The sequence below is a fragment of the Lytechinus variegatus genome, chromosome 3, assembly GCF_018143015.1.
Source record: "Lytechinus variegatus isolate NC3 chromosome 3, Lvar_3.0, whole genome shotgun sequence".
Taxonomy (NCBI): Eukaryota; Metazoa; Echinodermata; class Echinoidea; order Temnopleuroida; family Toxopneustidae; genus Lytechinus; species Lytechinus variegatus.
The window spans coordinates 61807454-61879542 of record NC_054742.1 but is presented as its reverse complement, the minus strand read 5'-3'; the positions used below and the strand labels follow the sequence as shown (position 1 = coordinate 61879542).

The 72089-nt window shown below is 35.2% G+C and overlaps 3 protein-coding genes across 5 annotated transcripts in view; 1 reads left to right on the top strand and 2 right to left on the bottom strand.

Annotated features, from left to right (window-relative positions):
• LOC121411577 overlaps nucleotides 1-9446 on the bottom strand; it is a 14262-nt gene extending 4816 nt beyond the window's left edge. The window contains exons 1-3 of one of the 2 annotated variants that reach the window (XM_041604372.1): nucleotides 9241-9446; nucleotides 3560-3850; nucleotides 1985-2356 (exon numbers count right to left, since the gene is read on the bottom strand). In XM_041604372.1, coding sequence (XP_041460306.1) covers nucleotides 1985-2356; nucleotides 3560-3760 — 573 coding nt within the window. In that variant the 5' untranslated portion in view covers nucleotides 3761-3850; nucleotides 9241-9446. Of the gene's footprint in view, nucleotides 1-786; nucleotides 888-1984; nucleotides 2357-3559; nucleotides 3851-9240 lie in introns of those variants that run through there. The other variant, XR_005969496.1, reaches the window with a different exon arrangement.
• A 4416-nt stretch (nucleotides 9447-13862) lies between these two features.
• LOC121411576 (protein DD3-3-like) lies at nucleotides 13863-35730 on the bottom strand. Its single transcript, XM_041604371.1, has 14 exons — nucleotides 35512-35730; nucleotides 33503-33556; nucleotides 30992-31078; nucleotides 29148-29243; nucleotides 27931-28069; nucleotides 26838-26954; nucleotides 25844-26011; nucleotides 24419-24624; nucleotides 23349-23453; nucleotides 22580-22732; nucleotides 21503-21673; nucleotides 20188-20423; nucleotides 18219-18435; nucleotides 13863-17353 (listed from the first exon to the last, which is right to left on the bottom strand). Exons 1-14 carry the CDS (start codon nucleotides 35580-35582, stop codon nucleotides 16867-16869), a joined length of 2307 nt encoding a protein of 768 aa, XP_041460305.1. The 5' UTR covers nucleotides 35583-35730; the 3' UTR covers nucleotides 13863-16866.
• Nucleotides 35731-40844: 5114 nt separating this feature from the next.
• On the top strand, nucleotides 40845-62813 carry LOC121411575 (protein DD3-3-like). 2 transcript variants are annotated; one of them, XM_041604370.1, is made up of 14 exons: nucleotides 40845-40952; nucleotides 44948-45108; nucleotides 46688-46765; nucleotides 49894-50071; nucleotides 51253-51435; nucleotides 52271-52460; nucleotides 53311-53477; nucleotides 54444-54687; nucleotides 55168-55230; nucleotides 56326-56483; nucleotides 57758-57901; nucleotides 59132-59203; nucleotides 60819-60999; nucleotides 61438-62813. In XM_041604370.1, the coding sequence occupies exons 2-14, from the start codon at nucleotides 44959-44961 to the stop codon at nucleotides 61643-61645; spliced, it is 2016 nt and encodes a 671-aa protein (XP_041460304.1). In that variant the 5' UTR covers nucleotides 40845-40952; nucleotides 44948-44958; the 3' UTR covers nucleotides 61646-62813. The 2 variants fall into 2 exon arrangements, with proteins under 2 accessions (XP_041460304.1, XP_041460303.1); XM_041604369.1 differs by lacking the exon at nucleotides 40845-40952 and adding an exon at nucleotides 43652-43746.
• Nucleotides 62814-72089: the final 9276 nt, after the last annotated feature.

Here is a 72089-nt window from a genome sequence, read left to right as displayed (position 1 = left end):
AAAGATAAAGTTATAGGAAAAAAAAATATCAGCTGGTTTTTTTTTGTAATCTTTTTATTAGCATACAAGATACATTGAACATTATAAGGCCCTACTATTACCAAATAGATCAAACAATCAATGCAAGGAAAATGACAGGAACATTTTGAAATATTACTGATATTTCAGAATGCATTTTATGGAGAAAAAATGTGTTTTATTCAAATTGTGATTACACTTCCGGGTCGACTTTGTCGAGTACGATTTGCTTAAATCGTATACCCCTTAATTTCTCTTTGAATAATTAATATAAACTTATTTGGATAGATGGGTCAATACTTGAAGCATTTGGCTTGTTGTATGTAGGCTTGTATGGGTGCATGTCGATCGGTGTTTGTAAAAAAAAAAGTTGCGAGCTAACGAAGTGAGCGAGCAAAAATTTTGACCTTATACATGTAAATGCGAATATCAAATTTTTGATAGATTTTGAAATGATATTTAATAATGAATTATATTTCACCCTTTTAGACTCTACAAGTTGCTATATACGTGTCAGGAAATAACGATTTGTCATGCGTCTTCTTTCAGCCTCTAGTTCTTGAGAAATCAAATTTCATCGTGCAAATTTACATTATGCACGTACAGGCCACTACTATGTCACCAATTATGTCAATAATTATATACCTGGTACTAGTGATACTGGCATAGCGGTACTATCCAACAACTTACAGTCATACAATGTCTTGATAATATACTTCGATCAAAGGTTTTTAGCAAGTCAAATGAGGAACCTTTTAATTATTTTACCTTGCACACAGCAAAAATGACTATGGACGAGCGCTAAAAAAACACCTGCAGCACAAAATCGGTATCTCTACACACTATACACTGTACGCCTATAATAGGCACAGGTGTTTTTTTTTCTGCGTAATGATTACACGCACCGATAACAACTTGCTATTGTGTGCAGACGAATTGCACTTATGCAATTGTTCGCGGATAGCGGTACGGGTTGTTATAGCAACGACAAGCTGACTGGTTCGTAAATTGGACAGGAATCGACGTAGAGGGACCATAATCCAAAAGGTCGTCTGCTCTCACTGGACGACACCGATATAATCATGTAAAAATGCCAAATTTGTAACATATCGCTGTTAACAATGTAAAAAATTACAACGAATAATTCCTGTTTACCCAGAAAAAACCCAGAAAACTATTTTATTTCTACTGTAAAACAATGTGAAAAGTGTATTCAATTCAAATTTTCGCATTGTCTGTGTCAAAAATTTGCAAATAATTTATTTTCATGAAATATCAAAGATGGCCGCCCAAATTGCAAATTTTGAACTCCATGGGACACGATTTCATCAAAGGGAACATAAAGATTCGTTAACTAAAGATACTTCAGGGAATTAAAAAAAATTGCTAAAAATCAGTTCTCCGACTAGACTGTCTACTGGTCACGTCATTCGGATGATGTTAAAGGCTGGTCCCAGACGTAAATAATCATATCTGATTGATACACATCTGAATAAACTCACCCCCCCAACTCTTTGATACACGCACTGAAATGACAATCAGTTGAGCAGCGAACAAGATATCAATATTGCGTTCTTGGGTTTTTTTTTTAACACTTAACGATCTAATACCGACTTAATATCTAGAATCGTCAATAAGTAAACAAACCCAAAATTAACTCCCCCACTCAATGAAAGAATGTAAAAGAAAAACGGCTTTATAAAATTATGTTGGAGCCTATTTGTTTAATTGACTCCCTGTAAACATGGTACATGTTCAGACTGTCTTCTAAATCCATGTTAAGATAAAAAATAAAAAAATACAAATGTACAAGCTATATTCAATGGCATTTTAGAAGGGCTCTCCATGTACAGTATTTACTTTTGAGGTTACCACTTATCCACACTAGGTGTTTTTTTTTTGGCTAGTAGTTTATAATATTACCTTACTCTGAATTTTTCATGTTGAATGATGTTTGTTTACTTACCGCGTTATACACATCTTGAAACTTGGACATAATAACAGGAATGAGGTTGAGGACAGCGCCCCAATCCGACACCTCGCCGGTGTTCAACCCCCGAAGTTTTTCAGTCGTCTTGTGAGAAGCCAACTCGTGGAAGTCCGTATCCTCCTCCAGGTACTTCCGACAAAACTCGATGTTACTTCGGATCTTTTCGGCTTTAGCTCGTTGTTTTTCGTGTACAGTCAGGGCCATGATATTCTCTCCGATACAGCTATGAATTTCATCGCATAATTCTCGAAGAGTTTTTACTGATACGAGAAACAGTTGGAGGACTTCGGTGAAATGGGACGTCCTATCACCATCTAATTTCACTGAATGATCGTAACAATCTCGTACCTGTAAATTAAATGTAGTATAGTAGAAGTGATAATAATAACATTATAAATAACAATAATAGTTATAATGATGATGATATTGCAGTACTACTAATAGTAAGTGCTACTACATGCAAACATAATAATAATAATGATGGTGATGATAATAATAATAATAATAAAACATACCCATTAAATGAATAATAATATAGTATTTAACCATGTGCTGGTCACATTGTTCACATAGCTTGCTTTGTTTGGTTTAGTTTGGTTAATACATCTATTAGTCATTTATTTGATCATATATGCCTGATTTTATATTCAAAATGAATTGTCAATAAAAATTTTATCACGAATATTCATCATGAATCATCAAATCAATATTGAATATGAATTACCAAAAATATTAAGATTATTGTCAATATTCAGATGATAGTGTGATGTTAAATGCTATAAGGCATGAGTTATGAACGGATAAGCAATTTGACCTAAAATAATCAATTTACATTATACAAACTATATCAGTGATGACCATGATGGCGATCATGATGTTAAAATCATGATCTGGGATTCTTCTTCATATGTTGTATCAGATATATTCCATATTTTGACCTTATTTCATATTTTCTGTGAATTCTACTAAGACCCCTGCCCTGCGTGCTACACCTTTTGGGAGCGTTTATCATATTAAAGGGGAAGATCACCCTGACAAAAAGTTTATTGTAAAAATAGCAGAAAAAAAATAATAAAAATATTGCCGAAGGATTGAGAAAAATTCATCAAATAATTGAAAATTTATTAGAATTTCAATTATTTGATTTGTGACGTCATATGCGAGCAGCATTCCTACATAGCGAATGGTAAAAAATCAATGAAATGTCATTTTCTCAGAAAATTGAAAATAGTTTTCACTATAGCTTTTGTATATCAATAGACTAATCATTTCACACCCGATCATGAAAAGAAAACAAAATTAAGTCATCAGGAACCATACAAAATTTGAAATTCATACATTTTATATTACATAACACATGGGGCGGCTGCTCGTTTATGACGTCACAAATCCAAAATTTTGAACTCTAATAACTATCTTACTCTTTAACGGATTTTCCTCAAACCTTCACCAATATTTTTTACTATTTTTTCTGCTATTTTTACAACAAAGTTTTCTTCAGGGTGAACTTCCCCTTTAATAGTCAAATTCAACATTCCAATATAACTGCACCTGTAAAATTGTGTTGATGCTTGGTCCATATGTTGTATTTTGACCTGTTGGTGAACGTTGCAAAGCACCAATAAAGCTTCTCGTCTTTTTATAAAGCTGTTGACACGATCCTTCTTTGAGAGCACGAAGTTTATTAGCCAGATCCGAGTTCACACGATCTATGTACGGCAAGACTTCGTCTGGATCCCGATTTGTAGCCATTTGTCTACTAGTATTTTCCGATCGTAAGGTGATGACGGATGCGACACCAGGGAAGCGGCCGGAAATCGGTATCTGTATCTGTTGCAATTCCTGTCAAAGTAAATCGATGGGCAGATATTGTGGAATAAAAGAAGCATTAGAACATATATTAAAATATTCATTTATACCATGGATACTGCATTATGTTCGCAACTTTCTACCGTTTTAGAGCTTTCAACATTTGTCTGGGTGAAATATATTATTTTCGTTTACTATGTGGAGCGTCGTGGCCCAGTAACAGAGGGCCGTGGGTTCAAATCCCAGCCAAGGCGTAATTTCCTTCAACTTCACCAAAAAAATTATCCACGCTGTGCTGCACTCGACCCAGGTGATATAAATGGGTACCGGCAGGAGGTAATTCCTCAAAAGAGCTGTGTGCACCTGATTAGTTAGCCTATCTTTGCCGGGTAATGATAATAGCAGGGCCCGCTATACGAGAACAATTTGCGGCACTGAAGTGGCTACCCTGGGTAAATATAGCGTAATTATCATTATTATTATTATTAAGAACGATTTAATAGTGCATTATGTTCAAAAGAAATTATCGTATAATGTATATCCATTATTGGTACTTTAATCGTCATGAGCACCGAACGTGGACCGGAGTGCTTTTCCAAACTTTGATTATATATCTTGGATATACTTCTCTTAGAGATTCCAAAGTAGCCTCAATATTGACAAAGAAACGTGTCAGAGAAAAAGGAATTTTGGGTAATCAATGAAGGCAAGATGGTCACGAAAATATAGATACTTCAAAATAAGAACAAACCGATGGTCTCAAGGGCGCAGGCTGGGGTGCACGTCCCCCCCCCCCCCCACCGCTGAGGCAGAAGAGTTCCGACACTAGCAAGCAAAACGAAATTTGTACCCTTTCTTCTGCTTTCAACAGCTGATTTTCCAAACTTTTAAGTCCGCCTCCCAATTTAATGTGCACCCCCTTACCACTTTAGCTTCACCTTCCCCAGGATGTGCACCTATGATGTTCAAACCAGCCTACCGTGGTATGTTAATAAAAAACATTCAGCATTTGACTTTGTTTCTCCACATTTCGAATGTATGAAATACGTGATGATAATATTCCCAAAATAATATTACCAAAGGAGTGTTAATTAACCAGGACCTCCTTGATAAGATATGATATGATATGAGCAGTCCGTATGCGTGCTGTCACCCGGGAAACGGGGTATATTTTATTCTATTGCATCTTCTATTGATTGTGCCCGTCACCACTGATCAAACAAGTAATGACCAGCTTCAATGAATTCTTGTAGGGTGTGAGCAGGATAACAACGAGAGCTTCTCTTCAGCATCCATTATTTTATTTACTCTGTCTCCTGTCAAGATGAAGAACTGAGAAATGAATTCATTTTGTGTCGAGATTAAATCCAAATATCAGTATAGTATGTATGATATATACATTTTTTTTTGGGGGGGGGGGTTATCTGACTGAAAGATCATCATTATTGCTGGGAATTCGACCCGAAAAATATTACAAGATGGACCCATTCATATTCCAGTTGAGCTGTCTGATCCAATATAACGATATATATAACATACATTATTGGCATGCATGAAATGTTGTTAATAACAATATGATGTTAAATAACAATATGATTAATAATAATATAATCACATTCAGACTACTGACGTATAAATAATAACGAATCAAGATCATTGACGTGGTGCAATGTTTGATAATCATTGCTAACAAATTTTTAGTAACAGTAGAAAATCATATTGTACTTTTTAAAATGTTAAAAATCCAGATAAAATCTAAATACAAGAAATTGAACAAAACTTAGCTGGTATGAGTGACCATGGGTGGGTAGGTATGAGACGGCAGATTCTTATATAGGATTATTTAAAAAAAACAAGAAAGGAAGTAGGAGGAGGTCTATAGTATATTAATGTTCATGATTGAAGTTCAAAAACAGCATCGAAATTTTGTATATATACAGTGTATTGATAAAAGTTGTATTCTTTTCAGGTTACAGCCCACATGGATATTCAAACATGTTGACAATGCGAGAGAGAATTAAGAGAGGGGGAGAGAGGGGGATGGGACAGGATAATGCATGATTATTTCCAGTCAAAGAACAAAATATTGGCAGAGCCCAGTGTTGTCATGGATACAAGTAAACAATCATAGAGAAGAAAGCTGATTCGCTTGATCACCCTATTCTATGCACGCATGGATGAAGCATTTATAAATTAATAGGTCAGTAAATTGCATTTTAATCGTGGAAGACTTTGTGAGGAAAACATTGTTGATAATAGTAACGAAATAACATGATTGATATCGTTTGAAATTATCCGGAAATACATAATAAAGTACATTGAAAACCCTTCTTGTAGGCAAGCCAATGTCATCATTATTTTTGTACTATTAATTATAGATTTTAGTCGTGATAAAGAATAATTCTTTTATAAGAATTTTTTTTTTAAATATGCAACATGTATAATATAACATTTGACACTGAGGACTAGTGTCAACATTCTACAATATCACCATGATCGCCCATACATGCCTATAATATACAGGATATTACAACACACAATGTTTGAATAGAAATGAATTGTACTTGCTGCGAACTGTGAATACATAAAACATTTTTAATATTTCGAATAAAAGTACAATATGAAACGAACCCCTTTTCTTCAGAGTAGAATAAATTTCATGTTTCAGAATACTTTAGAATTCGCCAAAAATGATTGTTTATACGTAAATTGGAAGGATTAAGATACATTGAATACAATGAATAAGTGACAGCATCGAGTTACTTAGAATCAACATTGTAGGAAAAAAACGACTCTAGCATCGAAATAACGTAATCGGACTTAAATTTAGGCCGATACACCTTTTTCGCATACTTATACTAACTTTATTTTGATAGAGATTATTATAAGTATAGTATCTAATATATGCTAATCGACAATTATTATCAAAATCATTATTGAAGTATGCAGTACATGGTGGAATCACGTCAATTAATTTAAATGCACCTACCACAATACACTTGCTAATATTGCTTGTATTTTCACAACTTGCAAAAATTTACATCCGAATCTGAAGAAATCTTCAGCGTCATCCTTTTTTGAGGGGGGGTGGGTCTTTATTCATTTATTACTGGCCCCAACAAGTAATCTACATGGTCGCATCTTTTGGAAATGCACACTTTAAAGACAATGGGTTTTTTTTCCCCCAATAAAAAAATGCCAAGATTTTCAGCCTCCTCAAAATGAATCATGGGGTTACCAAGACAACTTGATATTGGAGCTTATACCTGCTGGGTATATCATCTATAATTTCTCACTTGTAAGGCTAGTATATAGCGTACATCTGAGGGATTGCGGACGCTCCCCCCCCAAAAAAAAAAAAAAAAAAAAAAAATCACGACCAAGTCGCATTTATCTAAAAAAAAAACCCATGGTAAATGAAAATCTTACATCATAGAACTAGAAGCAATAAACAGATCGTTATCATATAAAAACAGTTCAAAGAAAACACATCTTTACAAACAATAATGTCTTCCCTAATCGATATAAAGACGGTTTGACTTTAATACCATGTTCAATCAATAATAATATAATCTGTATGATAGAAGGTTTGTTGTGTTTTACCTGTATATACTAACCTACCAATGTTATCCAGGGATAAGCAAGCTGGTATTATCAGTATCAAAGAGTTGATAATTCGTATACTATTAACATACATATAAGAGAAACAGCAGCACCAGCAGGTTAATATCTCACCAATAAGGGGCTTTATATTATGTGAGGCAAAACTGTATGTTCCATAGTGTTTTATATATCACATTTTGTCGAAGAAATTGTTCATCTTGTAAGAAATGCCCCACAAAAAATAAACGGGGGCCCGGGACTTTTTTAATTGAGTTTCAACTATAGGTGGGGACTAGGGAACCCACCTATATAGTGGACTAAAATAACAATCTTTTATTGAAATCTATTATGTTCGAATTCAACATGTCCTGAATTGACCCGATAGACCAGGCCCTAAAGCTGGGGTAGCTCATTTTTGAAGTTTTATTGATAACATCTTGTGAAATATGTTTATTGTATCATCTTCATTGAACAAAGCAATACTTTACGAAGAATCCTATCAATGACAGTGTATTTTACATTGATTTATAGGGAGATGAAAGGGCATTAAATTGGTTCCATGACATTTGCTCCGGCGACAATTGCTCAGATGGAAAATCTGCACGTTATAAGCCAAACATAAAACCTATAACTCCCAGACTAAATAATGTCCTTATCTTGACATTATTCTGAACCAAAAGTCCACAGGGTTAATAGGACTATACACTCGTAAAATAACTAGATAATCGGGTCAGATGGGTGCAACTGTTATTCGAGTCATATTTGACTATTTTCTTGGCGTATTTACTGGAACAGAGTTATTTCTGACTAGCATATACGTTGACTATACTGATCTAGTCAATTTGACTGACTTATTTTAAGAGTGTATATATACTCTATGGTATATAATCCTACTCTAACCCTATGCCCTTTGAGATAAAGAAATGTCGTCGGAGCATATGTCGTGTCACTTTCTAGGTTCTAGAAGGCTGATATCATTTTCACAACATTTTGGATTTGTTTATTATCTCAGCGGTTTCATTTTCTTAATTTAAGTACCAGCTAGTAACGAGCATGCTAAAATAATTTGACTGCTGACTTTAAGCCGTGCCTCAAAGTCTATACCTATCTTACCACGTTTCAAAAAAATATATCTGTAAGTATGTAGATCTGTTCGTGTACTAACAACTCACACCTAGTACACTATTTACAGATTCGTTATCTTTCTCAATAAAACATAACAAATATGATATCGATGATCTCTGAGTAATAAAATATGTTTCAAAGTGCAAACAATTTCATCTTCTAAAATACCCCCCCCCTTTCGGAGACAAGAACATATTAGATTATTGCTATTCGATGCTATGTCAGCAAAACCTGTGACAACTGGGTAATGAACGTAACATATAAAAGCGACCCAGGTGCACGATTTGTTCAAAAACATTAATTACTGCCTAAGTTTATTAAACGGGTGCTCAGACTTCCTTTAAACTCTTATGGATCAACCGTAAATCAGAATTTGTACAATTTAGGGCCTATACTTGCTATTTAATTTAGTTTTTACTGTGTACCAACTGTTGATATATGTACAATACATTCACATGGTCTTTATCCGTGTAGTTTACAGTATAACCCTGTGATATGTTACTGATGAATAACAACAGTTGTTGCTATGCCTGGCAACCTCTGACATATTGCATGTTGACACGAAATAAGAAAGGCATTTGTTATCTTACTCCAGGTATGTAACATATAGCTCATTCGCATAATAATGCAATATCAACAGCACGGCCAAGAAATAACCACTTCTCAGCAGTATAGTTAAAATGAATAATACTCACCGTATAGGCCTACATGAGACAAGAACAATATCACAGAGTTCTTTTCAGCTACCAGTGGTATTGAATAGTCCAGTTATAATGAGGTGCAAATTGCTTGGTGATCTTGAGGCAATGATTTTGATTTGTCAATACTGCAAGCTACTTTGGTAGCACTGTCTTGGTTGGTCTTTATTTACCAAACTACACCATTGTTGTTTTGCTCTCAATGAATGAATGGGTAATACGAGAGATCGAAGTGGTTTGTATGCTTACTACACGCACCCTTTAAGCATTATTCGTATTCTGAGAAACGAATCATTTTTATGTGACTGAGAAGAAAACTTCTGGGAAAAAACTGGACAAACAACGTTTTTGCTAACGACCAGGAAATGCCACAGATGTCAACAGTATAATGTGTCTGTAATAGACACAATTTAGAAAATAAGACACCTCATTAAATTTCAAATACAAAATCAAAATTAAAATGCGATGACACCATAACTGAAAGAAGGCTAGGAGCCAATCAATTCGATGGTGACTATGAGTTCTCTTTCAGTCATCTTTTGACTGTCTTCGATCGACATTGACCCGATTGGTTTTTTACACCGTTCCAAGTTGTTTTCGATCCCACCCCTGGAATACAATGAAGGGAACCGATGTCAACAATGACGTTGCCATGACAATCCATCGCCTGTCACTCCGCTTTTGGCTTATCTTTTTTTTCAAGATCGATTTCTTTCCTTTGTAATTTTATTTTCAACATGTAATTGATCACTAAGTTTCAGAAAAATCAATCAAGGAGAGAAACAAAGAAATAAAACTAGAAAGTGAACGTTGAACGATGCAAAAAAGAAGGTAAACTAAATAAGTAAAACATGAATAAAATATATCTTTCTCGAAAATGTAAACATCATCCGCACTTAAAAAATTAAATAAAGTATGGTGAAGAAACGATAAATTAATCTTTTTTTATTAAGAGTGCCAAAAGAATAGAAGCATATTTGCATTGGTTTTTGTTCGGTTAACAGTGAATGCATTTTTCCCCTATTGAATCCAGGGACGGCGAAGCGAAGTTGAAAGTGGGGGGGGGGGCACTATCTTAAAACATGGAAAAAATACTTATATACAGTGATGTAATTGAACAAAATTATGAGGGGCTATTTTTTTCACTCTTTTAAAATAATAATGCAATTTGAAGGATTTTGCATAACATTCAAAAAATGATTTCATATTTTACCCTTCTCTTCATCCATTTTGTTCCTTTTCTCTTTTTTTTTCTTGGTCGTGAGAATTGGTAAACAGTGGCATACAGATGGGGGAGGCCTTTGGGGATCTTGCCCCCCCCCCATCTGCATGTCACTCAGTGGCGTACCTAGGATTATCCACGGGGGGGGGGGCGAAAACGTCCACCAAGCAAAAAAAAAGGTCTTCAATCACAAATAAAGGATTTCGTACCAGAAAAAAATTGACAAGCAAAAAAAAACCGGGGGTCCTCAAGCTCGTCAGGGGGCAATAAAGGTCTTCAAGCTCGTCAGGGGGGCAAAAAAGGTCTTTCAAGCTCGTCAGGGGGGCAAAAAGGTCTTTCAAGCTCGTCAGGGGGGGGCAGGGATACGTCCTTTGCATGGGTGGTGGCTCGTCAGGGGGGCAGACTGCCCCCCCCCCGTAGGTACGCTAGGCTAGTGACGTCACTGCTTATCCATCCCACTCACATGGCTCATGAAACTAAGGCACGAATAATTATTCTTACATTCTTTTCCTTCAAAATAAGTAACATAAAATGAGAAAAATTCTTGGTTCAAAGGGGTACTCGTTAAAACATAAGACGGGTCCTTCTCAGGTGAAAGGGGCACAGAACAAGTTCGAAAGGGGTACTTCTCTAAGGTAAAAAGGGTTACTGATACGTGAAAGGGCATCCATAAGAAGGAAAAGGGGCACTTGTTAACGTATTATCACCGTCCCTTCTAAGGTGAAAGGAGAACAGAACACGTTCGACAGGGGACATTTTTGGTTTTAAAAAATGGCACTTATATGAAAAAAAGCACTTGGTCACACCTAACGGGTCCTCCTCAAACAAGAAAGAGCATTTTGTAACACTTAAAACATGTAAAACGGGTCCTCCTCAGGTGAAAGGGACACAGTATAGATCTGTGAGGGGGCATTTTCCTTGAATAAAAAGGGAAGTTTTTTAGTGGTTCAAAAATGGAGGGGGGCACTGTGCCGACCCCAGGATTGCCGACCCTGATTGAATCTATTATGATTATTGTCCGACATAAAAACATGCCATAGGGTTCAGGTCAGGGGCGTAACAGGGGTCGGTGGGGGGGGGGGGCAAGAGCCAAAAATTTCCCGTCATATTCATGGAATGAATAGGATTTTTTTTATGATTGTGCCCCGAGCATTAGGGCGAAGCTCAATGCGCGATAAGTACCCCCCCCCAAAAAAAAAAGAGTGGCACAGCGTGGTGTGCGCAGCAAAAAGTTGATAAATATAAGTCCCAAACGAGCGAGAAAAAATTGATCTGACATGGTATTCAGAAAATGATATCATATCTTACATGTCTTACATCTTCCTTTCCTTGTCTTTCATCAGTTGTAGAACTTTGGGGGCCAGTGCTATGCGGATTGGGTCCGGGGCATCGGCGGCCCCAGGATCTTTAACCTCGAGGGAGGCAAAAGAAAATTTGGGGGCGGGTCAACACACAAATATTTTGCCTATTTCTCAAAATCAAGCAAGAAGCGCGAGCTATTATCTTTTAATGTATACCCTACTGACTTGAAAAGGGACTTGTTAAGGACTAGCTGTTTGCATTGGGTCATGAAGATGATTATAGTACGAAGCGCGAGCTGAAAAGTTTTTACATCCTGTGATGATAACTGGACGTTCTATGAGCACTTTTTGTAATCATGAACTGGATGGCTATCTAGTTAAACTTTTAATGGAGCGGGTAGTGGGAGCTTTTTTTTAATTTATGAAAATTATGAGCTAGTATACGCAGGATGCGTATCTCGCTAAAACGAATAATGGAAACTCTAATCGCGAGAAGCATATTGACTTGAACATTGGATTGTTAAGCCCCATTTGAACAGATAATTTACTTATCTCAGTTAACAGCTACTGCGAGCGTGTATAGCGCGGGCGACATTTTGAATGAGAGATTTATGTTACTGACAAAAATTATTGGGAACTCAGCAGTGAATGGATGAGATAATTTTCAAAATTTAAGGAACGAAAAAGCTATTTTGGAGCACTTTGCAGCTTTAGTAGGATGCTTAGGACAACATTTATTATACATTTTTTTTCGAAATTTCGGGGGTGGGGCCAACTTTCTGGGGGCAAATACCCCCTGTGCCTCCGCCTTGGTGCCGCCACTGGTCTGGGGCGGAGCCCCCGGAACCCCATAATATTTTTAAACATTGCAAATGACCACTGTTTTATCGAATCGCGGGTACATACACAACACATATTAACTTCAACGCAGTTGCAGATGATAAGCTAAATATTTTGAGGCAGCACAGCATAGCAAATGTGGAAATTTTTTGTAAAAGTCGCCAACTTCCTCATGTGCTCTTCTTTCCTTTTCCCGCTTTCCTTCCATTTCCCCTTTTTATGTTCTTTCTTTTTTATTTTTTTCCCCTTTCCATTTTCTCCTTTTCTTTCTCTTTCCCTCTTTCCCCCTTTTCTCTTCCCGTTTTTTTTTTTTTTGTTTTATTTTAGCGGCGACCGAGCGATGCCCATCTATGGCGATGCCCCAAAACCAATGGTGCCTGAACGGCTGCCGCTCGGTGCCCGAGCGAAATTGGCTAAAAACTCGCCGACCAGGCTAATTTTGAGGGTTGTGACTGAAGTATTAATATGCAATTTAAAAATTTTGAAGAAAAAAAAGAATGGGTCATGGTAACTGAAAATGTTCTCACAGAATTAGAAGTGAATGTATCTAATGATATGCACACGTTACAAACAATTTAATACGTGTCATGGGAAAGCTGCTTGTACGTAGCAAGTAAAAAAGAAACGGAGAGATTTTCTTTTAAACCTTTTGTTTTTGCTTCTGTGAAAACAATTAATACGAGGCCAAATTTCTCCTTTTATGTTCACCTATAGGCCTACCTTTCTTTTTTGCCAAAATAATTAAATCAGTTTTGATAAGTACCCTTTCTTTATGCATAAAGCATCTTGAGCATAATATTCCAAGTGGATTATTTGGAAATTTCTTTATCTCCCCCTCTCTCTCTCTTTTCTACTCCACCTTCTCCATTTCACCTCTTCCCTCCTACCTTGTCAATTTTTCTTTAAATGTTCTCTCCTTTGATTCCCTCCCTCCAAACACTATTCCCTTCGTCTCTGCATCACACCAGAGATTTGATCCCACATCCTCTCTTCCCGACACTATATCTTACTAACGGGCTGCTGAACCATTTTGAAAGTATGTTTGTGTGTGCGGGGGGAGTAACATGCATAAACTCACAATTAGATTTTCACGCCTTTGTACATTTTTTTACATACTCTCTCAAACACGCACACACTCATCCACAATACTATCTCCCCCCCTTCTCTAAATTCCTTTAATTTTCTCCCCCTCATTAAATTTCATTTCAACAAGCTTCATTTGTTGACATACAAGTTAATAAAACTTACAAATCATTATCAGTGCAAAAATATAAATGTATTTATTTGCAAAGAAAAACAATCATCTACACATTACAAAATCCGCGAGAAATATTACATGATGAATTTTTCCTTTTATACAATCAACCTTTGTATTAGCCATCATATAACTTCAATTATAGCCACTAAGTAATTTCTTTGAATGAAAACAGATATTTATCTTGCATTGGTCTTTCTCCTTCCAATTTAAAAATGATATAACACTACCTAAATTTTCAATAAATCATCCAAACATTTATTTTTTTTCTTTCATTTCTGTTAATCTTTAAAAATATATTTCCTTCTCTTTTAAATTCCAACATGATAATATAAACTTTCCTTTTAACTGTCTCAACATCCGGCCAGCGGACAAGATAACTCCATATCTCCGATCCAGTTTACCTCAAAATCCTCATTCAGACAATATGAAACATATAATTTGTTAGTATTTGGACATACAAAACAAATCTACCTATTATGTATCCATTACAAGGTTTAAGTCTCAATTTGTCAAAACTTACTGACTAAAGCTATTACCATTGCATGAATCATGTTATATATCATAATGATATTCCTAATAATGTCACTTTAATGTGATGGAATGTCATTGTTTGTCCCTGCAATGCTGGACAATGCTTAATTTGATTGGTCTGCTTTTTCAGAGCAAACCCCATCTCCTCCTTTTAATTTGTTGTTAATGGTCATATCTCATTGAATTTTACACCTTTTACTGTGCTTTCCTTGTATAATGTCTGAAGAGGACTTAAGAATCACAGGATTGCAAAATACAAGACAACATTCCTGCATTGACATTCAGCCAACATTCTTGACATTCTTCCTGTTTTCATATCAACTCTTTTAGCTCTAATAATGTTAACCAAACTTAAAATGCACAAACACACCTGCCAACATTTAGAAATTGAAAATGCTACTCTGATAGCGCGATTCCCAACTTTTTTCCGGGATGGTCAACACTGTGCCGAAAAACCCCATTATTTATATAACAGTGGCGAGCGAGCAAAAATTTTGTCTTTAAAAAGGCAAAAGCCTAGTATTGTATAGATTTAGATAATTCCCTCTTGGGCATTTGTAAAAAAAAAAGCTATGATTTATACATGAAGTTTTACAGTAATATTTTACCCCCCTCTTGGTCAATTTACTTTTTCAAAATCAATCCACTAGGCCATTTTCCTTCGACTCACAACATAATATTAAATACCACCAATTGTAAATCAAACAAAATGACTAAATTTATTCATTTATATACAAAGAAATCAATGCCATGTTAATCAGGGCCTAATAACATAAAGCTTTATGATTGATTGTATATTTTTATTTTTACAATTAATGAGAATTAATTAATGAAAATAATCCTGCATATCGGTCTTATCATCAATCACTAAGCTTTATGTTTCAGGGCCAAGATCATAATCATAATAGTACTTTTTGTTATCACACACATTTGTATTGCAGAAGAGGCACCAAGATAATCACAATGAAATCAATACCTCACAAAATCGTTTCTTTTATAAAATATTTTTTTAGACTCAGGGAGTCAAAATGAGTAATTATAACACATCTAAAAGATGAGTTTGGTCTGTTTAAACTTGACAGTTAAGAAAGCATGTATGCCTGTATGAAAGACAGAGTATTTGGTGCAATGGACTTGCCAGTAACAACATTTAGTATAAACTTTTCTTGAAAAATAAGACATGTTACAACTAAAAAGAAATATATTGGAATCAGAATAAAAAAATCTGTCCTGAAAATAAGTTATAAATATGGTATATAGCACTTTCCTCCCACTGTGTTAGAATTGGCAAAATGCAATTTGAATAGACAACTGCAATGTATGTGAACTCTTTACTACAATTTAAGATTATTTTTGTACCAAGAAAGAAATTGTGATAATAATTTATTGTTTCTTGCAATTGGAGCCACCACAATGGGACTAATGACCACCAGTATAAGGGATACATAAATATGTGAGAAATGCAGTTTGACACAATTTTTTTTTGGAAAACCTTAAGGTTAGATATGTTTATTTGTTATCAGAAGTACATTTTGTTGAGGTTACACATGGAAGGGTGAAAATTATAAGAAATATAGTTTTGTTTGAAAAAGATTTAAATTTGGCATGTGTAACAAGTATGACGAAACCAAAAGCTGATTATGTTCATATGTAGTGTTGAAACCACAAATAGGGCAAACAACTTTGGAAATTGAATGCAATGATGCTAAACTAAAGAGTGAGAAAAATTGGGTTTTCAGAATGCACATTATTATCTGATATCAAAACAGATTAAATTAATTACATGTATAAGGATTGTGGACCCCATTCATCAGAAGCGAGCCATCCTTGACGACAGTAATCAACCCTTACGTTGAAAACTGAAATTAGATCATTTAGGTCACTTGGATGAAAAATAAAAGGGGGAAGCTGACAAGATAAAGAGCTGGCTAGTAGAGAAGATATACAAGGATAGAACTGAATTACATGATATACTATATGAAAATGATAGATATATCTTATTTACAATGTCCCTTTAAAACTTGAATTACTTAAATATAAACACATGATAATATCAGCAACATATATAAAACATACCTTAAGTTACAATGCATGCTTCAGTTTGTAATGCGTCAATGGTGTAGCTTTTAAATTACTGTGCTTATTTACCGCTACTATTATAGTTATATCTCTTTATGGTAATGCTTTCCAGGATTATGAAATCTAATCATTTCCTGATATATAACATGGTTAATTCAGATGAAAAGGCTTTGAACACAACATATTGCTTATATCCAATCATTACACATGATTGATAATCCAATAATTTTTTTTTAAAAAGGGCACCAGTTTCTTAAGAACAACATATCATCAGAGGAGATGCGTCTATATTACAAATAAGACTTTGTATTTCATGTTAAACAAACATGCATTGTGAGTCTTGTAATATTCAGGCATGAGGGAGGAATCTACACTGATATAAAGGCGTGATGTTAGACTGGACCAGATTTAGTAAGGTTTGAAAGCTTTTCTGGATGCATTCTGAAGTAAACGACGCCACCAATGATCAAGACGGCTGCTGCTATACATCCAATGACAATACCAGCAGTCTTTCCAGCATTGCTAGATCCTGTAGCCACATAGGTACCACCCATCTGTGTTTCCACAGCTAGAGCATTACCTTCTCTGGCATAGTCCACCTTCTCCCATGTTGTATAGGACTGCGGGTCACTACGGAAGAGCTCAATGACATCAGACGAGGATCCATTGAGGAAGAGGCGTAGAGTAAAGGTCTGATCAGCGGTGGTGATTTGACCGGTTGGGTAGATGGTGATAAAGTTGCTCTCAATCTTGTCTCCAGGGATATCATCTGCTGAGCCACTGACACGCTCTATCTCCCATTTACCTTGCTGAGGATTCCATTCAACTACCTTGATGTCTTCAAGATGATCAAGGGATCCTTGACCAAACTTCAGCTCACTGCAAGTTACATACAGAAACAAAATTATGGTAATTCAAATAATTATCCAATCAATAGAGTACTTGATATAACACCTTTCCTTTGCAGTTACAAAGTAATGTGATGCTACAAAGATATATTGCTATATAGCTCCAATTGAACATTGACAATTTGTTTACACAAATTTTTAACCAAACTTTGCAATGCCCGGGTATGTGGTTTCGAAGGTCACCCAAAATTTCGTAAGTAAATGTCAGACCTGAAAAAGCTCTAAACTGTCAATTCATGTATATACATATCTAATGCAAAGTCTGTTTATAGCCAAGATCCATAAATGCATCATTATTTTTATTTTTGAGAATAAAAATACAGTTGAATAAATTTTGCCAATGATTTTCCATTTAAAAATAAGACAATTTTTTAATTCGTGAGATTTGATACCCTTATTTTTTATGTACAGTTGATAACGATCCTAATCACAGTGTCTAGAAAAGAATCACAATTTTGGAGGCTTTATTTAAAAATTCAGAGCCGACTTCTAACTTCACGCAGAAATTAGTACTTTCACTTTCTGCAAAATTCTCACAATCGACTTTTTGACCAAAATTGACTGATACGACGATTTGGATGAACGCCGACTACATGTGCTGATTTGTTGTGATTATTACACTATGGCTGAGATCTCCACAGGAAGGGGGTGATATACAAATGAGGGTAATTACACAACCAATGTATAGATATTTCTTACTTCCTTTTATCTCTCTATTATTTTTTCTTATTCTCCTCCCATTATTCATTACTTGATTAATCATAAAAATCACAGAAGGGTACCCCCAGTCCCCCTGTAGTGTCACCCTCAATCAATCAATGACATTATTAACTCACCTATGCGAGGTAGATACATTGCCTCCAGTATAACCAATAGAAACGTACTGGGTCTGTTCAACACCAACCTTCATGCGTCCTTTCTGGCTACGGTTGGAGAAGTTGTTGTTCCTTGTGCACATGTAATGGTATGTACCGGTTTCTGTCACCTTGAGGGGCTTGGCATCAAAGTAAGTACCGGCATCGTCCAATTCAGACATTTCCCCTCGAAACTGACCTGCAAGTAAAGATGGTAAAGGTCAAGAGTCAACCACTGCTAGTCTTGTGAGATGAGATGTAATATGGCAATACTTATAACTGTCCAGAGCCAAATGATATTTGGAAAGGTAACTTGCACAGCACAATGTTTTAATAATGACAATTAGCATTTTGAGAAACCAACAGTTCTGACGCATATACTGATAAGTAACATTACTCTCAGTATCATTATGTGACTGTGTGCAGTTTTCTCATGCCTCGATTTTGATGGCTAAACAGCTCAAGTTCATTGATACACCTGACTCTGAGTTGTTTTGGGAATGCTTGCAGTGTTGGAAAACTCAACTAAGAAGAAATGATACCAATTTGAAATTTACTTTCCTCATTAGTGTTTACTTTAACTCTATGAAGTCCAACACCTTGCATTCATTCGGCTAAACTCTATCAAGTCCAACACCTTGCATTCATTCAGCTAAACACTATCAAATCCAACACCTTGTATTCATTCACCTAAACTCTATAAAGTCCAATACCTTGCATTCATTCAGCTAAACTCTATCAAGTTCAACAACTTGCATTCATTCAGCTTAACTCTATCAAATCTAACACTTTGCATTCTTAAAGAACAGCTAAAGGTAATAAAAACAAACACATTGTTCCAAGACTATTTGGTAGCAGAACTGGGCGGGCTTTGACATATTGGTCTAAAATCAATGAACAACTTTAATAAGTTAATCAAAGGCAAAAAAATATATTTTGAGATTATTTGGTGGCAGCAGTGGGATGTGATTTCAATGATATTCATGTGAATTTAGTGAGAATGTGAAATATATAACAAAACAGATTAGTTAGATAAATTCTAGACTAGACACTAGACCTGAGTCATCCAGTTTTTTTTTTTTGACCAGTGCCAACCCAGGATTTTTCAGTGGGGCACAGTGGACTGCTAAAGTAAAGAAATAAATAAGAAATACTGTGTCCCCAAAGACTATGAATTATCAACCAAGTTAAGGCCTATATTTCCTTATCTAGATCGCTCAAATTTTTCACATGATTATTTCCAAGCCTTATCAACCAAGTAGAGTTGTATTCCCAGTGAGTGTGCACTGCCATTTTGTTCTCTTTTTTGCGATCTCATTTTTACTTTGAGAGGTGATGCTTTCATTAATGTTTGTTGGTTGCAAAAAGAACAATCTGGTTGTGCACACATGCAATGGCATAAGTCAGACCAATGATTGAGAAATCAAACTTTGTATTATAATTCTCATAACTATACTTATTTAACCAAGGTTTGTAGACAATATTAGACAATATTATGAAATTTTACAAAATACATATATGTATAAAAATATTTTATATACTGATCTAGGTAAGAAAATGTAGGCCGAAACTTGGTTGATAATTCAATTGCAAGTCTATTTTCGGTCCCTAAATCTTAATATACATGTATCTCTTTATTTTAGCGGCGCATCGGTCAGGAAAAATTTCCATCAGTGACCACCAACATCGGATGGGCACTAGTGGACTGCCCGATTTGACTCCGGCCTACTACACACAGTCAAGTTCATAAATCTGCAACTGCCAGATCAGAAATGTACTACATACCTAACTTCTGATTTGTGCAATAACTTAAGGGACATTGTTACCGCAAGATATGTTACCAAATCATTGTCACTCCTAAATGTATACCTGGACCAAGTCTATAGTTGATCCCACACATGTTCCTCACCGATGGCCCACAAACAAAATTGTAGACTTTGGGATAACTCACCTGGTTGAAGAACAGCCAGGTTGATTAGAGTCTGAGCATCCAAGCCAAGGAACGTTGTATCAGCTAGATTCTTAGGATAGCTGTTACCGTATTGCCCACTAACACCAAAAGGCTGATAATAAGCTCCGGTGCCTTCTGGGTAATTCTGTTCCTTGAGCAAAGCAATGTTGCTACGATCAGTACCCTGGCGACCCTGACCATCATTGTTGTTTGGATTTGAGTTGGATCCAGTCCATCTACATGGCAAAAGACAGAGTAACATGGTCAAGAAGACAGATTTTGTGGAGTGACAACTAGATAAGAGGAAGTATACACATTGAGGTAAAGTATACATGTGATGCAGAGATGTGAGGGCATCGGTATGCTTTGTGAACATATGGTAACTATGGAACTGTTAAACACATGAGGCGCAGCAGAGTGGGTTCAGACTAGTTTCCATAATTAGACTACCACATGCTAACTATTCCTCTCAATGCACAAACAAACCTGTGTATCATTTGTTTTATAGAATGGTGGAATATTTTGGCTTAAAAATCATTTTTTTTTACAACCATGCATAAGTAAATACCGACGCATGGCTAGCCATGCATCCTGTGAATTTGCCATGCATAAGTAATTACCAGACTATGGCAAATTTAATGTATGCATAGCTGACAATGCATCAGTAATTACTTATGCATGATACCCACTCTGTAGTATTCTCTTACAGTTTTTGCAGTTACTCTTAACTGCTAATCCAGTACAGTTATGACAAGATAAGACATATTAAGTAGGTTCACTCTCCTTTTAATAACAACATTTTCATCCTTTTAACAGGTCTTCTTCAGGGGCTTGATTGTGGCATGAGGAGGGGGAAGATTTGATTTGGATGTGGTGGTGTCTTGTTTACACAAAGTCGAATAGAAAACAATTTACAAGAGTTTCTTTGACACCCCTTTTTTGCAAACTGCTTGGAAGTTTTGATCTGATTGCAGACTGTGCATATCTCATTTTTTAGTGAGCCCTGGACTCCAAACTTCCTTTTCTCTTTATTTTTTGAAGCTCTCCAAGAATTTCATCTACATTCACTCAAGTATTTGTTTAAGTTATTGTTGAACAATTTTGACAAGTGAAATATCATTAAGGAAGAATGAAAATGTACTTTTTTTAGCTCAATCTATATCTCAAAATTCTTTGTGGGCATTTTGTTATTAATATTGGGGTGGTTGGTCACATATATACGTTTTAAAGAAATAACACTACCATTCTAGCTCTTTAAAGGAAAGTTAAGTGATTGCGAGCACATCAAACATTTCTCTATTACTACAGTACTTACTGGGGGTGAACAAAATCTTCAGGCAACATTTCCAAATTGTTAGGAACAAAGTCGTATTCCACTGCAGGGAAGACTTGAACAATGTTACCTCTCTTCCCTCTAACGTTCAGATTATATACAGTGTTAGCACCGACATTAGCTGGCTTAGGACGAATTGCAAAGGTGTGAGACCTGAATAAAAAAAAATATCATGTATTAATAAATGACATAAATGACTTCTTTCACATATAAATGTATCATTGAAATATTTTGTAATAAGTACTTATTGTATGAAGACAGCTTAATTATTACAATTATCTTTCAAACAACATATTTACTGAAAGAAAACTAGCTCTATTGAGTATTGTTGTTACTCAGGAGTGGGTGCTGATGGGAGGGTTGGTTAAAAGCTCCTATCAGAAACTGGAGTCAAAGGTTTCATAGCTACACCCCAACATCTTCAACTAAAAAGAATGTACCAGTCAAGAGTTCTTTGTCTTCTGTTCTTGTCGAATTCATATAACCATAACAATTTACAAAATAAAATTAATGAAATAACATGTAGCATTATCATCATTTACATTAATATTGATGAAAATTTCACAAGTCTAATCTCAAGTGAAATTCCCAATAAACTGGCCACACAACATTCATCGATTGATTGATTGATTGATAGATAAAAATTTAACGACACTATCAACACATGTGTGTCATTTAAGTGTCGGACAGTTAATCTGGAAAGGTTACTATAATACAGTACAAATTATCCTAACACAACTTTACAAAGGAACAGGATTATAAATGTGTAATTATCAGTAATAAATTAATACGTTAACTACTTCCCTGGGATAACTTCCCTACTCTTTACGAAAGGAGGAGTAGGTTTTTTAACGTGCAAATGGTGGACTCTCCTTTACACAAGATTGTATGAGAGTTTAATGAATAAGGAAGAACCTGAGTAAACATGTCATCTCTATTTTTCATTATGAAATAAAAATTGCTCATGTATAAGAAAAGTCACTGAAGAGTCACTTTTCAATATGTGAAAAGCTTTCAGTAATTCATATCAATAGAAATATATTTTTGTTGTTAGTTTACCTGTCTTGGAATGTCCTGCCAAGTTGAGCAGTGTTAATAGCAAGTTGTAGCTCAAAGTTATCACCATTAGCAGCGTCTGTGAACATCTGAACCTGTGGGTTATTCTCAAAGACATAACCCCTATCTTCTGCTTCCGCTGCAGTTAAACCATACCTATCAAAAAAAATCAAAGAGAAATCTCTACTCACATTCTCTACTAGGACACTCTTAATTACAATCTACCAGCAGGGCTCACCCCAACTGTTTTGTTTAAGACAAATTTTTTCTTGACATTACAAAACTAGCCCCGCTGGTTCTTTGTCCAAAATCCAATACCTGAATTGACAAAATTGTTTAGTGAAATTAATAAGGGTGATTAAAAAATACAATCCCTGCAATGACATTTCTTTGTAGTCATACATTGACAAATAAAAGAATCTAGAACTCTCTAGACTAAGTTAGAAACATCATTTTTGTTAATTATTTTTTCAGATGACATGGTGAGTATGAGAATCACAAGCTTCAAAGTTTGTCCGCACACTAGTTGAAAGATTTTATTTATGTCTGAGGAGTAGTTTTGTACCAATTTTTTTTTTCTTGTGTTTGTGAAGTGCCTTGGACATACAATCAATGGCAGCTAAAATTTCAATGAACTTTGTAATTTTCCTAAGATCTTTGTTTGTCGCTTTTCTTCTTCCTTCATTCAATAATGATAATAGTTGAATAATGTAACTATTGTAATTTGCTCAACATATTCCACCCCATAGGCAATATATAAAGACAAACTTACCTTGTATGAACATCAAGTGCGCTTGCCTGATTATTACCTTCTGCATTCAATTCAGCTGTTGTAGAACCATCCCAACCATTAAATTCACCAGTAGAGATGTTATATCTGGCAAAAACAAAAACAAATTGATCTGTTATACGAAAACAAACCACCGTTGCCAACTAATTCAAGATATGATGAAGGTAGTGACAGTCACATCAGATAGAAAACACAGGTGGAATATTGTCTCAAGAAGATTTTTCATGGAATGTAGACAACACGAGACCATATTTAATTATTCTTATGCCAACTACCCTTTAGTTATATCGTTTTGTGGGCATGTCGTGTTCTAGTGGTTCTGACTCCTGCCTTTCAAACAGAGGGTTGTGGGTTCGAATTCTAGCCATGGCATGTTTTCCTTCAGCAAGAAATTTATCCACATTGTGCTGCACTCGACCCAAGTGAGGTGAATGGGTACCTGGCAGGAATTAATTCCTTGAATGTGCAAACGCTGAAAGGCAGCTCAAGCTAAAGCCAGGGTATCGATAATAATACAATGTGCCTCAGGATAGATTGTTTCTAGATAGATGGTGCTATACAAATGCCTATTGTCATTATTGTTATTATTATAGCAAGGTATGTTTGTCACAGATTGGGCCTAAATGAGACAAATATATCCACAATATAGGCTATACATTCAACCACGTTGTAACAAATGGGAATGTTCCTGGCAGGAACATTCATTCATTATAACACTTGTCCGTCAACATGGCGGTTGGGCTACTGCCAGCCAATAACGTTAGTTGGTGCCTCGAGCACAAGTTGATTATCAGTATTATTATTCAAATGTAAAAAAAGGAGGATTTTCATTTTTGCATTCCATACACTAATAAAGTCCTGTATTACATTACAAACAGCCTTATAACTGCCCCATCCCTATAATAGAAGTACACAAAGATGTATTACCAAACTGGTAGAACATTACAGGCATACCAGTATAAATCGTGTGAAAAACAAAGCAATCTACTGGTACAAAAAAAAGAGAGATCATTTGTTCCATGAACTTATACCAGTCAAATAATGTCAATTACCTGAGACGTAATGCACAACTTTCATGGATAGTGTTTGGTATGGTCCAGTTAAACGTGTTTGGTTGTCCATTGACTCCGTTACCAAGATGATTATCTCTACTCCAATGGTTTTCTCTGCAAACTGGAGCCGAGATGTTGAATGATGGGTATTCCCTCCAAACACCACGGGTGGCATTGCCACCTGCGGGGTTCTCTATCTCTACCGCCTGTAATCATATCAAATAATAATAGTTACATATATATATAGTGCTTCATACGTTGGTTACTGAGGGGGTGTTGCAAGAAAATATTTGCAATCAATCGCAAATTTTCTGTTGCAATTTTAAAATCAATAGATCCATTATAGCTGTATCAAATCACATTACACTCCTTGTTTCAAGGTACAGATTGGCAATCAGTCACGAAGTTACAATTAATTGCAAGAAATTTGATATATTCCGGGACTGAAAATAGACTTGCGAGTTGCGATTGATCGCAAGTCTCTTGCAACGCCCCATAAGTGCTTTACATTGTAATTATTATTACCCTGGTCATAGCTACATCACTGTCCCACACGTAGAGTGAACCATCTCCACTCCCTGGGGAGTATCCTGGCCAGGGAACTGATGTTTATCAGTGCACACGTTCCAATCTAATCCCATTGACCTTCACATCCTACCAATACACATTCATCACCATTCAAATATAATATCAGTTGTAATAACAATATGAAGATGGGTTTGAACATAATCCAATGAAATCAATTCCAAAGTGTTTATAAGTATAAATTGAAAAAAATATATAAGCCACATTCTGGTAGAAAAGCTAGCTGGACAATGAGTTCTCCTCTACTGCAGTACGGGTACAACCTCAAGTGAAGCTAACAATGAGGAATGTTTTCTTTTGACATCCAAGTAGGTTCTAAATAATTCTCAAGAACATAAAGAAGCATGAGCGATCAAGCATATCTTCAGTTTTGGTAAAATTTCCAAGAGTGCATGTCACTATGCCCATTCATAACTAGATTATATGAATGGTTTATATGAAGGATACAAATTAAAATGTGTTTTATTGGATAAATTCATAGATTTTACATTACCTGATTGGGTACCCAATCAAAGTAAAATACCTGCAAATCTTTGTTTTATTTATATGAAATCCTTTCTCAAACATGAAATGGGCTGAAAGTTTCAGGACATAATCTTTGTCTAAAGCCTATTAATGCCTGTCGGGCTATTTGAATAAAATAAATAAAAACATCAATAAGAGGGGGCGTTAGATTCTAACAGCTGAAAGAATTCCAAATTAGCATTCTAAAAGCTGATAGACATTCCATGATCACTGCACTTTTGTAATGTGGGAATGCTAGATGATATTTGAGAGCAACTCATATGACTGACCCTATAGCAAAGCTTTAGACAGGCTTTAAGATGTCTTTGATCATACCTCACAGGCTTCTTGTGTGATGGGGATGACTGGTTTGTTACGATTAGCATTCCTGTTTTCTTGTAAATAGGAGAAGGGAAGATCACAAGCCCATCTAGATTTCACGTTCTGACTCTCTGCTTGGTAGTATTCACATCGCTCAGGTTCATTTGTAAAAACAGCAATGTCCTTTATGCATGAAAGGTACGATACAACACAGTATTTCAAATGAGAACATCAATGTCATTCAAAAGAGGGTTCAAATGAAAAAGAATCTAAAATAAACATAAATATGAATCTTAAGTTAATTTGACACAATTAATAAAAAGTAGAAATAGGAACATATAACATTAAATCATCATGGATATGTATACACTAAAAATTCTTGTCACTTCGGGGGAGGGGGGAAGGGATTATCCCCCCTTAATATCTCGGCCACGGATCAAGCGATCATGATAAAAATTTGGACGATGGTACTTAATTCATATTTTATGAATTATTTATGCTTATTCATTCATTGTGAATGAAAAAAAGTATGTAATGCCCCTCAGCTCCTGGCTGCTCTACATGTATATATTATCCTTTCCATACCTACTACCTTAATGACCGATAAATACACTACCATTTTACTACTGAATAGGGGTAAAGAATTCAAGAATGACTTCTTTCCATACCTATACACTACAGTTCTCTATAATCTAAAACTTACCATCCATGGTGTAGGACTACAGTAGGGGTAATGACCTCACCCATATACCCCCCCCCTTCCACTTACCATCCATGGTGTAGGACCACAGTAGGGGTTATTTTCTCACCCATATAACTCTCCCCCCCCCTCCATACAACTCTTCTCTACATCTACCACTTACCATCCATGGTGTAGGACCCCAGTAGGGGAAGTGACCTCACCCATATAACCCACCCCTCCTCCCTACCACTTACCATCCATGGTGTAGGACCCCAGTAGGGGTAATGATCTCACCCATATAACCCAGCCCTCTTCCCTACCACTTACCATCCATGGTGTAGGACCCCAGTAGGGGTAATGATCCCTCTCTTCTGGACATTCATACCCCCTTCTAGTTCCTTGTGGATTCTGTCTAGTATATCTTGCTGTCTCTCCATTTAGGTTCTATGGGAGACCAAAACATAAACCATGAGATGAGTAAGAATTGTATAACTCCTCTCCTCTGTGAAATCAAGGCTCAACATTAGCTGCGGAGCTATACAAAATTTGATGCCAAACCACCATTCTCAGATATTGGAACACTTCTAAAAAAAGGATGCAGAATGTCACCTTCATACTACTTTGGTCTATAAAACAAAAGATGTCCTTTCACTCTTCATGTCAGAGTTTGAAGTTTCCACTGCTGTTAATTTCTTACAAAATGTCATCCAAATATACATATATATCATAATCACCTTTATACTGTTTCTACACTGCTGTTATGTAGCGAAATTGTTTTACAGACATGTTTAACTGAATATGACTGAAAGAATTCCCATAAGTCCTGAATTGAGGCGTGGGTCAAATTAATCAAATTACTTTGTATGACTGGTTCATGCAAATGATTGCAATAGGGAGGCTGAACACAATTGGGATTTACATGTAGATCTCAATTGTTATTTCCCATTCATGCAAAGGAGACAAAATATGAGTAATTTTGTGTGGGCACAAGACCGAACACAATGGAATATTGTTAACAAATAGAGAGGATCAGTGTGTTCGTGAGGCACATTTGTGGTTTCTCATTATCCCGACTACTAGTCATTACATATAGAATTTGATAAGAGAAAAATGTTCTAACTAAAATGATACCATTCCTATTACAACATGGAAAATTATTCCTGAATAAAAACTTTTAAACTTTGACTAATAACTACCACTCTTTGTTTTCGTTCATTTGGCAATGAACGAAAACAAAATCACTGTTTGAAAAAAAGAAAATTGACAACCTTCAGTAAATGCATTCTTCACTCATTTATTTTGATTCATGCTACATCCATACTTCCCTTGTTTTCAAATGATGAAAACAAACAGAAGTCAATGAGTTTTGCCAATTTGAAGATCAAAGAAGATTACTTTTGACCAAATGAAAGTTACTTACCTGATCAGCTGTAAAGAGGTTATCTTGGCGTTGGCGAATCTTACAGTTGAGGTAGTAATCAAAGTTTTCGTTCATCCCATATTGGATGTCAGTATTACAATCATAATTAGCGCATTGGTTGGGATTCTCTGGAATAGTTCTATTATGAAAGGAGAAAAGTTAAAAAGCTAGCTTAGCCTAAATTTGCATGCATAAAATCCATTATTAAAAAAAAAAGCTTTACAGATGTGACTCTTGTAGTGAAGTTTCATTTTTTTCATTTCATTGAAAATTATTCAAACCTATTTCAAATCCCTTTATAGTTCTGTTCTATTTTCATAATTCTATTTTTAATTATTTGAAAAACATAATATTTGTATAATTTATTAGACCCCATTCTATCCAAACTCCAAGAGAATACAATACGTTAAAAATCTAAATTCCATTAGGAATATACAAAATACAAGTCAAATAAAGCTTCTTTAAGAAAATAAAGTTTTAAAGCATTGCATGTGGAAATAAAAACTAAGAATATGCAAGGAGCATAATACTGTTTTAGTAAAAAAGAAGGGCATCAAGATACTAGTATACCAATCATTTAAAACATTTTTTTTCAGAAAAATAACAGAAATAAAACCCAAGAGTTGTAAGTTATAAGAGTTCAAATTTTCAAGATCATCTTCAGGAACTGAATATGAAAACAGGTCCATACATGTATGTATATGAAACTAAATCAATTCAACTAACAAAGGTGAAATACAACTCTTAATATACATGTACTACAAGTAACAATACAAGAATTGAAATTTAGGTGTATAAGGCTATTAATGAAGCCCATAGGCTGTAGTGTATTAAAAAGGTAAACATTTAATTGAAGGCAATTTAGGGTAAAGACACCTTTCATATTTATGCTTGGGTACTTAGAGGGAGCAATTTAGGTTAAAGTTATTTTTGCTCAAGTACTTAGAGGGAGCAATTTAGGGTAAAGACACCTTTCACATTTATGCTTGGATACTTAGAGGGAGCAATTTAGGGTAAAGTTATTTTTGCTCAAGTACTTAGAGGGAGCAATTTAGGGTAAAGACACCTTTCACATTTATGCTTGGGTACTTAAACGAAATGGAGAGGGAAAGAGAAGAAAAACTAAAACTAGTTTAGAAACAAATTACTTTAAACTTTAGTTTTGAAAATAACCTAGATTGACTAGATAACATTAATTAGATATGAATCACACTCACGAGGTAGTAGTCCCGTCCCTGACCCAATCACCACACATGTATTGCAATACAATCTCACAGTGACAATTTGGGTCTCCACAGCTATGTTGGTTTGTCCTGAAATAAAAAAAAATAAAGTGTTTAAATCCTCATTTGGTTTAAAGTCAGGCTCTGTAGTGTTAGTACTTTAATCTAAAAAAAAGGGGTCAACAATGGGAAACTTTTTTTTACTCATCACTTCATTGGCAAATCTGCATAAATTTTCTTTTTTTTCTTTGAGTAGTAAATTACAAAGGACAACACAATGTACATGTAGTCAGTTTTTATATGTTCTTTAAAAATCGTTTGAGATGGACAGGACAGGACTCCCAGTTTCCGTCAAAAGCTGCTTCAGACTTGTTTCATTTATCCAGTGAGATGTGACCTCTAGAGCCAATTTCCAAAGGAAGGAATTTACCACTGAATATCCATTGGTTTCTATATCCTGTCACTATATAGTAAAGGGGGGGCATACTGAATGGATTTAAAATCAGGGACTGATAATTCAAGTATGCAAAGTTCCGTTGTGTTCTTCCAAATATGCAGATATCTGGTATGAGATTGGTGTGTGTGCATTCTAAAGGGATTATGGATATTCCTTTCTTTGTCCATTTCAACCAGTCTGTGTACATTATGACATCCACCAATGAGTTTATGCCTTCTTGTATAGATTCGGCCAAATACAATAGGATGTTGTCATGACGCCAAGTGTAGCGCCCTTCATTAAGTGATTCTATAGAGCATTCACTTAGCACATGAATCTGGTCTCTATCTTTCACATTTTGCCGATGGCCTTTTTCCCAGGAGAGAAAGGTTTGTATTTGTATTGAGTCAGAGTGTATCTGAAAGGGAATTCATGAGAAACTTGGCGACTTTATTTGGTAGATTATAATATCAATATGGATTACATGTACCGATTATGATATGATGATGAGTTCATATGTGATATGAAATCACTCTTATCTATAATTTCATTTTCTGATCATTACCATGGCCATAACTCTAATAGATTACAAATCCTTTCTTGCGATCATTATACAAGGCATTTGAGCAGTGCTACATTGTATTATGCGCAGCAAGGCTCCGTGCAGCACATGTCGATGCGTGCATTCGCACCGATTAAAGTCAAACTCAATGGTGCACGACTGCGTGATAACAATTTACTTCACAATTACTTAGCAATGATTACTTCATCAAGATCAAGTTCATGAATAACGTGAAATAAGGAGTAAGCAAACAAGCCATATAAATTGTTCCAAATAATATCTATTCTTGCTTTCCCCATACAAATTTGGCAATGTGTCTCCTCAGAATATCAGACCAGAGGCAGTAATTATCATTACATAAGCAAATTAAGAGGAATCTTTTGTCTGTAAGAAAAATCCAATAAATGGAAACATATGCCTGACATATTTAATTAAAAGGAAATGAGTGAGATGGCACTCCATCATTTTTTACCTCCATGATCCATGCAACATACTCACCATAATAACTAAGATTACTCATCAGCTAATTTTCAAAATGCATTGTTTGACTAAAATAATTACGATGAGATCACATTCTTGGCATACTATAAAATGAGTGTTGCTATACATTGTAGGCCTATATTTGGATTGACCATGAAAGGAAGTGATCAATAAAATGGCCCCATCTATAATTTCTGTGGTTTGTAAGTTCTACACCCTTATGGTTATAATCATGATCAACCCCTTGTAGCAAGTGTTTCAAATTAATATGATTAATATCAATATCATCATTAATATTGCATTTTTTTTTAATACAATGAAGTGAAATATAAATTTATATAAAAGACTTCTATTCCCTACCATTCAATTGGCAGAACGGATCCGGCTGTGTAATACAAACTGCCTACATTGTAGCCCCCTCTGTTGTTGTTTTGTGAGTCAAACATTCTGTGAAAATACAAAATAAATACTAGTGAAAACAAAATTTAAGAGCAAACATTGTTCAAACTGTTGTTTGAAGTTTTCTGTTTTCTGGGAAATAAGTGAGTGTTTTCTTGTGTTCTAAAATGATAATTTCCATTTGTTCGGGGAAACCATATTATTATACATAGAAGCATGATATAGGGTCACTCTATCTTTATATTAACAGTACTGAAGTAGTCTCTTTATATGTACAATAACTTTACAATATATGTTATTGAAATAAAACTCAAAATGGAAACTAAGGACTACTGGTATGGATTCTGAAATCTCTACTGATAAAAAATATTCTTCTTATATCTGATAGTTAACATTTTGTGTCATTAAACATGTTTCAAAATAAAATAAAATTAGTGAAACAGAACAGATAAAATTTAATTACAGACATGGTGATAGATGACATACATTCCATGGTTTAAAGCCTGGATCACACCTTTGCATTTGAAGCTGCATATTGCTGAGTTAGCCGAAAACAGCGATACGCAGCAAGGTATATGCAGCAAAGTATTCAGTTGTAATCATACTGTTGTCTAAAAGTTTGTTGCAGCTCATACAAATTTGCAAGCAGTAAAGCGAGGAAATTTAAGGTAAAGCAAGCACTAATGCTGCGTTAAAGTGGTACTCTGAGCTGAAAATAATTATATCTGAATAGATAAGGTAAACAAAGAAATTTCATCAAAATCTGATAACAAAACATGGATTTATTTAATTCCAAAGTTAAGCAATATTTTGTGATTATAGTTAATATGAACGGCGTCATAAATATTCATTAGGTAGGCTGATGCCGTCATGTCCATACTTTCCCTTTTCTTATTGAAATATTAATTATTTCATTCCCTCTTACACAATAAGTTACAGCAATGAAATTCTTACATATTAATTCACATGAAATCCAATTTTTCATTCTTGGTGAACAAAATTTGAATGAATATCAAAATATAATAGCTAAATAATCAAATACAAAAGAATAAGGGGGATATGACATAATCAGCTTGCTCATTGTATATTCATGAAGACATGCTTTAAAGAAATGCTTCACAAAGCATCAAAATGTCAGAACATTGACCCCATTCTCATTATACTTCTGAAACCAGTTTACTGGAAACCAGTTCACAAAACCAGTCTAGTAGATCGTTTTGCAAGCATTCCCATCTGATCACCTGAAAGTGGTTTTCAAAACCACTCCATGTAAAGTGGTCTTGTTGCTAAGTACCGTAAATACTCTCAGTGGGATGACCGATCTCGTATGAAATTTGTAATCGCAACACAAGACCGCTTCCTGAATAGTGTTGCAAGGTGGTTTTCTGAACTGGTTTAGAAGATCGCATCCAAGACAGCTGCGAGAGTTCTCATAACATTAAACTACATGTAGTTTTCAGTAAACTATTTTTAGGAAGGTAATGAGAATGGGGTCTAAAGTATTCCTTGTCCAATTTTGCTGAAATTATCAGTGTTTTGTTTGTCTGATTTTAATTTATCTGTTCAAATTCCATCATTTAAAAACCTGGATTATCCTTTTAAAGCTTACAAGTCACTCATTGATGTTCATGGTTGCTTTTCTTCATGCATCCTTGCTCGCATTTACTTGTTGCCAGTTGTCTTTTCTCATATGGATATTGGTTGCATTTAGTTAAAAGGGAAGTTCACCCTGACAAAAAGTTTATCGTAAAAATAGCAGAAAAATAATTAAACATATTGCCGAAGGTTTGAGAAAAAAATCATCAAATAATAAAAAAGTTATTAGAATTTCAATTATTTGATTTGTGACGTCATATGCGAGCAGTATTCCTACATAGCGAATGGTAAAAAAATCAATGAAATACCATTTTCTCAGAAAATTGAAAATGGATTTCACTGTACCTTTTGTATATCAATAGACAAATCATTTCACACCCGATCATGAATAGAAAACAAAATCAAGTCATCAGGAACCATACAAAATTTGAAATTCATGCATTTTATATTACATAACACATGGGGCAGCTGCTCGTTTATGACATCAAAAATCCAAAACTTTTAACTTTAATAACTTTCTTACGCTTTAACGGATTTTCCTCAAACCCTCACCAAAAATTTTTACTATTTTTTCTGCTTTTTTTACAACAAAGTTTTCTTCAGGGTGAACTTCCCCTTTAAGTTAGGTTGCAGATGTTTGAAAAAAGTTCAAATTAATGAGCTAGAATGCAGAGCCATTATGTAAGACTGAGTATTGCACCTCATATTAGCTTATTGCCTTGCATTTCACTTTCTCTGTCTGCGTTTAGGCAATCTGCAGCTGAATACAAGCCCAATACACTAAGGTGTGAGCCAGGCCTAAGTAATGGTAATTAACAAAATAAAATATTGTCTGATATATCTCAAAGCAAACTATTTCAACTATCAATACCTCACCTATTTCCATTGTTTCTTTCTCTTCCATTTTCATCAAGTCTGTTGTTGCTTCCCCTGAAATTAAAACAAACCAAAAAACATTTAAATTGAAACCTATACATGAAGTTAGATTATTTGGAGATCAAGAACTGTCTTGTAAAGTCCAACAAAACAGCCGCATGCATGCTTTTATATCAGGGCATGTGACCTAAACAATCAAGTGAGAAATGATATAGTTAACTTAAAACCATATTTTCAGCCTGGAGTACCCCTTTAACGCATTCATTACTCAAAGGGTGTGTTTATTTCCATTGCGTAGACAGAATCAGCGTTTTTGAATGTCGTTTCAGAACGCTGATCGCAAATGTGGTTCTGGAGGTGCTGTTTATGCTTAATTTTTCAGAGGCGAAATCGCAATCTCCAGCTGGCTTTGCATCGTAATTTTCGTTGAGCTTCAAAGGGAGGTCAAATTGGGCATGCCCTTTTTCGAAAAGTTTTTTTCAGAGTGTTGTTATCGTCGACTATTATTTTAACTTCAAACAATATTCGAACCTTAGTAATTGCATGGAGCTACTTGACATAGCTATAGAATTTTCACCATGTTGAGGATAATAGTAAGATAGAATACAGAATATTAAAGACAAGTACATAAGAAAATGATAAGACATCTATTTCTTTATGCTACTGGGGCTTTCAGCTCAGTGATGTCTCCTCATCATAACTCATTTCGTTTTTTTTTTAAATCCCTCAACATTCATCGTGATGACAAATTAAAGGAATAGTAATAGTGATAGTACTTAACTTGATAATCAAACATGTAAATGTACATTTGTCATTATTAGAACCAGGGAGTTGAGAGATAATTCCATGAAGGTAACTCCCTACTAGAACCATGCGACCATTTGGCCACGGATTTTCATCTCACCGAAAGCATGTACCAAATGACGTCATTTAAACACTTTGATGATTGCGGTCGTGTTTATACATATACTTCCCCCAGAAAGCCTTCTTCTGGTCAAACGACGTTTAGAAACGCACCTATTTGTAAGTTTACGATCAGTGTTCTAAAACGTAGTTTAAATGAAAGCAAGCATGAACGCAACCGTGTTTTGGACTAATCACGTATGGTAACGCTGATTCTGGCCTGAAAAGTGGAAGCATAAACACGGCCAAAGTTCAATAGAAGTATGAAAACTGAGGACCAGTGCTTCAGATCTTATTTCCTGGTAAATTCATTTGCATAATAATTACTTCATATGAACCCTGAGCAGTTGGCTTTGACAGTTTTAAACGAAATATACTCATTTGACAGGTTAATCAACAGTGTAATCAATAAACACTAAATAATCAATACAAAATATAAGTCATCTTTATTCCATACAAAATAGAGAAGGTATAATTTACCCAGGTCCTATACCAGAGATAATTTGATAAAGTTTTTTCTTCACTCTCTGGCAAAAGACAGGGTCATACTGTATTTCAGAAACATAAAGTCAAAGTTTTTACTGACAATAAGCTTTTTTTTTTAAGCTAAGGAAAAGAAGGGGCATTTGAATTGAGAACTATATATTTGGTTTTTTACATCATACTTTATAGAAATGTGATATACATACATGGATATGCTACATACATCAGGAAATTAAGACTGACATACCCCCTTAAACTGTAAAATGATAGATCTACAATCATGTTAAATCATATGTTCATGTTGTCTCGTCTTTCCGCTGATGCCCACAATCAAAGTGTTGATTATTATGGCAAAGTTTAACTTTAACATGTAACTTTGAATAGGGTCTAGGCCTATATTCTTTATAGGAATTTAGAAAAATTTAGAATACATTTTCCCCTGACATATAAACTTATAATTGACCTAGTTGAAACCTATGAACTGTGTGTCGATACATGTAGTGTGCAACTGAAGTTGACCTACGCGTCAGTACGGTACGGGGTCGGGACAACTCTTCTACTACATTAACACAGGTAGGCCTATAGACTATAGTCAATAACTACACACTTAATGAATAACTTACCTTGGGTTGTGCATATAAACATCTGCATTTGCTACAACGATCACCGCTAATATTGCTACAAGTTTCTCCATAATGTTAAATCTCTGACTCTTACAATCTTTCGAAAATCAAGACTTCTTTCTAGAAATGACGACTAGTGAGCCCGCTCACTTCGACATCTATCAATTTTATTCCATCCCCCGAACCTGTGATTCTGAAATAAGTGGTATATGGATCCCACGAAGCCCCGCCTAGCCTGCCACTCAAAACGTGTAAACAATGATTCATTCTAGACGTGACATAGCTGATCTTCCTCCGCGCTTGAATAGAAAGTTCTCTTTGCAGACTGATCTGTTACTTGCTGAGCAGAATATTTATAATAGAGTTCAGGAGAATCATACGTAATATACTCACTTACGGTAATCCAGCAACCATCAATTAAAATATTATTTTTATTTTCTTCAAAATAATTTTGTGTGTAATAGGGGCGTTTACAAAGATCAAACCGCGTCACCTAATGAAGAAAGAGGCGCGTTACGACAAGAAGGAAGTTACACGCTCTACGAGGTTTTGATATTTCCGCGTTCCAATGTATTCATGGTGAAAGCTTAGGTATAAAAGAACTTAAACTTATATAGTTACAAGAAGTATACCTTTATTTTACGTAAGAAAGACGTAATTTCTAGTAGAGAGTAAAAGGAGAAGTGTTATTAAGCAAAGTCACTGTTTTAACTCAACATTGCCGTAACAATGTCATCACACGATCGCCATATGGCGATGCTTAAAAATTAAGGGGAGGAAAGTATATCTTCATCGCTAATATCATATCATCATCATCCTCATCATCACCATAATCATCATCATTCTCCTCCTCCTCCTCCTCATCATCATCACTCCATACTTCCACCGGCAATAAATGGGCGCAAATCCCAGTGGGACGCCCCCACCCCCGCCCCTCCCTAAATCAAAATAGTAGGGGGACACAATATCAAATGTCCCCCTACTATTTTTGGTGCTGTATGATGGAAAGAAATACAACATCATTCAAAATCGAAATAAAACATGTATTTTGGACGAGATGACCTTACATTTAGGATAACCTTTTTTTTTTGCTTGGCAAATTTTCCAGCCCCTGGTCCCCCTATACCAGTTGGGGAAAGATTTCCGCCCTTGCCGGCAATGCAAGGAGAGTTTTACTAGTATAAAAGGAATACTCCGGACTGAAGAAAATGTTGATACCTAATTGATCGAGTAAAATTCACAGAGCAAAATGCTGAAAATTTCATCAAAATCAGATAACAAATAACGAAGTTATTGAATTTGAAGGTTTGCATTATTCCAGTAAAAAAAGTTCATTAGTTGGGCTGATGATGTCACATCCTCACTTTCCCTTTTCTTATGTTATTACATGAAATCATAATTTATTTTTTTAACAAATGTGTAAATGGTGTGCCTCCATTATGATGAAATAAGTAGAAGCAATAAATGACTAATGCACTTAATCAGTTGCCAATCCAATCGTTTTCGTTCTTGGTAGAATTTTTTTGAATAAACCTCATTTTATATAATAATAAAAAAAACAATTGGGGATATGACATCATCAGCCCACCTAATGAATATTTATGAAGACTTACTTAGAACTGTTTCAACGGAATAATGCAAATCTTTGAATTACAATAACTTCATTATTTGTTCTCCGATTTTGATCAAATTTTCAGCATTTTGCTCTGTGAATTTTACTCTATCTATCATAAATATTTTCAGCCCGGAGCATCCCTTTGATTAAGAATTCTGATATTCCAATACGCCGGTTATATTGTACATCGGATTTTTCCTTCTTTCATTGTTTTTACAACTTTTAGTCAAATTATATGGCAATAAAACATATCCAATGATCGCTAAGGTTCACCCTCATAAAATATCTTTTTTTTTCTTTGATACATTATGTGTTTATATTCCTTACAAAAAAAGTTCTTAAACCCTTTTATGGTTCCATTTTATTCTTAATTTTTCCTGATGACAAATACCCTATCAGTAGCCGTTTTTCTGTCTGATAGGAAATGTCTTTCTTCCTCACTTTTTTTAGTTAATCCCTTGTGTAGAATGGTCCATAATTATGAAAGGAAAACAAGAAACAAGTTAACTCGAGTGAACTAGTGTGAATAAAAAAATATATATCAAAGAACATGATCAATGAAATTGATTGAGAACAATAATTAGACAAACAAGAAAGTTATCGAGATAAATAATGCTATGGAGAATCCTCATATTCCCTTGCTATGTTAGCAATGCGACCAATATTGTGATGTGCACACAATGATAACTCTCTCATGTGTACTCACTGAAAAACTTCCTAATTCCGATGCCATACAACTTCTTTGTTCATTATGTATTTTGTGAAACCTCTATTACATGCCCACACATGCAAACAACATGTACATGTATATCATTGCATATATAAAGAGATTTGAGTAAAATATAATGTCCTAGAGAACATAACGCGATTAAGTTGGTCGCATTTGGTGATCTCTGCATTCAATTCTCGTATATATTCCCCAACCTTATTCTTTCATTTGTCAGTTTTGTTGCAAGGATTTCATTCTCCTTACTATTATGGGGTTTAATTATAGATTTTGAGCTTAATTGACGTCACCCCCAGCTCCTCCTCTTTATTATAGCAGGGGCCTAAGAGAGTTACGTAACCATATTTCATCGGAGATTGATGGTAAAACGCCAGAAATCCTAGAAACTCTTACGGGGTTAGCGATAGTCCGGGGTTAAGAAAATCCTGTGTAAAAAGGGCATTTACTTCCTTTCTCCCCCAGTGTCTGATGACATTCGGCCCTCGGCCCCGCCAGCTCCTGATTCATGCTGACCAATTCAAGTCACACAGATTAAAATGGAATCCAACCCAGATGGAAAATAGATTTTAGTGGGACAAGAGAAATCAGAAAAACAGACAGGTAAAAATTTGTTTAAAAAATAAAAAATTATCACTACACCTATGGAGGCTTGAAATATTATTTGGTGATACCACTGCACTAGATGTGTTAGGGACTATATATCAGAAATATTGGAGCAATGGTCGTGGTCTACTGATTACGACTTTTTGGTACAATGCTAGTTTCGTTTGGATAAACATTATTTTGTAAAATAATTGCTTTTGGAATTTATGAGACACAAAATCACCTTTCCGGTCTTTTTTTCTAGAATTATAGTCACTTTGATACAGGTCTATACAGAGGAATTAGCTTCGCGTCGTCATGAGTCATGGTCAAAGAGTTTTCTCTAACAGCATGGCTTTTAATCAATGACGTACAGTCGGGGGCACTTGGGGGGCCATGACGTCCAAAAGTTTCACAGCCAAAAAAGAAAAGGATAAAGGGAAAGGGAAGGGAGGAGAAGGAAAGGATAGGATAGGAAATGTGTGAAATACTTTGTTTTCTGCATATTTTGTAAAAATCTATATCCAAACACTCTAAAAACAAATCCATCCAAACTGGCTAATCAATATGGTCAGCTGGGTGCAACCGTTCTAGTCATATTTGACTATTTTCTAGTCGTTTTTTTACTAAAACACAGTCATTTTTACTAGAATATGTCACAGTGTCACCCAGCTGACTACTGGTCTAGTCAATTTGATTGATTTGTTTTAAGAGTGAAAAATAGATTTTGGTATGAATAATGCCAGTTTTCGCCCGCTTCGCTCTCTTGCTTTTTTTGTAGAACTTTGCTCCATTCGCCATATTCGACCCCCGGATTCGACCTCCTCCATTTTTGGCTCCTTAAACCACTTATTTTAATTTTATTTCATGTGGTCGACCCATCTGATCGCAATTTCACGTACGAGAACTACGCAGAGTCGGATATGTATACAGCGTGCCGTTTCTATAAAAAAAAGAAAGAAAGAAGAAAGAAAACCAAGTTCAAAGATCAGCTAGCCCACTTGAAAAAAATACATGATTTAACTGTTCTTGTGATTTCTAGTCTAAGATACTGACCAACTCATCAGCCTTAATATGACACATAAGTGCATTACCATGTCACGACTCACTATACCATGTATACGGACCTTCGGAGGTGATCGGTACAAAACCCAATTTTTCCAAGTTTTGGGTTGTAAATACAAAACCATCTTTTTATCCATGTTATCTGTAAGTTTTTGGTGTCATCGCGTTTTTCATGAATGTTATCCCTTCTGTTATTTTGTTGTTTGTGTATGATCGAATGTCATCTACATAATGAGCACATCATTCATTTCATCCCTAACTTTTGGACCACCTCTTGCTAGCACCGATCTCCGAATCACAGTGCAGGATCAAGAAGAACATCGATCTTATGTCTGAAATACGTGCTTTCAATTGTGCTAAACTATGATTGCAGCTCTACAACAGTAATGTAACATTCACTCGCAGAATAGGATAGCAGAAGAAAAAAAGTCACTAAAACTTAATTACTGCCCCCCCAACAAAAAAAAAATGAGGGAAAATTAAAGCATTGTTGTTTTCGTGAATATTAAAACCAGTGTCGTCGATCGGGGGGGGGGGGCAGGAGGGGGGGCGATCGCCCCACCAATGAAAATATTGGGGGGGGCAAAAATATCGTTTTGCCCCCCCCCCCAATAATTCCGGATGTGCAAAAATAAAATAAAATAAGCAACTTTGGAACGTTGACTCATGAGTATCCCCCCCCATCTGAAAAATGGATCGACGCCCCTGACTAAAACCCAAAACTTAAATTATAAAGATATTATACCCTTCACCTTAGAAGGTCTCTACCTCTGTGCCCCGTGACAACTTTGACTCACTCAAACAAGGTGTCAAATTAAAGTTGACAAGTTACTCAGTATTGAAGAATATTAGGGGTCCATATAACTTACAAGAATAAAACATATATTCCAGGGGAGCGTTTCATGAAAGAACCTGTCGGACGTTTCATCCGACAGATCCTGTTTTATCCGACAGTTACCATAGTAACAGTGCCTCTCAGCAATCAAAATCTAGAAAAGATGTCAGATCCGACAACTTGTCATACAAAAATATTGATGAAACACTCCCCAGACCTTTGAACTTCGATTACCATTTAAAAAAAAAAAACACCCTGTAAGGATGGCAGAAACAAATGGAAGAGAGCTATGAATGAAACTTTGTTTGGAGTTAATCCATATCTAAGAAAAAGGTTTCACTCACGTCAAGCAAAAAAGAAAGGATATTAAAAGTACAGTACCCCCCCCCCCCGCAACTTTCTCGCCAAATAAGGAGCAATGGTGACATTACGTCATCCAGCGAGAACCACCTGCTTTGTTGTATCTATAGAATAGTTAGCCCCGCCTACTCGGTCCTCTATCACTGGAACTACTTTTTCACTCAACTAAAATATATCTTACGAATATATAGTGAACAATTCAAGGCACTGAAGTAATATATCGGCAGTCGATCACGATCTAACCTGTTGCAGTATATGTGAGTAGCATTATTATGTTTCTAATTTATTGTGGCCTTTATTGTTAATGTAAACACAAAATTTGACATTTTCTTCAATTTTAAAGTTACCTTGTTAAACCTTGGAAGTAGACTTGTCTATCAAGTATCATAACATTATTTTATATCAGCCCCACGTACTCAGATACACGCTTGCATGTACATGTAGCTGTGCTTCACTCTGCAACTATGGACGGCCAGCAACGTCAACATATAAAATGCATGTTTGCTCAAAGAATTTTCTTGATATGAATGTATAGTCACGTATTATATTACCAGACACTATCATATTCCGGACGCACATATTACTGCGTACGAAATCAATTTCGTACCGTAAGACTTCCGCAGTTCAATTTCACAGAGAACAAATTGCAAAAGCAAGGCGAAAAAATCCAGCTTTTACCTTATTTTTTCTTAAAAATGACAGAAAATTCTTAAAATGTCATATCACATAGTTTTGCTTGAACAATTGATCCCAATTGGTCTATTTTCTGATGGAAATACGGACCTGATTTGCCGAATTTCAATCTCGTCCGCTCCATCGATCAGATCGTTGATGGCTAGTTCTCAAGTAGACAGCTGGCAGCCGTCTGTTTCGAGGAGTTTTTTAATTTTTTTTTTTATTTCTCGTACACAGACGGCTCGCTATTCTGCACCCACCATTAGGGGACTTGCAATGCAAAATCCCCCCGTCGGGGCTCTTCAATTTTTGTCTTTAATGAATAAAAATTTTGAAAATTTACGCGACCAACATGCAAATTTATATTCCCTCTTGGCATTAATTGCCCAAAAACGGAGAAAAATGAAGTTAAAAGGAACAAAACCAGTGACTTACCTCGGCTGTCGAGAAAAATTTACTTCCCCGTTTTATCCGATCTTAAGTACATAAACATATGGCCATTGAGTCCCCTGTACAGATCGCGCTAGAACTTCGGTCTCTGTATTTGGTGAGTGAAGCCAATGGAGTTCAGCTGAACAACCAACAAAACAGAGACCGAAGCTTTTGGTCTAGTTCTCAAGGTACCCGGTACCCCGGCCTAGCGCGAGGTGGAACCTGTTTACATGCATGCATGTAAACAGGTTCAACTGCAGAAAACCAATTGGTAGAATTTGACGTATGATTATTCTTGCCTCACATTAGGTGGTTTCAAGCATCCTCGATCATAAGAATCCCTGTTATATTACGAGAACTTTTTTAGGCAAAAAAATACAAATTAATTGTTCCAACATTCACACCCCCCGAAACATACCCTTCGTGATAAGTTATGAGCATGCGCAGTATAGTCTGATAAGCAGGCAAGGCGCTAGATTCAAAATCACTAGCTCAGCAGCCACCCACGGCACCCCCGCCCAACTACACGCTGGGCTAAAAGATCCCGTAAATTGCTTTCACATTGCCAAAATACATGCGACCTTAGAAAAATCCTTGTGAAAGTTCTCGTAATTTTGACAAGTACCTACTAATAGTGGGTATTTTCTTTCGGGGAGATTATGCGTAATTTTCTTTCACATTGCCAATATTACCTGGTAGTTTCTGATCGGGGCAAATTTCCCAATCAGAAAATACCTAGAACTGACAAACTTCGAGGCGGTCTGAAACCACCTATTGATCAATACTTCCCTTTGCAACAATTCTCGCTGATGCCTGCATGATCACCACTGGTCGCATTTCAGAAGTTGGGTATGAAAAGGGTGGCGGATTTACAATTTTCCACACGGTGCCATGGATAAATTGTTGCTCCATCACAGAATCTTGACCAAATTTATTGAGTAAGATCTTATTTTGAAGCTAGAACTGTAGGCTAAATATATTATTATTTAGATCAATACAATATCAAGAACAAAAACTATAGCACATTAAGTTTGAAGTAACAGTGAGTGATTGAATGTTAATTAAACTTAATTAACAACTTAGTATGATATGACTGTCAGCCTCATATTTCTAGGCAATTTAAAAGCAGGGATTAACTAAATTTTACAAATATTTGACAATTTTAAAATATGCAGGACTGAAATACATGTGTTTCACTTTTGACTTTGTCAGCTCTGATCTGCAACCTTATGATTATTAAACTGGAGAAATTTGGTTCTAATTTATAATCTTAATTTTTAGTTCAAATGTTGTGTATCATTTCAACAAACATTTCTACCCATGATGTAGTCAAAATGCCAAGCATATAATCAGTGACAGGCATTTTGGGGGCATTTATGTGAAATTAGATATTGTTAATTAGTGTAATTAATATGCAGGAAAAAAAAGATTTATATTTTATTTTCGTTTCAGATCTAATTATTGATTTTACAAGAATGAATTTGTACTTTGGTGATCCAATGTTGCATTAACCATATCATGTGCAGCAGGTCCAATTTGAGAAAAACACATTTCAAAATTCATATTTACATTGACGTCTATGTAAAAATTAACTGTTAATTAGTCTTTTTAAGGAAAAATAAACACGTTATTTGAGGCTTAAAACTTTTTCATTATTTACAGAATGGTAATACCTATAACATATCCAAAAAAAATGTTTGACCATTTTTACCCTGTTTGTGAATTTGGACCACCTTGTGACATGCAACCCATTATTAGTCCTTTCCCCCTTCCTCTCTATTTCAATGACCTGATGTATGAATTGCCAAGATAAAAAGAGTCAATACTCATCAAGGACCTAGATCCGGTACAATACCAGGGGTGCCAGCTCACTCGACCAGGCTACCAAGAAATGAGTACAGAGTTGTACATTTGGAGTATATGAATCAATCGATTGAATGAAAAGTAAAATTTTGCAATGTTTTCTTCTATGATTTCAATTGTATTTTATCTTAGTATTTTAGTATCAATCTTACCATACCGAAGGGTTATGGTTTATGATAGAATTTAGCAAATTTGTGCTGCAGCCAATGCATGCCAATGAAATGTCAGGTAAAATGCTTTCATTGAAAATGTATGCACTGCCTTAACTGGTAATTTGATATAATTGAAGTACTAAGAATCATCATTGAAGTGATAATAATACAATACAAACATATGTCAAGAAAGTTGTGATTCGATCCTTGATTGTTTCACTTTTGATTCGTACCCCCTGACATAACTCAGCACCTACCAGTAGCTTTTCGTCTTGGCTGAACTGAGCTAGACTCATGAGGTAATTAAATGCATTCATGCTGCAGCAATATTCTTTTTGATACTTGAAAGATTCTAGCAGAAAAATTTGTGTGCCCCAACCAGCGTCTTTTCTAATATTTGCCGACGACATATGGCAATGATTCATTGCACAGGCAGCATACAATAATCCATGTTTGAAAGGACATAATTCATTAATAATTTGGTTTTGTAATATTTGTTTGCATGGAAACTACACTTTCTTTATTTAAGGGTTTTTGTATTTACATATGCATGATAATTTGTCTAAATCAGAAATTATTGTTCTTTGTCATGTAATTTATTATTATTTGAGCTTGTATATATTTGTTAAGTAACTGTCTTTATGTAATTTGCAATTGATTTGTTTCTTTAGGATCAATTGTTCAACATCAATGTGTTCGTTGATCCCTCCTCATCTAATATAATCATTTGATGTCTGAGGTTTTGATTATTATTAATAAATATTTTATGAAACTACATTTAATGCATCAAAACAAAACAAATGTGAAGAAGTGTCAACTTTAAAAGACAAGTCCACTCCAAAAAAAAGGTTGATTTGAATAAAGAGAGAAAAATCCAACAGGCATAACACTGAAAATTTCATCAAATTCGGATGTAAAATAAGAAAGTTATGACATTTTAAAGTTTCACTTAATTTCACAAAACAGTTATGCACAATTGCACATCCTGGTCGGTATGCAAATGAGGAGACTGATGACGTCTCATGCTGTAAGAACGGTCGTCAGAAACTTTCCCAGATAGATTGTGAGTTGAAAATTAATAAATCTAATGATCAATAAAGGTAATTTTCATTTTTTTTCCCAATCTTCAGGAGCCATAAAGATGATACCAAGGGGAGCTTATCTTGTCCTACTTGCTCTTGTTTTGAGGGTACAAGGAGATGTGTATCTTCATAATCCTCGGGGTTCTAATAACAGACTCAATGAGCAATCAGCAAATAGACAGAATGCTAACAGGGCCTTTGATTCACAGGTTGGTCATTTCATTTTGTATTTCTGTGGATTCACTTAAAGGACAAGTCCACCCCAAGTCCCCAACAAAAACTTGATTTGAATAAAAAGAGAAAAATTCAACAAGCATAACACTGAATATTTCATCAAAATCGGATGTAAAATAAGAAAGTTATGACATTTTAAAGTTTCGCTTCATTTCACAAAACAGTTATATGCACATCTCGGTCTGTATGCAAATGAGGGAACTGATGACATCACTTACTATTTCTTTTGTATTTTATTATATGAAATATGAAATATTTTGATTTTCTCGTCATTGTCATGTGAAATGAAGTTTCATTCCTTTCTGAACACGCTTCAGGCAAGGAGGTCCTAATCGTCAAATTTGTAAAAATTGAAATATTCTATAATTCAAACAATAAAAAACAAAAGAAATAGTGAGTGAGTGACATCATCGACTCTCTCATTTGGATGTAACTGGCTCGTTCACATAACCATTTTGTTTAAAATAAGCGAAACTTTGAAATGTCATAACTTTCTTATTTTACATGCGATTTGATGAAATTTTCAGCATTGTGCTCGTCTGATTTTTCTCTATTGATTCAAATCAACATTTATCTGAGGTGGACTTGACCTTTAAAAATGTAGACACAAAACACATATATTTGGGGAGAGCATGTAATTGTACTCTGTTATCCTCTTTTCAAGCCCACGGCAGATCCGTTTCATGAGTGTAAAACATTTCCCATAGACTCATGTGTTAAAATGGCACTGTTAAAATATTCATAAAAAAGGAAGATGAAATTTGACGGTCCACTATCAGTGGATAGGATATATGACATTCCTTATCTGACCATAAAAGGGTACCTCAACCAGCTCGTTTTAAAAATAAATTGGCATTTAAAAATAAATTGGCATTTATGAAGACATCTCCTGACAGGATCAAATTCATCATTGCCCAGTAGTTAGTTACATGTAGTTCCACAGTCATGAACATTACTTCCAAATTTGGGCAAAGGAAGTTCCGTAATTGTCCCCACTAGAATTAGTATTAGATGGCCAATCATATTCATACACTTTTGTCAATCACCTACATATCAAATTAAAAAAATTGGAATGGGTTTGGCCAAACGAATAGCTTTTGCCTTCCTGTTTTAACTCTGCTAATGACACCATTCATGAGTTTGACCCAGCAAGTAAAGGTCAATCTTGGACTGTATATCTGAACAGGAGGTAGGTCCGATTATGATAGAGATTGCCATTAGATTTGATTTAGAATGTTTTATCAATGAGTCTGTTGCTGAATTGCCATGGCTCTTGGAGTCAGGGGTGCAATGTGTATCATTGTTCTGATGTTTTAAGCGCTGTATGAAAGCAGAATATTATTAGTTGTAAACAGAGTTGCTATTACGTTTATGAACTACAGTTATTGCAAGGGCCGCGAAAAAAATCACAATCATGTGGTCATTGTTACATTTTTGAAAAAAGTGGGGGGCTGAAGCCCCCCTCCGCTTCCGCGGCCCCTGTTTTGTACTTGTACTTTCATTGGTCTTGTTGTTTCCATCATATTTGTTTGTTTACGTTTTGTTTTGATTCAGAACAACAACAGAGGAGGGTACAATGTTGGTGAAATAAATGCTCAAGGAAACACTCAAGAACAAAACCAATATAGAATGGTAAGTCTTGCTTCCTGTCTTTTAGAATCCTTAATTCTAGTCTTATATTTTACTTGTTCAGAAAAGAGCAATTGTACCACTTACTGTCAGTTTACCACTGGCACACCCACCCCTCTGATGTAATTTTCAGGAAGTTGTTCACATCATCAACCAGGAAGTTTCTTCTAGTTGACACAATAGGCGTTGTACAATGGTGCCACTTACCTTGATTTGACTTACTTTCAAGAAACATCATTAGCAATCTGTCATCAGGAAACAGAACAAACATGAATGTCTAGGAGTTTAAGAAGCAGGAAGATAGAGACAAGATGAAAGGCTTCTAATCCTATAAACACCATGTCTATTGAACATAATAGTGAGTGTGACAATGTCTCATTATCCCTGACTCACTCAGTATTTCGAGGACAATGGTCTTAAATGGTTGAATGCTCTTCATTTACTTCCTTGTACTGATTAGATAAAAACATCATCAGTTGTCAGGGGATGTTGGAACTATTTCTGGAAAACTAATTAAAACCAAAATTGCATTCATTGTACATACAACAATAAAGTAGGCCTAGTATTAGTTTTTCATTGTGTTAGAAGCTCAATAGGGATATAGAGATGATAATGGAACATAAAAATCTTGTACATTACCTTTGACTTTTTAACATTTGTTAATAAAACCTGTTCCTTGAAGTTGATTTACAATAAATAAAAGGATATAGGATAATGTCCTAAAGTTACTTTATTATTATAGATGTTTGATAGTGATGATAAAGGAATGATGAAGACAGTACAATTTAGTTTGTTCATTTTCAGATATTTGGCTGCATGCAGCGTAAATTATTGTTGTAAATTACTGATTCTCTCTTAACATATTGTACCCACAAAATTTTTCAGAATACAGAATATGAATTCAGAGGAAACACTTAGAAAGAAAGATCATAAACATGAAGGCCCTCATTCAAGGTGGTTTTCAAAACTATTGGTTGAACCCATGGTTTATGCAAATTTCCTGCATAAATTACACTTATTCATACCGCATATATATAAGATGTCAATCTGATGCGCGCTTTTGTCACAGTGCACCAAATTGACACCTACATGTATTGACATGGATATCCACGCTATTTTATTCATGAGTCCACTGTTTTGAATTATGAGTCTACTCTTCCAACGACTTATGAATAAAATAGCGTACATGTACTTATCAATGGCAACAGGCATCATGTGGGTGCACTGGTAAATAAACGTAATTTATACAGGAAATCTATATTTCGGTACAACTGGATGGTTTTAAAAACCACCTTTGTGAATTCGGGCCAAAGAGTTCATGTCACAAAAATGACCAGTAATTTATTGAACCATCCATGAAACAAGAAGGAAAGTTTTGAAAGTTAAGTACTGTAATTAAATTTCATGAGTAAAAACTGGATGTTGATTACTTTAAGCATGTCTGGAACTTTGTATATATTTGAATGAACTACTTCTAACCTTCTAACAATAAATGTAGGAACTGTAACAACTAATAATCTTATGAAAATTGGAATATCATACTATTTCACTTTTGGTTAAGTTTGCACATGGGATTCATTTTATACAGAAAGGAATTCAAACTTTAAGAATTAGTCATATACCTGAGAAATAGACTGATTGTTAATCAAGCAAATAGAATGAAATGAACAATGCCAAAGATTATGAAACCAATGATACCACCTGTCCACATTTTAGCCAGGATTGTATCAACTACATACGATGTCTCCCTGACCTATCATTATATGAGTCATCAAAACTTCCTTTATATCAAATTCACTTTTACAGAGTTGAGAAAATTAATGAGCAATGATGATTCATCATTAGGTTAATATTGAACATATGAAATCTGATTCTTCCAACTTTGGTCATTATAGGGTATTGTTATAAGCTACCAAAATCCTGTTATTTGATTGGACAAGAGCCTACTTGTCATCATATTCTGCTGATAACTGGTTTGATTAATCGGGTCATGTTAAGATTATAAGAGGGAACAGGATATCCTGGATTACTTGGAATTCATTTTGTGTGGTTTTATATACCTACAAGTACTACATGTACACGTAGTCTTTCCATTGGATGCAATGCAACCTTTACAAGCCACCAAGGACATGGTTTGGATGTCTTTTTTTATTGGCCTCAATATCCCTCTCATTTGTTTTCAAGATTTGTTGGTCCTTATAACTGTTTTCCATTTTTACAAAATCATAGAAATATGCCCCTTCAAATGTAATTTAATTAATATGAATTTGGTTTGGATTCTTGGAATCATTGTGCTAAAGCCAATATTCATTCATAAATTCATTTATATTTGAGAAGCTCCTAATCCTTTTTCATACAGTCTAAGTACATACATGTAAAACAAGACACACATGGGTGTACACGTACAATGTGTGAGGTCATGTACTCTAATATTCCTGTAAACAAGTTTTGAAGCGATATATGCACCACAAGTTCATTGTATCTCACAGAGTATGCTCTTGTTCTTTCTCATCTTTTCTTTTTGTTTCTATTGTCCTCTTTTATTGATTTGAAGTTTCTTCTTTTCATACAGTCTTTATTACTTTCTTTATTATTCAATTTCATATATTTTTTGTGAACAATATACACAATAACAAATACAGAAATGAAATGTGAGCAATTGCACAAGAGATTGTGATATCAATAAAAAGAGAAGTACATGTTCAGTAATCAGCCTGTCAATGCTACTCCATGTTCTAATTTACATTATAATTTCAATATATTACAATTTTGCTTCATGTGGGGTGAATTCATTACAGTATGCTTTCATATATATCAGGAAGTGAAAAATAAATATAGTCCATAAAATTTGTGAAATTTAACTATTCTGTTCATACAATGCATAGCTGAGATATCATTGATTGTGATCAAGAAGAAATGTGCAAACAAAGATGAAACAAAGTACATGTATTTCATCATTCACTTTGATCAATGGGGAAAATCAAAGGGTGACATTTTTTGTTCCGAAGTACATGTATTTCAGTAATAAAAATTGTTATTGATAATTATATAATGTATTGATTTTAGATTCTTTTATAGAACTCGAAGTGGGACTTTAACTTTGTTACATGTGGCTTCTTTGCTCATTCCAGCAATATTTTGCAAGTGCTAACTATGAGACCATGGAGAATGATGCAGGGAAGAGTTTTTATACGTTGGAATGGACCAATCAGCATGGTTGTGGTGGATCGGAGGACACAGACCCGCATAAATTAAATTGTAACATTGTCATCCAGTACATGTGCCAACCAGATGCAAATACACCACAAGGTAGGATACATAGTATGGCAGTGAGTCCAAACTTCGCGCGTGTCCAAACTTCGCGGACGGTCATTATCTCCAAAACTAGCCAATATCCTTAAAATCTGACATCAATGTGAAAAGCGACCTAAAATTACCCTTCGCTGAAAGTTTCTTTAGGATTAGTCCAGTATTCATGAAAATATTGGCAAAAGATCGGCAAATTTGTCACCGTTAGCGCCCGTTTTGAAGAAAGCAACAAGCATCACGATATCACCATTTTACAAGCAGAAATCATAAAAAATGTGAGTTAAATGTGGTACTAACCAATTCCATAGCATTTTGTCATCAATCTGATATAAATATTTCACTTTTTGAGCTTGAGTCTTTGTTTAAATCTCCACAAAAGCTTTGGTGCGCGAAGTTAGGTCACACTTTTTCTGAACGGTTTTCCAGCACAACCCGCATTCGCCGATCGGAATAGAATTTTGAGATCGCGATACCGGCGAAACCCCGTGACCTACCTTACATTTTTGTCCATGATTTTATAGTTTACGATCTTGCCGTCAATGTGGTAACTATTTCTTGAATTGGTTTTGTATAAATTATGAATAATTTGTGGACAAAATTAAGCCTGATGAATATTTTTGAAAAGTGCGCAAAGTTTGGACACCCCATCATACAGCTAAAGAGCTATACGAGGGCAATTATGGCAAGTTGGCAACAGTTTCCCATCAAGTGAATGTTAGAGGCAAAGTCGTCACTCATTTTAATGTTTTATTCTAAAAAAAGGGATGTCCTCAATATTTTTTGTTGCATCTTTGTAGGTTTTAACAGATATGAAGCTTTGAAAAATATCACATTATAAGATATTTAATGTTGAGAATATAATTTGTATTGCCTTTTTTTTCAAATCCAAACTTTAATTTGGTATCATGGTCAGGTGGTTCTGACTCTCATCTTTCAATTAAAGGGACATGGGTTTGAATCCCAGCCATGGCATGATTTCCTTCTGCAAGAAATTTACCCACATTATGCTGCACTCAACCCAGGAGAGGTAAATTAGTACCCAGCAGTATTACTTCCTTGAATGCACTGAACGCTTGAATGCAGCTTGAGCTAAATTTGGGGTAATAATATAGTTCACCATGGAAAACATTAGTTTTAGATGGATGACATATATATATGCGCCTTTTATCATTATTTAATAGGAAATGCTGACACTATTAGGAATGGCGATAATACAAACACTCAGAACCACCAGCCAAGAAACAATGCAAATGAAAATCAAAATCAAGCTGCAAACAGGAAGAACAATAACGTCCAAGCCAACCGATTTCTTCAAGAACAATGGGAAGCATATGATGCTTGTTACATCAGAGAAAGAAATGCAGGTAAGAAGCATGGCTGGAAGCAAGTGATGGAACGGAGTAGGAGGGTCGGATTGAGAAAGGAGGATTCACAGAATAGAGTCAAGCAATTAAAAGGAGGGGTGGGCTGCAGGTGTTTTGTGGCAGAACTAAATCAGATTAAAACTATATGTGGGACCTTCATGAAATTTTCTGTCTCTGATATCTTGTTCTTTTGACAGTCTGTAATGTTCTCAAAGGACCATGACTTGGTGAGTTTATGAATTGAAGTTGAGAAAAATGGGGGTCTGACGTACAAAAAGGTTGATTATTTTACGGAATTGCTCTACACTACTATGATGGCAATGGAGATTGATGATATTACACCCCTAGGGGATTACATGGTAGATCAACCCTTACTCTTGTACAAAACTAGGTTTGTTGCTAAAATATCTGACCGAAACCTTCTTACTCATGACTCACAAATTCTAACAAATTATAAGAACATTTTTACACAGTAAAAAAACGCAGTTTGAATTTGTATCCAAGTTTCAACAAGTGATTAAGATAATAAACAACAAAGTTTGATGATAAATGACGACGATGGTGATGCTGATGCAGATGATTGTGATGATGAATGTGATTACAATTGGTGATGGGGATGATGATGATGAAGCTGATGGTGATGATGAATATGATGACAATTAGTGATGCGGATTATGATGATAATGAAGGGGAGGAGGAGTATGATGATTCTTATTACTGGCAATAACAATGTCCATATCATATGATGATAACTGAGAGTATGGGATATGGGCTCTTATTACTGTAATAAGAAAGAGCTTTTTAGTGAGATCTTACAATGTTCTTTTTATTCTAGGTCTCTTTACTGCTGATCAGAAACTAAAGAACAACAATCAGGGATACAGCTCTGCTATCTTTACTCGACAGAACCCAAATGGACAGAGGAGAGGTTATGAATGCCCAGAGGAACGTGACTATTACCCTTACTGGCATCCAACTCAATGGAGAGATGCAGCCATCTTGGTTGGTGATGTCTCTGAATGCGAGTAAGTTTACTGCTTTCATTCAGATTTTAAGAGCTACACTAGCTGTATGTTCATTGGATCCATAATAGGCCTTATGCGGTGTAACTTTAGCACATGGTGGATGTATTTCATATTTAGAGTTCTCAAGTTTTATTGTTTTCTTGAATGAAACTTGTGAAATTGAACATTTCACACTTTTTGTCATAGAGTTTTGTGAATTTGGTCTTTATGAAATTTGGATAAAAACTGTATGTATCATGTATGTCAAAACAATTTTTCTGGACAGTTAATGCAAGTTCTAAATGGTGATCAATTTTATTTCAAATACATATAAAAAATGAAAAATATATTTTTTTTTTACTGCTGCGCTTCTGTCATTAGGAACCACCTGTTGGTCTTGCATTGTCATTTTGCCTTTCTCCCTCTCATAGTGGGGTGCTGTTAATACCCCCTCCCTTTCATAGTGGGGTGCCTAATTACCCCCTCCCTCTCACTGTGGGATGCCCTGTACTTTCTCCCTATCATAGTGGGGTGTCTTAATACCCTCTCCCTATCATTACGGGATGCTTTAATACCCACTCCCATTTATAGTCATAAAAATAAAGATATCAGTGTCAAGCAATTGTCTTGGTCTTTTACAACCATGTATTTTCAAGTAATGATTATATTGTAAAGCAGGGGAATTAAGTGTGGAAATTATCGTAAACTTTGAAATCAATTTTCTCTATAAATGACTTTGCACCGTCTTATGTGCGATGTGACGGTTTGGATGACCGTTCCTTGCAACTCCCCAATATGATAGTCTCTATAGGACTAGCTTGGATATAGATTTTATTGAGACTCCATTCATTGATTCTTTTCTTTTCCTTAGATATTATCAGGCAGAGAGTTTCAATGTTAAAGAGAAGTACGAGTGTGTAGAATATTACACTAATGGTCAACGTAAACATGCATCACGCTACAACAATGAGGCTGATTGCACTGCAAATGATGGAGAATGGCTGCCATTTGTCAACTACCTAGAAAAAGCACCTGCGAGTAAGTAATCTTTATATTAAAGGGTTTACTGTTTTTTTACATCAGGAATACCATACTACTGAAATCCGCATCCGGGAAAATGTTGTTGTTTTTTCCAAGATGGCCGCTACATTCATTGTAAATGGACATTGTATTGTATTTATTTTCTGCCTTAGAAATAATAACAATGATATATACAATGTGTCCCACAAAAAAACAAAACCGAGGTTTATTGATAATTTATCATAACTTAATCACAAATACAATAGACAAATGACCTTTCATTGAACAGCGTAGGGTCTCCTCTTCCATTTGAAATAACTTAGATTCATGCAAGAGTGAGCAAAAACAATTTGAAGAAAGGAAACCAAAAAGTCATTTGGCAGGGAGGGGGGGGGTATCAAAATTCCAAAAAAGAAATTGACATGCATAAAGCGTTCAACATCTGCTATTTAATTTGATAGCTAAATCGCAGATGATGGTCAAGAAATAACAAAGCTGTGTTTCTTTGAAACGATGCTTGTATTTCCATAATTTCATGAAACTGGTTTCCCACCAAAGCTATCGCACAGTTAACAAAAGACTCTCTGCATGGGCTGATCGTCAACAAAACGGAGTGTCGAGTAAGTCTAAAAGCTATCTTTAAAAACCTCTTCACTTTATGAAATTATTGGAATTCAAGCATTTTTTCAAACAAACAACTTTGTAGGCAATCATGCTGGATTTCTTTTGTGGTATATCTTATGTATATTGCATTCATCAGCATGAATATATCTGGTATACCACTCAGATGGATCCAATATTATATATGTCACCAATTGCAATGTAGGAAAACAAAAACATCAAAAGAAAGCTTTTCCAACCAATACTACTATATGTTTCTATGTCTGCCATGCTCAGGCAAAGTTGAGGTTCTTAAGGATTTGCTTGATTATTTGAAATGTGCATAACAGCATACTGAGCATTGGTTGTTGATTGCCTCTCTAGACCTAAACACAGAGCAAGCTTGCAATGCAGCCAGTGGTAATGGAGTGACGTATGTCTGGGGTCGGCCTTGGAACGGTCAAAATGAAGAATGCCTGGTGGCGCTGCAGGCTCCTGATTGCCAACAAGCTCCTTGGACGAGAGTGAATCACAACGGAAACACCCGTGGTGGAGAAGCTAGCCGTTATACCATGACTCTTCCTTACTTTCCTTCTCAGAATACAATGAGATGTGCCATGAGATTACGGTGAGAGAGGACTCATTCTTCCCTGAGAAAAACTTGAAGATTAAAGCGTGGCATTATTTTAACAAAAATACAAAGCAAATATATGTAGATTTTATGGCAAGGGACTATTGATACAAAGGAAAAACAAAGTTGGTCAAATAATGTTGCTGAAATGTACCCTGATAATCAAAGCTTTGGCATATCCTATCCTTGGGGGATTAGAGTGGATGGTTTTCTGTGATTAACAATACTGCATAAATTGAGACTTGACATGGAAAGCATTATAGTACTCTGTGAAGAGATTTATTAAATTCTTTTATATGTCAGGGTTATCTTCCACAAACTGATTGTCATGGGTAGGATGTGTGAGAAGGTTGAATTGATTTTTGTATGGTTCTAGTTGTCATGTCACATGAAAGTAAAACAGCCTTTCACTTTCATTTTATGAAGTCTGTTTTAAAGTAATGACTATGTTTGCCATTGTGTTTTTTTTTTGTATAGATACAATATTTCCACCGATGATTATGATCCATGGAACACGACATCTGCACAAAACCAGGACACGTAAGTACATGTATTACTGATCTAAATTGCCTATAGATGCTTCTGTTAGAGAAAAAAATTCCATCATGCTATAATGTGTCCCTGGATTTCAATCATCAGATATATTTTTAGTGAAAATTTGACACTTATGAAATGAGTGAAATCTCCTCTTTAATTTGAGACAAAATTCGCTGTCAGATTACAACAAATAAATGAAAATTGAGGCCTGAAACTGTTTGCACAGCAAATTGTGTTTGAACTGCATTCCTATTGAATTACACATTTGGTGACAGAAACAGTTACCGAGCACACAAAAGAAATCTGGCGACGTACACGTTGTCATCTCAATATAATGCGCTTTGTATCTTGTATTAGAAAAGGCGCAATAAAAATGTATTATTATTATTATCTCTTTCTCAAACAAGATTGTCGGATCCTGAATAAATCTTGACCAATTTTCTGTGCAACTTGATTTTGACATTGAAGTATCAAACTCTTCATGCTTCTCAGTACATAGATTTGTATGTGTCATAAAGGATATTAATATGAAAAAAAAAAATCATTCCCTAGATCAGTCCTTTACAAGTCTTACAGATCAAACTACTTCCTCTGTTATTGCCCATCGTTCATAAGGCTTGCTATAAACATTCTATTCATATGAAGATTGTATTTCGATTGATGGTAACAGCATATAATGGCAATGAATTAGGGAACAATCTGGCATATTGAACAACTTCCTCTATTTGGGCCCAGTGCTCATGAGATTTCACACATACTGGTCTTGTAATGAAGATGTGTAAGACTCATTGTTAAAATCTGCTTGGTACTGCATTGTCATGGTAACCGAGTGAAAAAATGTTTAAAAATTTGTTTCTCACATAAGACCTTTCTGATACTGTGGGGATGTTAATCACAATGTTTTATTGATTATTAGTTTGTGTACTTTTATAATTTAATCTGTGAACTCTTCCTGCAGGATTTTAAAGTCATCTCCTGCTTGTCAACACATACGAGGCCATTACAGATCCATGGTACATTCAACCTGAAAGGAACAAATACCTATTTTTATCTGATTGTAATGATTATAATTGCCATTAATGTTGATTGTCCTTGCAGTGCCAATAATGTGCAGTCTCCAGTACAGCAGAACCCTTATGTAAATATTGGAGCTGATAATACTCCACTTCGTCTTGCAATCAATACGGCTCAGACGGGTAGGGTGTTCCAAGATAGATCTCATGCATTCAAGATCATGCCTCGTCCACAGACTGCAGGTAATATCAGGTTCCTTTTCAACGTTAGGCTAGCTTCTTAACATGTCATTTTTCAGAGTTAAGAAGAAATATGTACATGCATGTAGGATAATAACTTTATTAATGTTTATTAAAACATTTAATGTTTAAAGCCCAGAGGAATTGGGCAGGCCCCCCAAATAAACCTTGGTTAACATGTGCCACACTTGAAGTTCCAGTTGCTTTTGTCAACTGATTTTTATTCTGACATGTTTTTCATGACTGATTTGAATTTTGAATTCTCTTTTTTTTGTCACATCATGGGCACGGATGAAGAGTGTGACCTTTCATTTTTGAGAGCTACACTCTTTAAATCTGTCATTTTATTTCTGCGGCATTATACTAAACCAAGTGTGATTATATATATATTTACTTGATATTCTGAAACTAAACAAAAGTTTTGAGTTTAAAACATGCTTTAGATGCATGTAGCTTTAATTTTACACACATAAATTTTGTACATTCTTGCTAAGTAGAAGCAAAAATAAAACAAACAAAACGGCTTGTTACATTGTAAACATTCACTCAGATTTCCATTATTTAAGAATATTTTCCACTCATAATACAATATCAAAAATTAGTTATCAAGCAGTTATCAAGTATCACTGAAAATCCTTTATGAGTTTCAGGTTACTTTTCAGCTGTCATAGCTCATTTGGGTCAATGAACTTTGACCATGTTTGGGGTATTTGTTGAATTGCAATCATAAATTTGAAAGTCTATGGAACGAGATCATAAAACATGGACATAAGGGTAATCAAGTATCACTAATTGTCTTGCATGAGTCTTGGGGGCACATGATCAAGGCCAAACATCATTCAGGATCAATGATCATAGTATTTTATTATCATATGAACAGTGTTTTTTGTGAAAATTATTCATCTTAATAGTTTTCAAAGTCAGCACTGCTGCTGTATTAAATCGTGTAATGCAGGCAAGACTGCTAGAGGCTTTCCACTTGTTTTTGTAGTTTTTTTGTTTGTTTCCCATTTATTACACACATGAAAAAGGAATCTTCAATATTTATCTGTAAATTTTAAGTAAAAAAGTGGTTGTTTTTTCTTCATGAAACTGGTAAAATACTGCAAAATTAAATTTAGATTAAACCACAGAACATCTAGAAACACAGGGCTGGACCCCAGCCCCAAGGGTCGAGCACTAACTTGGCATCTCTGAATTTGGAAGGATATTTCTGTGCATTTCTGTGTAGAAGGTTAACAATATTAAGCTTACCTTTTTTTGTGTGTATTTTGTAGAAATACAAGCTGCTAAGATCTACAATTTGAATGTACGAGGGAAGAGAGGTAACATCGTTCAGACATACCCAGCTGTGGAGTATGATTTCATGCCAAATAGATTAGAAATCACTCCAGAAGACATGGTACATATACAGTGGACGGGTAAGTCAAAACACAAACAATTATATGTGTGAGTAGAGCGTTGAAGTCTAGTGGGTTAGTCTATACAATTTGAAAAGGAGGTTTGTGGGTTCAAATTCCAGCCATGGCATAGTATCCTTCAGCAAGGAATTGATCTATATTGTGTTGCACTCAACCCAGGTGAGGTTAATGGGTACTGGGTAACCCTGTATCATCCCCATTCATTAAACTTGATGTATCTAAGTGTTATTGGAAGGAAAAATGTTACTTGAACATTTATGATAAGATTTGCTCTTAAAATGTGGGATATATTGGCCCGTATTCTGAAGTCGGGTTTAATTTAAACTCTGGTTTTAAGTTGTGGTTTAACTATGGAAAGCCAGTTGTTACATAAATCTATAACAGTAGAGGTTCAATGTATCAGCTCATTTGAATCCCAAAAATTATTAACTTCCTGGGAAGGATAAATATGACAGTTGTCTTCACTATTAAAGAATTAGTAAAGAGCACAGTAAACATGAGAAGCATACAATGTAAACAAAATTTTGAACCGTTTGGCTTCCCATAATTTTAGCATAGTGTTAGGCCATAGTCTAAGTTAAACCTGACTTAAAAATACTGGCCATTGTGATATTTCAACTGAAATAAGCTATATCATGCAGCCATATCAATTGAAGACGTAGCACAGTTTTGGGGAAATAATTTTTTGGGGTATTGATGTTTAAATGATGATGCTTATAAATATCTCAACAGGGAAAATCTTTAAAGGTCAAGTTAATCCTTAGCAATTTGAATGAATAGATTAAACAATACATAACACTGATAGATTTACAAAATTAGATGTAACAATAAAATTACGAAACTTTAAATCTTTAAAAGTTTCACTTAATTTCACAGAACATTTATATGCACATCCTGGTGAGGATGTTAATGAGATCATTTTTTTTAAATGAAATGTGGATTATTGGACTTTTTTTATTTGTTATAATGCGCACTTAGGTTTAAACATGTGCAATTGCAATCTACATATGAACACCTATGATAACTATATTTTTAAATCATTTTAATGTACCTACATGTTTACTAAATAATTTGTGTTAATCGTACCCATTTTAAACATTGCAATATTAGACATTGGATTCATAGTGGAGTGTAGTTTTTTAAACATCTGTAAACCAAACTTGTATTGAAATACATTTGTTAGCAATAGATTATTATGGTATCAACAATGTGCTCTATTTGTTTTTGTAGGTTCTAATCGTCATAACAACAATGCTCCAGGAGGAGACGGACAAACGGGCGATGCTGGAGAAGGCCAAGGAGGTAGGTATCACCCCTTGACATGAGAATGACTATCGGCCCATGGACGTACAAGGGGGGGTGGGTAGTTGCCTCCCCCCCCAAAAAAAAATTTATTTCATTATAATGGAGACATATAATACACGCATGTAATGTAAGACACACTTGAGGGCGACAGGCAATTTCACTCTCACAAAAGCCCAAGCAGCCCCAAAATGCATGCTTTGGGGTGGCCATTCTATCAATAGCCGTACCAAGATCTGTCACAAAAAACAACGTTCAAGATTATTTAGAAAAATCAGTATTCTAACTATGGAAGAATGATGTTTGCATTTACTGTATAGTTGCCTGTTGCCCCTTAAAAGTAGTCCTCAAAATGAAAACAAACAAGCCCCCATAATATGTAATTGCCCCAATGTCAAGAGAAGATAGCCCCTAAAAAAATGAATTCCTACCCTGCACACATGTATGAAAATATTATATATTAATGATTTTATGTAATAAAATAAAAGAAAAAAGAAATTAGGACATGAGTTCAGCCCACTTAATGGATATTCATGGCGATGTGCATATATAACTGTTTTCAGAAAAATATTGCTAAACTTTAAAATTTAATAACTATGTTATTTTTTCAGATTTTTATGATATTTTCAGCATTTTGCTCAATGAATTTTTATTTTCAACTCTTAGTATTTGTTTAAGTGTGATTCATAGTCCTGCACTACCACTAACACAGACATGGTATTTAACATGTATTCTCATTGATAACTATGCATGATACGGCATCCTATTAGCATACCAGTAATCCAATGTGATGTATTAAGGCCACCGCACACCTTATGATTAGTCTGCGACCCAATTTTCGAATAAAACGTCAAATTTGATGCGAACATTTAGACATAGAATATCTTACTGTTTAATGTTCTGAATCATCATGCGAGTACTTATGCTAAAATCTGTGACTATGCTATCAGCCTTATTAGCATAAAATCAAATTTAATATCTAGTCTCTACGACGTCATAGCAATGGTATGATTGGATACAATTTGAAACTAATTTGTCCTTTTCACCAAAATAAAGGCTTTCCAAACATCCAAATGGTTATTAGTATTCTTCTGGACCCCTCAGAAGAACAGCCGTTAGGCTGAAGAGGGCTATCCAGCCCATGTGTTGGAAAATGAATAAATAAAAACAGTTGATTCGAACATCAAATAAAAAGATACTTTTCATTCACATTTTTAGAAAATGAGCAAAATGTGATCCGTTTCAAAATCGGATGGAGGACCAGGGGAGCGTTTCATGAAAGGACTTGTCGGACGTTTTATCCGACAAGTCCCATTTTATCCGACAGTTACCTTAGGAACAGTGCCTCTCAGCCAATCAAAATCATGGAAAGATGTCAGATCTGTTAACTTGTCGGATGAAAATATTGATGAAACGCTCCCCGTTGTAAGGTGTGCAGTGGCCTTACATACATCATATTTACTTAGAATTTATTAAAGATATTTTTCATTCACATTTTCATGGAAGTCTCACTTAAATATTTTTTAAACAACAAAATGATAAACGTTCTTTTTAAATCATTTGATTTTAAGTTTGTCATTGATGCAATTCTTTGTATTATTTGAATTAATCTCAGGAACGGATCGCAGTAACTTTGTTCAGATGAGTGACACCACGGAGAATTATCCCACCCCGTTCAACGATGCTAACAGTATGTTTGCAGATGCTCAGGTTCATTGGATCTACTTTACTAACAATCCTAGCCAAGTCACTCCTGAAGATCTGGCTATCAACATGGCTAGCTCTGGTTACTATCAGTAAGTATTTGATCCCTTGTCCCACTCACTCAGGTTGCTGTTTGGTGAAAAACACTTGCCAAAAGAGAATAATGGAATGAAAGGGGAATAGGGAAAAAATAAGTTTTTAATTAGAGTCCTCACAATTTTTTTTTTTAATAGGTAACTTGTTCAATTAAAATCTTCGGTGTTGGGTCTGATCTTTCTTCATACTTTTATAGAAGATACTGTGCTGGTTATTATTATTTTTAACCTATCAATCGTTTTGTAATGCTAGGTGTGTGTAGTATATGGATCAGGTCTATATATTAATCTATTGACCATTTCAATCACAGTCAGGTGTAATAAGTAGTGTGTCTGTAGTATATTCCATCAACCATTGTATGTATCAAATTCAGATTTTTAGACACCAAATTCTCTATGGTGTTCATTATCTATTGATTTTTTTTTTTTATTCAGGTGTAAGAACCAGAATGTCTGCGGTGCTCAGTCTGTGCAACAGAAGAATGAAATGAATAACCTCCTAAACAACGCCCCACCCTCGTACGAAGGAGCCCTCATTCAGTTTCCTGCTGGCGAGCACAAATACATGAGCACACGTAATAACAATTTCAGCAATCGCTCACAAAAGGGTATGCTGAAAGTGGCTGCACCTGCAGCAGCATAGACTGCACTTTAATCTAATTCAGTTTCAGAGTGTTTGTTTATCAAGCACTGCAAGATTGTGACCACCTCAAAACCAACAATAAGCTGCCAGGCAAGATGCTCTGTAATGAGCCAAAATAGTCCTTAGTCTTTGAAAATCGTATTTTAGAAAATAAATTTATTCAAAACAGTAACTCGTCTTCTCCGTATTGTCAAAATCTCAAGTAGTAAACTGAAGAAAAAAAGAGTTAGAAATGTTGACCATTATCCCCAAAACTGCTTGAAGTTTAATCCAGCTTGCACAGCACTTTACATGTCACGTAATAAGTAAACCCCGAACTGCAAACCTTGTTTTTTCCATATTCACTGAAGTTTAATGAATGTCCTCTACATTATAAAGTCAAGTATTTATTGTTGATCAGTTGTCACATATCTGCCTTTTTTTTAAACTGAATCAAAAATCTGTAAATTTTTGTATGCAGAGTTAATTTACGTATTTGTTGGGTTTTCTTGCGTACTGTCACAGTTATTCAGTGTTGTATTACATGTTTGTATCTGACTTGAGAGGGCATATTCCATTAAGTCAATGCTCTCTTCCTTAATGACCATGGCTCATCATCCACACACAATGTTATTATATCATCTGAACAGACTGGATGTTATAGGAATGAGATGATGAAAAATTTATAATTTATACATTTGTAATTACTAGTAAATCAATTATAATGTGTTTTTAACTTTGGACTTCATGGTAGACTCACCAAAAGAAAACACAAATGTACATGTAAAGTTGTGAAAATATTATGAAGACCATTGAGGATGTAATGATATATATATTTTTTTTAAATAAATAATGACTCGAATGCATTGAATGCCAATTCCAATAACAAATAATTTTGGAATATACATATCTATAGAAAATACATATACAGAATTCCTTCTTAAGACAATTTTGGGGCAAAATATTCAGTGGAAAGGGTAAGCCAACAGTTAGGAAAAACTTTTTTATTTGCCATGATGTCTTGTGATACTGTTTTCTCCCATTTCTGTATAGATAGGAGTCATTCTCTTGATACCACCATAAAGGGTGCTAAATTATTTATGTTACTATTATCAGGGCCCTAGCATCCTCAGATATCTAGGGAAGAATATGATTTTTCTTGCTTATTACATGTACAATAGTTCTTAGATTTCTTAAGAAAAATTCATCGCCGTTTTTTTTTCATTCATGCAAATTTATTCTAAACATACACTAACAATTTTGAATTCATTGATTTTGTACATCATTTGATGCTAATATACATATACGAAATTAAAAAAAAAGATATAAAGTTGCCTCTAAGTTGAATCTAGGCATATATATGTTTTAAGAATCAATAGCTCATGTATATTTTTGAATGCTTGAAAAAAATGTCTTTCAATAATATGATATGATCCCTTCCAGTACTACAAATCTTTATGAATGGTGAATCTGTGAAACATTACCTTTTAAAAGGATATTTTCAATTTCTATGTTTATTCATTTCATTTCAGGATACCATCGTTGTCAAAGTTGATTTAGGAATATATATTAATTTTCTGATATTTTGATAACTCGATGTCATTTTAACTGTTTTCAGTTATGAATATTTTGTAATATGAATCCTATTATCATTACTAAGACAAATGGATGGTAGGAGCAAGCCATTTTAAGCCTGTATTGTCGGTTTGATAAAACAACAGATATACATGCCTCCTATTCCCTTTGTTATCCCTCGTCTTAACTTGGGATATTTGCATTGAGAAGATTCACAAGGAGAAAAAGAATATAGTTTCCCATGTTTATGTTTTAATATCATGCTTAGTCCATTTTGCCATAGGAGAAAAAGAGAACTATTCATATTTCTCGCCCTCCCATATGCAGTTTGCACACCGTTCTCAAGACAGGCGGGCAAGTTGCCCCTTCAACATTTTTGGTGATAAGATTTGCAGGCAACCTTTGAGACAGAATATGTGACATCCGGGTATGTGTGGTTAATAAATAAAACATTATGTAAGTGCGTATCAAGACCCAAAATTGTTACAAATTATGATTTCATGTACAAAGTCACCACAAAATGTGTTTTCAGCTAAAATTCATAAATTTGTGATTATTTCAGTTTTTATTCACGAGAGTTGTTACATGCAATTTATGGTTGAAATAATGTCGCCGAAGAATAAACCTAAAAAAACAATTAAATTCATACAAAATCAAATTTTTAGGGATGTTTTAAGAATAATTAAATAAAAATTAGCATTCTAGGAGCGTTTAGTGGATTAGGGCAAAGCATATAATTTCATGAATAAGTTAGCAAAATTAGTTCATATACATGTAAGATCAAGTGAAATTTACCATTGCAATCATGTTCTACCATCGTGCAACTTTTTGTCATGCTCCTTGCCCCCTCCATAGTAATGACAAGAATCAAAATACCCCAGGACTATTGGGGTTAAGCCTCTATACTCAATAGGTATCCCTAGCCTGGCTGCCTAGTAAGGTCACTAGCTAGATAGCAGCATATCTGAAAACTTAGATGAAAATGTTCATAACTTGTGCCTTTTTTTCTTAATTATTTCTGATGAAGTGATGAGGAATGATACAGGTTGAAGGGATATAAAACAAATATACAATGACCCATTCTGGAACAAACTTAAACTATTCATACTCATCAACAGTGTCATTCTCCTGAGGCCCTGAAAGAAGGGTCCTATTGATTAAATGTGAATAGTTTTAGTCAGATCCTTGAGTTTCATGGTATATTTGTGCAATATGTCATAGATGTACATACTTGTATATTATGAAATCTTAGACTTTTATATATATATCGTACTTTTTATATCAAATTTATACCATTGTCGTTTTCAACTGTTGTTTTGTAATAGAATTACTTCACTCTGATTAATGTGTGTGATTTAAAGAGAAAAGTCATTCTGATGTATATCAGTGGCATTATGGGTAATACTAGCAAATAGTTGATGTTAATGATAGATCTCAAGAAATACATTACTTGAGTTATTATGTATTATTCCAATTGCACCTCTCACATTCAAATGACATTAATATTTCAACTCTGATTTTGTCTCATTCTTACAGGGTATGGGGTACGGGACCCCCCCCCCCCCCCCCCCCATGTTAAAAATTTAGAGAAAGGGAGAAATGGAAGAGAAAAATAAAAGGGAATTAAATAAACCAGAAAAATTAAGAGAAGGCTGGTTTTTAGAGAGCAAACTGAAGTCGTGTCTTGATCATCTTTGACCCCCCCCCCCTCTCTCCATATCAAAGTACCCTTGTACTTCACCTAAATTACTCTGCTTTTACATTCGTATGATTTTTATTTCTTTAATTTATGTATCTTGGTAACCATTATGGAAGGAAAAATAAAATTTCAAATGTTCTAACATTATTTTCTACAATTTTTAAAAGAATACATGTAATACCATATATATCTTTCTCTTTCTAGTTCCTTTCGGTAATTGATAGTAGAATCTAGTAGATTGCTTCCATGGGCAATTGATTGCTACCTCTGTTGAATTAATCTCACAAAAAGTCAATTGCTGATTAAAAAAAGTCATTCAGTAATTAGAATTTCTTGGTTTACTCCCAAGGGGTATACCACATGTCTGTTTTTTGTATTTTTCTTTGTCAGAAAGGTTGATTGTTAACATACACACGTCTGCCGGTACAGACACAAAATGTATACACTATGAAATTTGAAAGTGGTGGAACATAAATACATTTTTCATTATCACAAGGTTGTGTGAAGGTGTTATCTTATACTTGTATTCTGTTTCTATAATTTGTTACAATTGATCTAGCATTGTTTGAAGCGCTCAAAATTGAGGAATGAATAAAATGGAGGGGTAGACTTTTGTGAAACAAAGTGGGGCAAATGTATTTGAGTATTTAGCAAAAGAGAGTGATAAGTGAAACTAATTTGTTTGATTTCCAGCAAGAGGAGTTCACAGGTATCCAAAGGAATTCTTTCTCAATGAAGGAATACTACATGTCAGAAAGGGAGTTATGCAACCAAGCTGTTCAGGAGAGTGGTGGTGTTTTTCTTATATGCTCTTATACTGTCCTTTTTTTTTAACCCTGGGAAATTGGTGGGGCTAAGGGGGGCCTTAGCCCCACCAATTTCCTGGGGTTAAGCTTAGCCCACTTCGTTTTCACACGACGTTTTAGCAAAGTGGGATAGCACGGTAAATAGTATGGTACTATCTGGCCCTGCAAAAAAGCAGGGTTAGCCGGATTCTTATGGTGCTAGCACCACAAATTGCGGTGCTAAGAGATGCAGTGTGAAACGAAACTGGGCTAAGGAAAAGTGGGGCTAAGCAATAGCCAATCACAGAAGTCGAAATTGCACGTTAATCACGCTCTGTATGGTAAAATCATCAATATTCATGAGCTGTGGGATAGTCGGGGGTTAAGGCGTTAACCCCGGCTAAGCAGATAGTATGGGGTTAAGAAAGACAGTGTGAATAAAAAAAAAGTATAGGGTTAAGGATAGCCTGGGGTTAAGGATAGTATGGGGTCAAGGAAATGCAATGTGAAGCACATATTAGTGGGGGGGCAGAGACTCCAACACACACATCTTAGGCAGATTCTCCCACCAAGACTACCTAGTAAACCGAGGACAGTTGCTCAATGTAAGACCACATAACCATCACAAAGTACTCTATGGCCAAAAGCTACATTTAGATTGTTAAAGCTCTCTCTTTGAACATATGATATGAGTGATGCAGATTCATTTTTGCCAGGCAGGGCGAGAGAAATTTATTAAATACAAGCAAGAGAGAGCAGATTTTGTGGGAGGTCTCCTGCCGAAAAGCAGGAGTGAAGGAGTCTATTTGAAATTAAGTACAATAAAGGATCTGATGCTAGATCAAGAAAATGTGATATTTAAAATGAAAAGAGGAGTTTGAAAATTATTGGGGAGGGGTGAAGTGATAATTTAGGGAGGGACAGAAAACCAAGGTGTATGTCATACATGTAGAACCCATTGCTTTATACTTTTCTTTTTTTTTTACTTTTGGATACTTGTCTTGATAAAATTTGAATAATTTGTGAAATTCTGATTTGCCACTGCAAATTGAGAGTGAGAATGTGTATGTGTGTGTGAGAGAGGAAGGGATTATTATTTAGAGGCCAAGAGATGAATAAAGCAATAAGAATTAAGCCCAGGGCTGGAAACTTTGACAAGCCCCTTCCCCCCCCCCCAAAAAAAAAAGGTAATAACCAAAAATGTAAGGTCATTATGTAAAGCCCATGATGTAGTGTGCTACATCCTGGGCAGAAATCCCAGAGGGACAGGGGGACGCGTCCTCCCTACCAAAAATAGTAGGGGGACACAATATCACATTTCCCCCCAACTATATTTGGTCTTTTATGATGGAGAAAAATACATCATTCACAATCGAAATAATACATGTATTTTAGAAAAAATGACTTACATTTTGGGTGAAAACCTTTTTTTTGCTTGTCATTTTTTTTTGGAGGGGGGGGGGGGGGTAAAAATGACCTTACATTTTTGGCTATAACTGGCTATAACCTTTTTTTTGGGGGGGGGGCTTGTCAAATTTTCCAGCCCCTGGTCCCCCCTACCTTTGGGGAAAGATTTCTCTCGACTAGTGATGCCATTTTCAAACAAATCACACTTTTGATTAAATTTCAAAGTTCCAAGAAGTAAAATCATTATTTGAAGTTCAGCATTATATATGCTTTGCTGCAAGCCTTGTGGTCGGATTATAGTCCAAATCGGATTATAAGTCACAGCCGATGATGGCATCATTACATATTGGAATTGAATTTGCTTTTATTCCGACAAGGGCTTGAAATCATCTGAAATTCAAATTTTGATATTCATCCCACTATTTGGAACTAATATTCAGGTTTCAGAAGTTCAAAGGTTCAAAATGCTATTTTTATTTCTTTGAAAATCAGATCGCAACGGATCATGTAGTATGCACTGGGCTTCACAAAAAGTTGTATTCAAGATTTATGCTGATTTTCATGCCTTCTGGCAGTCATTTACAGCAGACCCTTTCTCTCTCTCAAAGTACTGTTCCTTATTGCCCCTTATCTCCCCCTCCCCTCCTTCTGTTTGTGAATGGCCTTTTCATTGGGCACTACTAGTTGTCATCCTGATGGAAAAGGAGTTACAGTAGGGCAGTCAACATACTAGAATTGAGTCGACTTGAAAACGTCCTCCTTGGAAGAGATAAGAGATACAGGTGGAACACTCTACATTGATAATAAGCCAACAAACATTTGTATACCAGGCTGAATATTTCATTTATATACTGCAACTATCCCTTAAAAAAACACAAGAACAGACAAATCTTCAAATTTGTAACATCATATTGGAGGCAACTAAGGTGTCATCAAATTCAAGCCACAACACTGTATTTCAATAAATGAACCTATTACGCTGACTTGGCAATCTAAATTGTCTCTAAAATTATCCAACGACTGTTCTGACAAAAGCTGTTCCAATTTTTGCAATATGACTAATAAATCACTTGGTGTAGATCAGGGAAGGAGCAGATGTCGCTGGAGAAGGATTTTCCCCCAGAGACTTTATATGGCTCAGCCAAAACAAAATCATTCCCTATTCTATTAATAGATTCCCTCTTCATTCTTTCCATTCATCATTTGACTCAGTTTTCTGACAATTCATCTAGTAAGATAAACTGTCCAATGTAGAAGATCAAGTCCAAACCTAATAACAAGTGGAATGCCTCTGGCCGTCTCACCTGCATCACGCGGTTCAATATAGCAGCAGTGCTGACTTTGAATACTACTCTAACTCGCACAAGATGTTCAGTGATACATGGTTACTCTTATGTCCACTTTTTATGAACTAGACCAATAAACTTACAGAGATATGATGGTTATTCAACAAAAAAAACCCAACATGGCCAAATTTCACTGACCTTACATGACCTTTGACCTTGATCATGTGACCTGAAACTCGCACAGGATGTTCAGTGATACTTGATTACTCTTATGTACAAGTTTCATGAATCAGATCCATAAACTTTCAAAGTTATGATGGTAATTCAACAGATACATCCGATTCGGAGAAAGTTCATTGACCTTTGACCTTGGTCATGTGACCTGAAACGCGCACAGGATGTTCAGTGATACTTGATTACTCTAATGTCCAAGTTTAATGAACTAGACCAATAAACTTTCAAAGTTATGATGGTAATTCAACAGACACCCCCGATTCGGCCAAAGTTCATTGACCCTAAATGACCTTTGACCTTAATCATGAGACCTGAAACTTGCACAAAATGTTTAGTGATGCTTGATTACTATTATGTCCAAGTTTCATGAATCAGATCCATAAACTTTCAAAGTTATGATGGGAATTCAACAGATATCCCCAATTCGGCCAAAGTTCATTGACCCTAAATGACCTTTGACCTTGGTCATGTGACGTGAAACTAATGCAGGATGTTCAGTGATACTTGATTAACCTTATGTCCAAGTTTCATGAACTAGGTCCATATATTTTCTAAGTTATGATGACATTTCAAAAACTTAACCTCAGGTTAAGATTTCGATGTTGATTCCTCCAACATGGTCTAAGTTCATTGACCCTAAATGACCTTTGACCTTGGTCATGTGACATGAAACTCTAATAGGATGTTCAGTAAAACTTGATTGACCTTATGGCCAAGTTTTATTAACTAGGTCCATATACTTTCTAAGTTATGACGTCATTTCAAAAACTTAACCTCAGGTTAAGATTTGATGTTGACGCCGCCGCCGTCGGAAAAGCGGCGCCTATAGTCTCACTCTGCTTCGCAGGTGAGACAAAAACTAGTTTTGGATAAAATAGAGAAAAAGTAAACAAACAAAACACTGAAAATTTCATCATAATCAGATGTAAAAGTTATGAATCTTTTAAAGGTTTGCTTAATATCACCAAACTGAACAAGTGGAATGCCTCTGGCCATCTCCCTTGCACCACAACTTAACCTCAGGTTAAGATTTGATGTTGACGCCGCCGCCGCCGTCGGAAAAGCGGCGCCTATAGTCTCACTTGCTTCGCAGGTGAGACAAAAACCCCAACATGGCCAAAGTTCATTGACCTTACATGACCTGTGACCTTGATCATGTGACCTGAAACTCGCACAGGATGTTCAGTGATACTTGATTACTCTTATGTACAAGTTTCATGAATCAGATCCATAAACTTTCAAAGTTATGATGGTAATTCAACAGATACACCCAGTTCGGCCAAAGTTCATTGACCTTTGACCTTGGTCATGTGACCTGAAACGTGCACAGGATGTTCAGAGATACTTGATTACTATAATATCCAAGTTTAATGAACTAGACCAATAAACTTTCAAAGTTATGATGGTAATTCAACAGATACCCCCATTCGGCCAAAGTTCATTGACCCTAAATGACCTTTGACCTTAATCATGAGACCTGAAACTTGCACAAAATGTTCAGTGATGCTTGATTACTATTATGTCCAAGTTTCATGAATCAGATCCATAAACTTTCAAAGTTATGATGGGAATTCAACAGATATCCGCAATTCGGCCAAAGTTCATTGACCCTAAATGACCTTTGACCTTGGTCATGTGACGTGAAACTAATGCAGGATGTTCAGTGATACTTGATTAACCTTATGTCCAAGTTTCATGAACTAGGTCCATATATTTTCTAAGTTATGATGACATTTCAAAAACTTAACCTCAGGTTAAGATTTCGATGTTGATCCCTCCAACATGGTCTAAGTTCATTGACCCTAAATGACCTTTGACCTTGGTCATGTGACATGAAACTCTAATAGGATGTTCAGTAATACTTGATTAACCTTATGGCCAAGTTTTATTAACTAGGTCCATATACTTTCTAAGTTATGACGTCATTTCAAAAACTTAACCTCAGGTTAAGATTTGATGTTGACGCCGCCGTCGGAAAAGCGGCGCCTATAGTCTCACTCTGCTTCGCAGGTGAGACAAAAATGAGCATCCTGGTCAGTGGTCAGTATGCGAATGAGGGAACTGATGTCACCCACTCTCGTCTTCTTATGTATTCAATTGTCTAAAAGTTTTCATTCCTGCCTAAATGTGTGGAATTACCATAATGTGATTCAATAAAGAGCTTACTTGTCAAATCGGCAAATATTGAAATATTCATATTCCAGACATTAAAATATAAAAGAAATGGTCAGTTTGTGATATCATCAACTCTCTCATTTACAGATTGTGTTATATGTGTTGTTAATATGGATCAATAAAAATGAATGTAATTTGTGCATAAAAAATATCGCCTGTTTTGTGAAAATAAGCAAAACTTCAAAATGTCATAACTTCTTAATTTTACATATACATGTATATAATTTGATGAAATTTTCAGCATCATGCTTGTTTGATTTTGTCCTCAGATCACTGCAATAACCTTTTTGTTGGGGGTGGACTTAATCTTTAAGACAACGTGGGTATTGGATCGGCAGGAGTGGTAGTTTGAGCAAAGTGGATTAGACGGGGGATTAGACCAACTGAAATTCAAGAATAAATCAGATGAGACTTTGATGGATATTTTCTTAAAGTTTGGTACTCTTCTTAAAGGTCAAGTCCAACCCCCAAAAATGTTGATTTGAATAAATAAAGAAAAATTAGCCTAGAATAAGTGAAAATGTCATCTACATTGGGTGTAAAATTAGAGAGTTACGACTTTCTAAAGTTTCACTTATTTTTCCAAAGACAGTGATGTGCACAACTCAGTGACATGCAAATGAGACTATCAATGATGTCCCTACTCACTTTTTCTGAATTATACAATATATCATTTTTTACAGATGCAATTAAGACCAACTTGACTGATCCATATATAATTAAACATTGCTAATTCCACATGTTCAGGGAGAATTTAATTGTTGTATCACTTGAAAATGAGAAGAAAATTAGAATATTTCATATAATAACATACAAAAGAAATAGTGACTGGAGGACATCATCAGCCTCCTCATTTGCATACCAATCAGTATATGTGCATATACCTGTTTTGTAAAATTAAGCGAGACTTGAAAATGTCATAACTTTCTTATTTCACATCCGATTTTAATGAAATTTTCAGTGTTAAACTTGTTAGGTTTTTCTCTTTTAATCCAAATCAACTTTTTTGTTGGGGTAGACTTGTCCTTTTATGATGGCTTCAATAGTTCTGAAAAAAAAACTGTATACATATTCTCTGATGGTAAAACCAGTTTTAAAAAAAATAAATAACATCTTTCAGGTGGTGACTTTCATAGCAAATTTCTAAAATGACTCATTCGTACATGTAGATGATAATAACCACTTATTAACAGTGATTGTCTCCAAGTCCTTTAGAATGGCAAATTCAAATTGTAGTTCAATCTTTTGTGTGGACACTTAAATGAGGGACCAGCCCAAGAACCAATACATGTAGTTGATCTAAT

Coding starts and splice junctions, on each gene's coding strand:
- LOC121411575 (XM_041604369.1), top strand. Junction 52,461..53,310: donor GGTGATGTCTCTGAATGCGA/GTAAGTTTACTG, acceptor TCTTTTCCTTAG/ATATTATCAGGCAGAGAGTT. Junction 61,000..61,437: donor GCTAGCTCTGGTTACTATCA/GTAAGTATTTGA, acceptor TTTTTTATTCAG/GTGTAAGAACCAGAATGTCT.
- LOC121411576 (XM_041604371.1), bottom strand. CDS start 35,582: ATGGAGAAACTTGTAGCAATATTAGCGGTGATCGTTGTAGCAAATGCA. Junction 28,070..29,147: donor AGGGACGGGACTACTACCTC/GTGAGTGTGATT, acceptor CTTTCATAATAG/AACTATTCCAGAGAATCCCA. Junction 26,012..26,837: donor GGGGTCCTACACCATGGATG/GTAAGTGGTAGG, acceptor TCATGCATAAAG/GACATTGCTGTTTTTACAAA.